The sequence below is a fragment of the Coenobita brevimanus genome, chromosome 62 (assembly GCF_032717465.1).
Source record: "Coenobita brevimanus isolate Jiangsu-jjx chromosome 62, ASM3271746v2, whole genome shotgun sequence".
Taxonomy (NCBI): Eukaryota; Metazoa; Arthropoda; class Malacostraca; order Decapoda; family Coenobitidae; genus Coenobita; species Coenobita brevimanus.
The window spans coordinates 38,113,048-38,173,995 of record NC_137015.1 but is presented as its reverse complement, the minus strand read 5'-3'; the positions used below and the strand labels follow the sequence as shown (position 1 = coordinate 38,173,995).

General features: G+C 40.5%; 2 protein-coding genes across 2 annotated transcripts; one reads left to right on the top strand and one right to left on the bottom strand.

Annotated features, from left to right (window-relative positions):
* Positions 1 to 2,287: 2,287 nt before the first annotated feature.
* On the bottom strand, positions 2,288 to 11,156 carry spt4 (Transcription elongation factor subunit spt4). The gene is made up of 4 exons (XM_080275668.1): positions 11,034 to 11,156; positions 8,574 to 8,680; positions 7,841 to 7,896; positions 2,288 to 3,362 (listed from the first exon to the last, which is right to left on the bottom strand). Exons 1-4 carry the CDS (start codon positions 11,094 to 11,096, stop codon positions 3,244 to 3,246), a joined length of 345 nt encoding a protein of 114 aa, XP_080131794.1. The 5' UTR covers positions 11,097 to 11,156; the 3' UTR covers positions 2,288 to 3,243.
* A 948-nt stretch (positions 11,157 to 12,104) lies between these two features.
* On the top strand, positions 12,105 to 57,377 carry LOC145404065 (lymphoid-specific helicase-like). Its single transcript, XM_080275667.1, has 20 exons — positions 12,105 to 12,166; positions 16,397 to 16,479; positions 19,395 to 19,505; positions 19,855 to 20,011; positions 20,511 to 20,618; positions 23,847 to 23,899; positions 26,592 to 26,710; positions 27,224 to 27,367; positions 29,645 to 29,827; positions 35,720 to 35,845; positions 36,589 to 36,689; positions 38,014 to 38,242; positions 44,188 to 44,346; positions 48,460 to 48,617; positions 49,345 to 49,474; positions 51,818 to 51,975; positions 52,553 to 52,721; positions 54,137 to 54,419; positions 55,532 to 55,644; positions 57,171 to 57,377. The coding sequence occupies exons 2-19, from the start codon at positions 16,404 to 16,406 to the stop codon at positions 55,636 to 55,638; spliced, it is 2,571 nt and encodes an 856-aa protein (XP_080131793.1). The 5' UTR covers positions 12,105 to 12,166; positions 16,397 to 16,403; the 3' UTR covers positions 55,639 to 55,644; positions 57,171 to 57,377.
* Positions 57,378 to 60,948: the final 3,571 nt, after the last annotated feature.

Here is a 60,948-nt window from a genome sequence, read left to right as displayed (position 1 = left end):
TAAGAGGAGAGTGGAGAGGATGAGGAAAGACGAATGGCCGATAGGAAGAGTGGCGGAAGAGAAAGGAAGAGCAGGAAAGGGAATCAAGCAGTGCCATGGACGGAGTGCGAGAGGAAGAAGTGCAGCAGAAGGAGAGGGAGGGAGGGATCGAAAGACGAGATTGTCAAGATGGATGGAAGGAAGCAGTTGAAGAGGATGCAAGGAAGGAAGGAAGTAGACTAAGAAGGTAATAAAAAGGAACAAGCCAAGAAATAGCAAGGAAGGGAGGGAGGAGACAAAGGGAGAGTGCGAGGATGAAGGAAGCTGACTAAGAAAATGCTGAGAAAGAATAAGCTGGAAGATGAGATGGCGAGAAGGATGGATGAGAACAAAGGGCAGCAGAGTAAGAAAGTGTCAAGAATGAGTAAACCAAAAGGAGAGATAGCAAGGGAGCAAAAGTAGAGAGTGCGGGGACTGATAGGAGCGGATGAAGAGTGCAAGAAAGGAAGGCAGACAATGTGCTGAGGCAGAATAAACCAAAAGAAGAAATAGCAAGGGAGGAAAGAAGAGTTTGAGGGGCAAATGAGGAAAGCGTAAGGAAGGAAAGGTGAAAGTGGGGGAAATTAGGGAGGAAAGAAAGCAGCAAAGCGAGTAATATAGAGGAAACCTTCAAGAGTGGAACGTTTATGCTTTACATTTGGTCTTGGCGATGTCTGCGTGTGTAATGACCATGTTATTAACTGATTAAATGCGATAACGTTTTTTTTTTTTTTTTTTTTTTTTTTTTTCCCAGGAGATTTAGTTTAGTTTAAGATGGACTTCCTCAAAATTGGAGGGTTAAATGCAGTCTTCTCAACCCATTTACTATAAACTAGATGGGCATTCAACGCTGAGTAAAATTACCTGGTGGTAGCAATAAAATATAAAAGGTCATTGGAATGGAAGGATTAAAACTGAGTACAGGAGGGTGTACACACTACTCAGGCTGTGAATTTATAGCAATCAATTTTGTGTCACATGTGAGGATGCGAAATGTTAAATTGCGCTCCACTTTATATAGTGCAGTTAACAATGAGGCAGGATCCAGATTCTTGTATTTTCCATCATGTGTTTAATAGTGGTAGGTGGGGGCGTTCACCATCCACTCACTTGATGTAGTGCTACTGTCGGGTGACTTCTTTCCTTCCTTCCTCTTCTGTCTTTCTTTCCTTCATTATTTCCTCTTTCGTCTGTATACGGGTGACTCTATTTTGAGTGACAAGCCAACTGGTTTCCTGAACACGAGGAAACCATTTACTATGCTGGATGGTAAACATGTAACCAAATTATGGCACCTGTTGGTTTAGTGGGTAATTAAAGCATTCCAATTGGATTGAGCCTGGGTAGGTTTATATCCAAGGGGTGCTAAGGGTTTATTGCTCTCATAATGCCACTCAGGGATGAGTGAAACTGGTCACTCTCATCTTTGAATGTCAGAACCAACTTGCCTAGTCTCGGGCTCCTATGCTTCTCATGGGGCAACATAGGATTAGATGATGATGATGATGATGATTCAGAAATAGATGTTTGCCTTCTCATATGCAATAGTACATGTTTTTATTTATTAGTATCATTATTTCTACCGGTATTATTATTTCTACACAGTTGCATCTTTCTGTGATGGCAACAAAGAGGGGTGACAGGAAATTCCACACCAACCTATAGGTGATGGTTTCATACGGACTAAAAACTTAGCCAGGCACTATAACTAGCTGATTACTTTCCAGCAGCTGCAAAAATGAAATATGTAATTATGACTGGTAATCATGTGCAAGTCTTGAGTGTGACTCCCTGTCTGAGAGTGAACACTGTGGGACCCAGCTTGTAGCCCTACATCATTCGCATGGTATATTCAGTTTGTTTTTAACGAACGCAACTGAGCTGCTCCCCCAACTTGAATACTAAGTTGTTACATGAAATTCAGTAACCTTTAGTTATGGGGCAGGAATGAGTCTTCCTAGATAGCTGCTTAAGTCAACCCTACATTCTGACTGCAACTGTCCATCAACTGAACCTAAAGGGGCCAGAGATCTTCATCAGGTTAGAATAAATGCACTACCGTACTGTATAGTGCCTCTGATGGTCAGTGATGGTCTAAAACTGATAAACAACTGTAGCTACAGTACTCTGATTCACTATCAATGAGATGCTGTAGCACTTAGTACATTATCTTTGTATAGGAACTGCTGCTACAGAAGATACACCATATTAATATTGTAAATTCCTTTCTAATTATAAAATAAGCTACAAAAAAAACACAAATTCTGCATTCATATTTATTACTGAGCTCCATTCAAAACACCCCATCACCAGTGATACATTCAATGAAGTGTATATCACAAATAATCTGTTTCAAACCAGTCACACCCCAAAACTGTGGTGGTAAGATGTGATTAACATCACCAGTTTCTCAGTATGCCTAACAGTACTAGGCTACATTATATTGCTGTTCTTCACAGTGTACTCAGCATATCAAAACTTCCTATATTTGATTACTATATTTTAAGACTGAAGTCATCAGCTGAAACTGTTCAGTTAATATGCAATGTTCATTCCATGTCCACTACTTCCATTTCAGCTCAACAGCACGTCACATTTACAAATGGGTCTTACAAGATAAACCTGATATAAAAAAATATAGCTACAGTACCTATAGAGGAGGGAGAGAAGCAGGGAAAGTGACAGTTATGAGGAAAAAGATAAAATACTTGTAATGTAAAAGACATGGAAATATCAATATGATGAGTATTGCAATTAAACTGCTTATTGTTCAAATGAATACTCTCCCAGCATCTCTCCCTCAATACAGCACATGTATAAGACCACTAAAATGAATATGTCAAAAACCAAAAAACCAAAATGAGATTGAAGAAAACCAAAATGATACAGAAGTTACAAATTACATCACACAATAATATTGGTATGAGAAAAAAGAACGTGAATGCAGTGAAGAAAACATGCAGGGTATGTCAGAGGAAAAAATTAGACATCCTAGAAAACCAATCATTGTGGAAGACTGACAAATAATACCAAAGCACAAAACAGAACAAAACGAAAGACCTGATAAAGCTAAAGAGATGAGGAATATACATGTGATGGTACTAACATGAGAGAGAAATATGGGGTACAGAACATGACACTAAAGAGAAACTGATGTCAAAAGAACCAGAGTATTAGAGATCTGAAAAAAATAGAAGCTGTGCAGAAATAACCAGAACTACGAGGCTACAATTTGGTCATGTCTCTAGAGCGGTACTTGATGCCTCTAGATTTCATTTCCCTCACAACGTTGGCTGGCAGCCGACCCGTGATCGAGATAGCATACATTCCTCGGCAACAGCGATCTGTGGGAAGGCAGTAAAAGATAATCACACACTTTTTTCAACAGTTCAGGTCCAATTATGTAACAAGTACAGTACAGTAGAGGAAATTTAATGTTTACTGAAAGGAGAATAAATCAAGCAATGAATATTTTGTATTAACTCTTCAAGACATACTGGTAAAATGAGTTCAGTATACACCTTACAATAAGGAATGAGTGCCATACACCCTCAACTTGAGAGAAAGGGTATAAGAGTACAAGAAAAGGGAAAAAGTGACTAATAGGAATAAAGGGAAGATGAAAATGATGACACTTTTGTAAATTCCTACTCTGAGAGCTTTAGAGAATTCCATGAACAGTACAGTATAGTACACAACATATTGTACTAGTAACCCAACCTCATGCCTCCACCTCAAAAGGGATACTGTGGGACAATTTTTCATGAATAAGAGTTGGTCAGTGACTTGATAAATATGATTACCATATATATAAGTGTGACGTCCCAGATGACTGGCTGAAAAGTGTAACTGTAAATGTGTACAAGGGGAAGGGTGATGCCCTGGAATGAGGATATTATAGAGGCATAAAGCAAAGACCAAGTAATGAAGGCAATGGAGAGAGTTCTAGAAGGTATGATTAGAGAAAGAGTGAATACTGATGAGATGCAGTTTGGGTTTATGCCAGGCAAAGGGACCACTGATGCCATATTCATTGTTTGACAGCTTCAGGAAAAATATACAGGAGTGAAAAAGGAACTGTACTTTGTTTTTGTTGATTTGGAGAAGGCCTTTGACAAAGTCCCCAGAGAGGTGGTGAAGTAGGCAATGAAAAAGCTTGCGTGAATGGAGATTTTAGTGATGAGGTTTCCATGAATGTTGATGTGCTTCAGGGGTCAGGCTTGAGCCCCTTGTTGTTTATTATGGTACTTGACGCCCTCACACATGACTTCAGAAATGGACTCCCGTGGGATATGTTGTATACTGATGATTTGGTGTTGACTGCAGAGAATGAGAGGGAGGGGGAGGAAAGATTTAAGAAATGGAGAGATGGTATGAGGCACAAGGGCTTAAGAGTAATGCAGATAAAACAAAAGTGATGATTAATAGTGCTGGGGGCGGTGCTGTCAAAGAAGAGGTGGAGTGGCCATGTGCGGTCTGCTACAAGGGCATGGGAGGTAATTCCATCTCGTGCAGCATTTGTGATAAGTGGGTGCATAAGAGATATAGCGGTATTAAGGGTAGACTGTGAGATAATGCTGATTTCATATGTGTGGTTTGTCAGGGAAAGCATGTGGAAATTGCCGGGTGTGAATGGATCGAACTTGCTGGTGAGTCTCTTCAGTATGTGGAAGAGTTTTGTTATTTGGGAGATATGTTATGTGCTGGAGGTAGGGCTGGAGCTAGCTCTGTGGCAAGTGTGAGGAGTGGTTGGAAGAAGTTCAGGGAGCTCTTGCCTCTCCTGACACAGAGAGGGCTCTCCCTCCGTGCTATGCGATCTTTGTATACAGCATGTTTTGGAAATGTAATGCTGTATGGTAGTAAGACCTGGGCAGTAAAAGAAGAGGATAATCGCATGCTCAAACGTACAGAAATGGCAATGATTAGGTGGATGTGCAGTGTGTCCCAGAGTGTGAGGCCTGGGGTGGCTAGGTTTATGATGGAAGAGTTGAGAGGTAGGATAGGACTGGAGTGTACTGGTGTTATGACGAGGAGAGGTAGATTGAGATGGTTTGGGCATGTGGAGAGGATGGGGGATGATAATTGGGTGCAGAAAGTGAGAAGTGTTAATGTTAGGGGTAGGGTTGCTAAAGGTTGACCCAAAAAAACCTGAGACATGGTCACTGAGTGTGACTTCAGAGATAAGGGACTAAATAGGGAAGCTGTCAGAGATCGAGCAGCATGGACAGCTGTCATTAGGTGACCAAGGCCAATGCATGCAAGCACGTTGAAGCCTTCAAAAATGAAACGAAACAAAACAAACCATGATTCATCAACTTACAGACTTTAAAGTACATTAACCCTCTTATAGTGAGGACAATTCTATCCATTAACCATCTCCTATTCCATCCACCCCTGGTATTCTCTTTCTAATGCTAATAATTTTATTCAGCTGAGTGAATCGATAGAGCCTGAGTGCTAATACTGGTACCACTAATCCTATAATGGTTAGGATACCTCTAGTGTTCTGTTCTAGTTAATGTCCAGTAGTTTTAACCCTTTAACCGCGGGTGTCATTCCAGAATGACGTTGCAAAAACTGGACCAAACCGCGGGTGTCATTCTCGAATGTTTGTGAATATTTTGAATACCCCACGTTTTTTCCGTGCGCCAATTGTTTCAAGGGAGAGTAGCTATTAAGTTCTTTCACTCCAGCCGACCCCCACCTCCCTCTTCCCCCCCCTGGGGCCCCACCTCCCACCCCCTGGGCCCCCCACCCCACCCCTGACCAAGCGCGCATCAGTATCTGTCCAGCTGTGTGAGTGACAACACATGTTGATGTGGCAGTGAAGTGCAGGCAATTACAGTGCCTTTTACCTGTCTCAGTGAACACAGAGTGGGTGTTTATCGTATGTGCAGTGTTCATATATGTTTATAGTATTATTATCAGAATGTGATTGGCATTTGGTAATGGTGTGTGAGCGAAAAATAGTGATTACAACACCGCTGATGTGGCAGTGAAGTGCAGGCAATTACAGTGCCTTTTACCTGCCTCAGTGAACACAGAGTGGGTGTTTATCGTATGTGCAGTGTTCATATATGTTTATAGTATTATTATCAGAATGAGGTTGGCATTTGGTAATGGTATGTGAGCGAAAAATAGTGATTACAACACCGCTGATGTGGCAGTGAAGTGCAGGTAATTACAGTGCCTTTTACCTGCCTCACTGAACACAGAGTGGGTGTTTATCGTATGTGCAGTGTTCATATATGTTTATAGTATTATTATCAGAATGAGGTTGGCATTTGGTAATGGTGTATGAGCGAAGGTAATGATGTGTGAGCGAAAAATAGTGATTTTACACCCCTCACTTCTAACGGCACTGCCCGTCCTGTGAAAGTCAACAAAGTCATGAAACGTACATCAATGGAAAGCTGAAGGTTAGTACTTTCTAATGGTACCTTATTTTTTTCTCTAGCTTTATTCTGTGCAGAGTTATTAAGGTTTAAAGGTTTGTTTACATTTGGCTGAAACCCCCGCGGGAGAGGACAGTCAGACCAAAACAATACCCGCGGTTAAAGGGTTAACAAGCTGAAAGGAAGTCAAAGAAGCCTGAGTTCTGACAACTGCAACTCCAACATTGTTACAATGTCAACATGATAAGTTGGTTGGGCAATGTTTTTAAGGCCATCAAACTGTGAATGTATTAAAATGGTAACATTGGGTATATATCAATTTGGTTTAGTAATATCAGATACAGTAGCTCCTGTATTTGTTTTCTTGCTACTATAACCTGAACAGAAAATATTTTTTTTATCACACACACACCAAAAAAAAACATAATATTTATTATGTAAAATTCCATGCATTTTTAGGGGGTGGGAAATATATGATGCATTTTGCTAGTAACTCTAGGCCTACTTCAAGCTGTATCACTTAAAGCCAATTGTTTATTAAGCTGCTTAGAAACAACCCATATAACCCCAGATTTTCACTTAAAGTTGCTCATAATTCATTACAACAGTTTAATTTAAGTCAGGAGTATATGTTTCTGTACATTAACTCCTACAGTATATCATGAGCCTAAAATATGTTGCCACCTAAGCTGTTTCACTTGGGCTACAGTAATGCTTTTTCTGCACACACATCCTAGATTTAATGCCTATAGTCCAATGATGTATTTTATATAATTGCTACTTCAAGAAAATGTTACTCAACTAGTGAGAGGAGTTTGATACAACCTTCAGTAACTACATTATTACTAGACATCCACCAAATATTAAAGTCAGTCATCTGGATATAGCGAGAATAAATGATAAAAGTGTCATTGGACTGAAAGTGAATCCTCTCAGTCAAAGGATGTCAGTTATGTTTCATTCTAGCTGCTACAAGATTATTTTATTTAGGTTTGGAGAGATCCAACTGGAGAGTTTAGATATAACTTTCATGAACCTTTTAAAGGGCCTGTTAACCACTTCTCTCCTAATGAGATATATTATACTGTGTCACTGCTCATACCAAATTATTTTCTTCTGATTTTCTTTGGAGACCTTTTAAAATATAGGAGTAGGTACTGTACATCCTTCTTCAGCCCTTTCAGAAGTAAAGGTGTGTACTAAATTACATACATTGTACCAGTACATGTCAGGTGGTAGCAAGAATAGAACAAAAAGACATCACAGGATGGAAAAAGTTATGTTGAACAAAACAGTCTGCTATTAACTAAAAGAAAAGATAGACATCCTCATGTAAGTGTTAAGTAAGGATAGCATGTAGTGTACTGGACATTACAATATACTGTATTTTGTTTGACCTGACACACAAATTCCCCTGGAACACTTACTAATGCGCTGCCACTTGGCCACCCAACTGTCCTCGGGACTCATCATGGCAATAAATCTGGAAAAGCAGTTCAACATTTACTAACTCAAAAACCTGTGCTGTACGGTACTATAACATAAACTATCACCTGAGCACTGTACAGCATATTACAAAGTCTCAGTGAGGAAGCCTACACTAAGGCATAAAAGTTCTGTCTGAGAAATCCTGCATTTAGTTGTAAAAGTACTGTCTGAGAAAGCCTACACTAAGTTGTAAACATATTGGCTGAGAAAGCCTACACCAAACTGTAAAAGTACCATCTGAGAAAGCCCACACTAAGTTGTAAAAGCACTGTCTGCATATGAAATGGCTATGCATAGTAATTACAAATATGCATTATTTTTTTAATGATTATAATTTTTTTTTTTTTTCACTAAATTCAGTACAGTATTTGACATGCCTAAATGTCCTTAACCCATTCAGTCTAGTTTCTTCTTTCTAATTCAAAATTACTGTATTCAGCATAGGGTATGTAAGATTTTAAAAACTGGACTGTTACACAATGTACAGCCTTAATTAGCCTTTCACTATTGAAAGTCTCTCCTATACTGAACAAAATAATTTGGAAGTATCAAGAGTAAAATTTTAAAATAGTTTCATCACACTGAAGGGGTTAAAGTACCATATGTAGCACACTGCCTGTACAAGTCCTATACATTAAGCGATGCCAGCAAAAAGTTTGTTCTGCCTCTCACCCATCAAAGTTGGAGGAGGTGCAATCGTACACTTGGTCTCGGTTCTGTTTCATTCTCAGAAACTCCTCACAGTTGTCGCACCCGTCAGCCTCAAACATGTCCAGGGTCTGTTGGTGACAAAACACGGTAGTGACGTATCATGCTTCAGTGTGGTCAAAAATCATATCATCATAACATGTTTTTCCCACTTAAGGATATGGTGAGGTAATGAAAGATAAAAACACAAATGAGGGTGCAAAAACAATAACAGGCAATCCCATTATAGGTAAATTTTTAGAAGTAACCAACGTTTTCTTTTAATTTTTTTTTATGGTTTCCAATGCAAAATACTGTGCTTTAATTAGTTTTGACCCTCATTTTTGGGGGAAAATCCCCCCTTTGGAATTTTGAGTAAGATTTCCAAAACTGGGTTTTTCCCCCGAAATCAAGATCAAGATTAATTAAAAACACACTATTTTGCATTAAACTAACCCAAACTAACCTAACCTAACCTAACCTAGGCCTGATATAGAGCCTGACATAGACCGAATGCACACGCCTGCACCAGCCAATGTGGCGCCACATTCATCCGTTACTGAGCGACAGCCTAACCTAAGTCACTATATCACTATCCCTACAAAATTTGTTCCCCCAACTGAAACTAGGCTTAAAGGGTAAGTCTTAGTTAGAATAGTTCAGGGACATAATATAATGAAAATTGGTAACGTTGGTTACTTCTAAAGTTATACCCCATTATATTCTTACATGGTGCAAAGATACCAAGCCAAGTTACCATAGTCAAGTACCCAGTATATTTTAGGTTATGGTACTGCAGATGCCCTCCTACAGTCCATCATCCTCTTTTCTTTTGGGAGGACATGGAGCTGAAAGATGTCTGTATAACCAGGCAGTAGCACAGTCTACATACAGCATATTCCTGCATAATATATATATATATATATATATATATATACACACACACACACACACACACACTATAATAGAGACAGAATGAGAACAGAGCAGAGCAGAGCAAAATGTCAAGCAATACCATAACAGAATAAGTATACCCAACTGCTACCTGGAATTTTTACAGTAATGTTTGTCTTACCATATGCAGATGTTTAAAATGAAACAAAACTTACATTACCAGTTGCCACTAGATATTACAGTATTTCCTTTTTTTTTTTTTTTTTTTTTTTTTTTTTTTTTAAGTCGAACACTGTGCCAAGTGTGCTAAGATTAGGTTCAAAGTAGCCTATGCTCAGGTTACTGATACTGTACTGCAAAAGGATGCAGTTTTCATTGTTAGGTTAGGTTTGGTCTGAGTAATTTTTTTCACTTCTTACACCTTCTGAAGGATGCCTAGGTTAAGTGTGAAGGATACTGTGGATGAAAGATACCATTACTGAAGTTAGATCCAAAAAATGTGAGGGGTATGCCTTTAAATGTCAATGTTTGATCCAAATGATGCCAAAGTCAGGTTTAAAGGATGCCAAGGTACTAGCAATATAAAACCTGACCATTATTTCTAATTCTTATGAATTTGTTACAGTACTTTGAAACTAGGCCTAATGTCATTCTGTACTTTTAGTTTTTCACGTGTATTTTTTATTATTATCATTATAGTTATTATTTGGTGTCATACATTTCATTATTTGCATTTTACATTATTCTGCTGCTTAATCTTTACATTTTTTCCTCTACCTATCTTCAAGTCCAGCCCCCTATCAAAGGAATTACTGGTAGCTAAGGAAGATGGAGATTAAGAAGGGTGGAAAACACTTGTCTATCTATTGCCAGATGCCTCAATCCAGTCAGGGATGGCCACAAACAAATTGTCTCCATGTAGGCTAGCCCGGTTCAATGCCATTTCACTGCCTTGCTCCCAGCTCACACCCCCCTCTCTCATACAGTATTCCTCTCCACTCCATCTCATCTCATCCTTGGCCTTGTATACTCGTATTTTCCTTGTTCATTGATGGATCCGCTTCATACTTGAAAACACACTTCTGTACAGCTTTACACAGTATTAAACTCAGTTGAGAGGTAGGTAAACAAATTTTTAATAGCTAATGTAACCTGGTCCCATGTCTCTCATTCTGTACAGGTTATCTGTTAAATGGATAGAACTCCCCAGATTTCCAGTTCATTAGACAGTTTACTGGTAAATACTGTATATTGACTATATAAATATAAGTAAAACTAGTAACTGTATATCAACTTCAATCCAGTGATGTCTTTTATTCTTGTTACCACAATTTTATTAAACTTTTACAGATTTTTTGGCGTGAAGGGGTTAAGTATGGTCATAATTAACGCATATACTTCGAACTTTATATCCTTTGCCGGATAACACACGCCTGAAGTTAGCACGAATTAACAAATGACATCGTACTGATGAGATTTTAGCATGCACTCAATTATTGAACTGCAGTAGGCCACCGGTATCTATTATACACCAAAATGAGCTGAACTTACCTTAACAAGTGAACATACAAGGCATGCCCTCAGGTTTCTTAAGTCTTTGGGTATAGTTTCCATTGCCGAAAGTCAGTAATTTTGACTAAAGCTAGCTAGCTAAACACGTCCACCCGGATCCCCGTCACAACTCACAACAAAAACAAGACCATTCGCCCGGTCGCCGTAATGACGATTCCCTGTCATGTGTGCGTCATTAACAAGTCTGACATTTGTGAGTTATGTGTTAGAAACATGATGTTGTTTAATTGTTTTTATGTCAGATCTATCTATCTATATTGCCGGAGGCCTTAATCCGGTAAGAGAGAGAGAGAGAGAGAGAGAGAGAGAAAGGCTAAAGGTTTGATTGATTGAGGTTTACAGTGGTAAATAAAATAGTTTAGCGTCAGGTATAGTAAAATATATGTCCCCCCAGTTGTATACGTTAAAGATGACTTCGTGGTGAGGCAATCGATCCGTGCAGTCGTTATGAAACTTTTGGCGGGAAGAAAACGTGAATACGATATATACGGTAATTATTATAATGGATGGAAGTTAAAGATTTGTTAAAAACATTGGTCATTGGCATGTCTTTTCTATTGAATATTTACAACATGCAAGCTTAGCAATTAAATATCATTTGTTTGTTCAAACTTCATTAAGTTACGCAAGATGGTCGAAGGGAGTAGCGGTTATTTCCTTTCACTTTCAAGATTAAGATTTGCCAAGATTGACCGTAACAGATGATATTTGCATCACTTCCAAATATATTTTGCCCTTGCTATGGCAAAAATATGGGCCAACATCATTTATTGTGAAAGGAATACCGTACAAGAATACTTATTGAATGTACGATTTGTATCGGCAACTGTTTACCTTATGCAATGCTTCTCTCGCTATAGTTAATCTTGTAATAAGTGAAAAATTAATGCTCTATCCTGCTCCGTTACTTTTACTCTGTTTAGATTAATATGAATTAGAACGAAAATAATTCGCAAAGTTAACGGAAACACCTTTGCTTTTTTGTATGTAACAAAAGTTGACGATCGTACAGAAAGGAAGATAGGCTGAAATCGAGAACGTGGCGGGAAGAAGACACTGCTCCCGCTTTCGCGACACGATTAAGCTTGCAGCCGTACTGGATTACACCACTGGTAAATATAAAATATTGATTTGCTTCATCTGTGATACAGCTGATATCAGATGCAACTCTTGGCTAGTTTCGATTCAGATTTGCTGTAGGCTACTGTCATGCGGTAAGTGTGAAGAGACACTGTGGTGGTTGTGCTGCCTCGCACACAGTGCCATAACAGAATGATGAAACTGCAGGTGGTTTGATATACTGAAGGTACTGTAGTTGCATGGACGCCAGTGTACTAGTTTTGCCTTTACCTTGACAGTCATAACATAAGTACCACCCTCGACCCCAACAAGTCTGCACCAACCAGAGGGTAAGCTGCAAAGTAGACCATAGGCTGTACCGGTAGGCCATGATTGGTATTTATCACCAAATAATACCATGGTATGGTATTTTTGGTCTATTCTATGAGATTTTATCAAAATAGTTTTTTTTTTTTATGCAGCCAACAATTTGGTTTTGATATTTGTTTTTTTCATGTATTTTGAATTTTTTATTTATGCTATTTTTTCTCAATTGCCCTTTTTTTCCATTTTCTACTCCCCCCCCATCAAAACCACAGCAAAATAAGGTAATTTAGCAAAAATGATTATCAAAATTCAATTTTTAAAAGTAAAATATGATGATTGATGTAATTCCTATTGGAATGAAGTGTTGACAGGATCCTTTGCTGTTTTAATTTGGTGGATTTCTCATGTGATCTTACAGTATTTTACAGTAAACATTCTGGAAGAGGCCAGAAGGCCTGTACTACACATCTAGCTGTGGACATTGAGCTGAATAAGTGGTTCTGCTGGTGGTGGTGGCAGCAGTTTGAGTCATTTTATCATACTAAATTCTGGTTTTATGATCGTAAAATAAATCTTGCATATTCCATGCCTTGCCTAGATTAATTTCAAACTTCAGCACAGACTCTGACTCAGTCACATATTGGGGTAATGCATTTCAATGATTTAGCACTATTACAGAATGAGTTCTTCCGCTTATCTAGTCTTGACCTTTCCTTGAAGATTTTCTTGTTGTGCCCCCTCGTGCTCCTGTCTTCACGTACTACAAAAACACCTTGGCAGACATCCTGATCATACACTCCTTACGGTATCTTATACATCTCTATCATGTTCATGTCCCCTTTCCCTCCTGTATGCTAGTGTTGGCAGTCTTAGCTTCTTTAACTGCTCTTCGTAAATCAGGTTCCTCGGTGTTGGTACCAACTTGCTCGCTCTCCTGTGTACGTTTTCTGTGGCATCTATGTCTATTATCGAATATGGAGCCCAAACAGCATATTCCAAATGTGGCCTGGCTAGTGCCACATAGAGAGACTTGAAGATTTCCTCATCTAAAGATACAAATGTCCTTCTTATCAGTCCCACCGTTCTATTTGCCTTATTTATCTATTCTGCTAGGTGGTCTGAAAAATCTAACTTATCGTCAGTTACAATGCCTAGATCTTTTGCAGGGTTTATTTCTGTCATTTATTCACTCATGTTTTATCTTTTGTGTCCTATATCACATTTTCCAATTTGCATATACTGTAGTTCTTTTCCTCGATGTTGATTTGTCCTTGAATTCGTTAACTGGTACACATTCGTTTATCACTTCCTCTTGTTTAGTTCTAAATTTTTTCAACATTTCCTTGACATCTTCACCCAAAAGGTCATTCCAGTCAGTTTTTAGTTTATGTCTGAGCATTCCATAGTCTGCTTTCTTGTACATATATACTTTCTTTTTTCAGGTCCTCTCCTCATCTTCAGTATTGCAGGTGAATGATACACAAGTATGATCACTTCATCCTATGGCATTTTCTACTTTTATGTTGTCAGCAATTTCTTCTTCACTGCTAAATAGTAGGTCTATAACACCTCCTCCTGTCTTCCCTCTGTGTCTTGTGATTTCCTTGATATGTTGTGTCAGGAAGCAGTCCCTCACTGTCTCAGTGAATTTATACTCCATGCTGTTTATTCCTGCTGTTGTAGTGTAATTCTCCTGGTAAATATATGGCAGATTAAAATCCCTCAGTATTATCATGTATCTTGCCTGCTTATTGTTTTTTTTTCCTACATCAGTTTCAGCAGTTTATCATTCTCTCTGTGTATTGAAGCTATTATTATGGTCTCATTTCTGCCTTTCACTTCAATACAGTATGCAAGTGCTCACAATATTGCTGTTTAATGCTCATCTTGCTGAAAGATATCTCTTCTCATTTACAGTTCAAGCAAACCTCTGCCTTCTTCTGCATTAATAACGTTCTATCCAGTCTATACATATCCATCAATGCTGTACTGAACTAACATTCTCTCAGATCTATAATTTTTTTTCACCTAATCTCTTTCAGGACAATAATGTAGGGTATAACATTATTTTCCTGTAGTGTAGTTTTCATTTCTCTGAGTTTATCTGGGGAGAACACATCCACATTACTAAACATAATGCTAAACTTTTGTACACTAGTTACAATGGATGTACAGTATATGAAGTTTGCTTCATGGTAGCACCTACTTTTGCCATCCCATGGTCGTGTGATGATCACCGAATGCATAACAAACAATACTGTTTTGGTGCACGTTTTACCTAATGTACATTTGAGTTTGTATGCTGTGAGGTACACTACAGTCATTGGGGTGTCTCGGGGGCAAAGCCCCCCAGTTAGGCATCCACTGCTATTTTTGACATATGTTCTATACATTTACGTTTGTTTGGTGTGCTGATATTGTTTCCAGTTGGTGGAATGGCAGTAAACATGCAGTCAGGGGTATTTAGGCAGCTTTTTGTAATATTGCAAAGTATGTTTTGTTTGTTCTCTTCAATATTTTTTTTTTTTTTTTTTTTTTTAATGTGTCCAACTCTGGGCAAAGGCTTCAGGACCTGTCTCAAGGCTTAGTAGTCTATGCATCTCCACATGTCACCCCTTCAGCGCTAGCACCCACTGTCGATATTGGGTACATGCCAGGGCTGTCTCATACGGAACAGGTGTACTTGTATTAGCCGGGGTATTTTTATATGTCGGCAGGTCTTTTGGTAGATCAGTAAAGTCTGCTTTTTATGAAATTCAAATCCTTAAACTGTTTCCTGCCCCAGCCGGGATTCAATCCCAGGTCCAGTAGTACTGCAGGCCGCCTCTTTACCGATTCAGCCACCGCCTCCCCCAAATCATCGCTTGTGATGTATCTAGTAGCCTGCTAAAAAAAAATTCCATAAGAACAAGGGTATATAAGAAAACAGCTTGAATCACTGCATCACTGTTGTCTTGTTTTACCAAAAAAAAGTACCCAACTGGGGAGGCACAACCCTCAGACCCCCCCCAGTGACATTAACCATCCAAATCCCCACTCAGCATAATCTTGAAGGCCACTCCAACCTTCTATGCACCTACTGTTTTGGACCTGAAATAACTGTGAAAGCCACTCAACCCGTGCTTTGCTGTGATGAGGTCTTTATACTCTCAGTTTAGTTGCAAAGCTATGGCAGCCAATGTGGACACAGTGGTTTCTCTTTTTTAGCCATGTTGTGTCAACACTTTGGTAGCAATGGTTAGCGAAATAAGGAGTTCATCACAGTCAGTGGGAGTTGGGAGGGGTTGCAAGTGACCTACTGTTGGGAATTAGCGTGCAGCTTTGAGGAAGAGCCTAGGCTCAGTGTGTTTCTATCTATCTATCTATTGCCAGACGCCTCAATCCCGTTTGTAGAAAATAGGGATGAATTATTTCCTTTGATACTTTCTATCCTTCATCCAGTCTTTTACAGCCCTGTCAGGACTGTTGGGGCTGAGGCCTAAGCTGCTTAGTCCAGATGTTCTTGCTACCACCAGGAAATATTTTTAAGCCCGAAAATTACTGGAAGTGAAGGGTTCAAAGCAGTCTCCATTACTTCCTTTAGTGCGATAGGCTATACAAGTATACAGTGTACTGTATATATATATTTTTATCTCACTTAGCTACTTAGTTAAGGGAAGGGGACAAAACCTTTCTTGTGTGTTCCTCCCTACATATGGTACAAAACATTACCTGTACTTTATCCATCCATTTTGATCCATTGTCAGTTCCTTAACTTTCTCGCCGTCCATACCTCTCTCACTCACATTCATTTACCTTATTCATCCCTTTTCCTGGCCTACCATGTTTCCTTACTGTTTGGCTAATTCATATACGACTTTCATGGCCCTGTTTTTATATTCGTTTTCTACTTTGCTGTACAGTACCATCTAAGCTGACACTGAATACCTAATAATAGTACATAACCTTTCCCTCAGATTACAGATGGCTTCAACACTTGCTGTTTCGGACGATTCGTCATGTTCCCTGCCAGAAAATACGAAGCCCTGTCGAATGACAGGTAAGTGAAGTGCTCCTTGGATTTAAGCAGTTTTTGGTGGTAGATGGTGGCAGCCATCATCCACTTACTTGATATAGTGCTGCCTATTTCCGCCTTCACCTTTATCATTCTTTTTCTATGTCTGCCCTCTTCCTATATCTCACCACCATCCGCTTAGTTGATTTGGTGCTGCCTACTCCTACCTTCACCTTTATCATTCTTTTTCTGTGCCTTCCCTCCTTTCTTCCCATTTCTCCAATCTTCCCTGTCACTTTTTATTACTCTTCTTTCCTTTTCAAGTGGCTTTACATTGGGTGACAAGCCAGATGGTTTCCTGTAAGCCAGGAAACCATTTACAGTGTTGGGTGGTAACCAATCTAACCATCCCAAACATTCCACACCTCACCATAAACAACATTCTCCCACCACACACACACACACACACACACACACACACACACACACACACACACACAGAAAATCCTTGGTGTAACATGCAGTACAACAGTGTCATTTAAACAACACATTACAAACATTAAAAATTAACACCAAGACTCAGCACCCTAAGGTCACTTGCCCATACAACATTCAGACACAACAAAGAAACCACCACCTCAGTATACAAATAATATATATGTTCAGTAATGAACTATGCAAGCCCTGCTTGGGCTTCTAACCTCACTGAAACACATTTACAACACCCTACAGACCTTACAGAATAAGGCCCTAAAAATAATCACTGGCTGCACAGCTACCACACCTATAGACCACCTACATCAAGGTCAAGGATCATCTAGACATGAGAGTTGCACAGATTTTTGCGGCAGCCTTCACAAACCCACATCGTGCACCACACTACATGGCGGCACATCCACACACACCAAGGAACATCAAAACAACACCCAGCACACGACATCATGCACAAATACTGTCATCTCCCTCCTCGCCCACCTCAGACCAGGTTCCAGAGGCATATCCATGCCCAGATCACTCACCACTCCATTCAGTTACTCAGAGACGACACACAGCTGCATGCACAGCCTCCTGATATCAACCCTTCTGAATCTTACCTCCCTCATGAGGACGGGGTCCACCTGGCCGGACTGAGATGTGAGCATCATCCAGCCCTCTTGAGTTACCAGAAGAGGCTGGATGACTCCACTGCTAATGCCTGTCCAGAATGCAACACAGCATCCCATACTATTACACACATAATGGAAGACTGCATTGCACACAATTGCCTGCACCAGCAACACAACATACACTCCTTGAGAGCTATGTGGGAAAGCTCGGTCTTGGCTGTGGCCTTCCTTATGGACTCAGGGCTGTTTGGCCAGACTGCCTAGGGAACAGCTACTACTACTACCCACGTGTTTCTTACATGTCAGCAAGTGGGTTGGCAGAGGATTAGTGTGCCTTCCCAAAAAACATCTAACTCTAAGACAAATGGCCACCCTATGGGATTATAACATCTGGCTATAGATAGATAGATAGATCATTGTTTTATGTGAATCAGATTATATTTTCTGTATTTTTTTACATACATGGTCATATTCGTATGGATAATGTAGGTAGAAGTATTACCGTTCAGTAGAAGTGTACTATCAAAATCCAAGAATCTTCTCACTCCTTGTGGAAGTGAAGTTGAATCAAGGCTATTGGAGGTCCGGGCAGCTGGAAAACAGTAAAACTGCCCATCCTTCATTTTGTAACCACTGTTTTGATTGTATAGGTTTTTGGTATTAAGCTCTCTGTAACCCAGTCCTTTAACTCAGTCCAGGCAGGGGTGGACAAATTTAGGCTTTGACAGAACTTACTTTATTGTTATTCTGGCATTCTTGACATTCACTTATTAATGTTTGTCTAATATTGTAAAATATTGACTAATTGTCTTGGCCCTTTATTGTTGTATAGATTAGATATGACTGCTGCTTGCCAGCAGTTTGGACATTTGTACTTGTTTGTGGCTGGCTTATTATTACAATACTTGGCCTCAGTTCAGATGAGAAGAGCTAGGGTCATTGTTACACTGCAGGGGAAAGTTGTAAATGGAATTTTCTTTGGTTTTCAATATTCCAATGATATCTTAGGAGACAGTTAAAAGAAACATACTGGTAGTGCCTAAGTTGCAGTACTGTGACAGTACAGTATATACAGTCATTTCAGTACATCAGTAAAAGGTGTTCTTATCCCCCCTAACCCAAGGTTGTTCGATAATTATATTTTTGTTGTTGCCAGACTAGTGTACTGCATTCAGTTTAGAACTCCCAAGAAATAAACGTTTTATAGAAGGCCATATCTCATTTCCAGTTCAAAGTCTCTTGAATTGAGTAAAATCATGAATACAATAGTTGGGAAAAACAAGATAATTATAGATGTTATCGATTTGATATGGTTAAGTGCAACCCAGGGGTACAGTAGACTTGCTGTAATGGATTGAATGGGGGAAAGCCAGGTCCATCAAAGCCATTAGTCTGTTATATCCGAGGACCCCTTCCCCTCCCTGAAAGTGGGATTTCAAGCACATTTTCAAAAATAAATTAGTACAGTAGCATATTATAGTACAAAAATGTAAACTATACCCATTTTATACTAACTTGGTCCATAATTTTGCCTTTTTGCAGTTTATTTCACATCTTTGTCCAGGCATCTCTTCATGACTAGTACAGTATTACTATAGTCTCTTATTACAACTTGGCAATCATGGTGGAGAGAGAGCAGTTTTAGGCCAAGTTGGAGTAAAAAGGGTAGGAAACACATGTATTGCAACCCATTTTGTCCCATTTAACGGACATTGTTATACAGTATCTGACAAAAGTTCGGTGGGTTTGTGGCATCTGTTAAATCCAGTATCCACAATACTGGGGGCCTCTATAGTTAGGGTCTACTGTATATCACCTGATAGACTAAAGTGTCTTCATGTCTTGCAATTGTAGAGTACCAGAACGAGGCATCACTGTCACCGGCAAGGCCAGCCGAGTCTCCTGACCTGCCTGAAGAGCAAGGCAACACTAGCACCTTCTTGGAGGAGGATACTCTTCACACTGGTAACCAAGGCTTTGTTATGTACTGTATATATATGCTTATAGATTATGATTTTCTAGTCCAAGAAGTTCATTACAAATACTTGTAGAAAGTATATCACACTTTTCTATCTTCAGTTTACTTCGAAGTTGAGTGGCTAAAATTGTAATGTATGTTCATTTATCTTCATTGTGTTCTTTGTGTTGTAGCATAATTCTTATTCCCAGACTAATTACTACAGTACTTTAGGACACGATCGCTTTCACTTTTACTTTATTTATTTTCTTATAGCTCCCAAACATAGTGTTCAAAAACTTTCCTATCCCTCACATACTTGATGCAACACTCCAGATTCACATTATTACTCAACAGAAGAAAATGGCATGGTAACCTTGGATGGAAACATCCTGACTGCAGAAATGAAGAAGGAGGAAGAGGAGCTGGAGAAAGCCAATGAGAAAGAGGAAGAGAGGATGAGGAAGGAGATGGAGGAGAGGTCGCGCCAAGAGAAGGAACTACAGGATCAGAGGTTTTAAAGTTTTATTTTATTGGTTGATTTAAGTGTATTTTTTATGCAGAGTTAAAGGTTTTGTATTATTTTTGCATCACCTTCATGGCATATTAGAACATGTACTACAAAGCTAATTATCGTAATGCCCAGTACTAATTTACTTCCCCAAGGTTTGTGTGTAAAAAAAAAAAAGTCAGCTGAGCATTTTCATCAGTAATACCTTACTAAAGTTAAGCCTAGTGACTTCAACTCCAGTAAAACTTTGCAGAATTACCAGTAATGAATTATGGTACTTAGATTCTCTGGATTGTACATGACAAATATTGTGCCTTTTGTTTGGATTTTTGATAATTTGGTTAATTAGAACACACACACACACACACACACACACACACACACACACACACACACTGCTAGATTTACTGTTAATCCATGAATCATATTTCAATGGTTATATGTCTAGGAAGATAATGTTTATCTTGTGTTAGCAGAAATGTTAATGGTATTCATATTTCAGATACAAGAGGCTGATGCATCTGCTCAATAAGTCAGAGTTCTACAGTCAGTTCCTTTTGCGACAGATTGAATCACAGAAAGCAGTCATCAGAGTCAACAGAAAAAAGAAGTAAGATTAATTTCAAGTGGCTGCAGCACACTTTGTACTGCATTCTTCAAATTTTACATATAAAAATCTGTCAGTCATTAAGTTGCCAAGCTTATGAAAATTTCACATCAGACTTTGTCCATGTAGCTAGCCAAGGCTAAGCTGATGTTCTTTAATTTCCATATGCCCTCAGAATGTTGTAAAATGACAGAAAAAGGCAGGAATGGGGGACTGGCTTGAAAAAGGTGGGAAGAGAATGAGAAATAACTACAGAACTTACTCTCCTTTTGGGAGATGATACTTTATTACTTCCCCTGTGGAGACAGGGAAATGACAAAGATTGGTTGTTCAACTTGGGGATGTATGAGTGAGGAAATTTGGGAAAAATTTTTAGCAGGTGAAAATGGAAATAATGAAAATTCAAGACAGTGAGCAGTAGAGGACAGAGATACCAAGTGACAGTGCATAAATGGATGAACTAAGGGTGTTCTGGCAGTAGAAAAGCAGTAATATCCCATGCAGTGGACTCAGGGGTGTAGGTGCCTGAGACTGGCCTGGTACTTTTGTTCAGACCAAATATGTATCCCCATCAAAACTAATGCTAAGAAGCTTGCTACCTGCACAGAAGGTACGAGGCTTCCCCCACCCCTGCTTCTCTCTCTCTCTCTCTCTCTCTCTCTCTCTCTCTCTCTCTCTCTCACTCTCACTCTCACCAGAGACTGGAAGCACTATGGTTGGAGTGATAGCCTTGTTTAGGTTTGGTCCCATGAAGTAATTGGATGTTTTTTGATCTTGTATTGATTCAAGGGAATTTAGTTGGTCATCTACCCTTGAATGCAGTGAACTACAGTAGCCTAGCATTGGACCTGTAAATCTTGAATAGGGTGCTATGGGAGTGGCTGTTACCAAAACTAAAACCACTTACCTAATCATAGTGGGTGTAGTGCATCTAAGTAGAATTTTTTCCCAGTTCAGTTCAGAAACATTTTATGTTTATGTTGCATTCTCCTGATTATTTTGCTCTTGTAAGGAATCAGGTATTGAAGACATTCTTACCTTATGTTTGAAGAGTCTTTTAAACTGAAAAAAGTTTGTCTGGTGATAGCTAGAGTAATATGAAAATCACATCATGAGACTGAAGGGTTTAAGATACAGATTGATATTGCGGTTTCCCTGGAGTCATGCATTTTCATTTTATGTCCATTGGCATAGGGTCAGTTCCCCCCCCCCCCATAATTTAAAATAGTTTTTTTAACGTGTTGGTAAAAACTGCAATAACATTGTTGTAGGGCAAGGCACAATTCCTTAGGCCCTGTTCACATGAGGCATTTTTAAATGCAGCATCTGTTGTTAGGGAAATGCGACAGTTGTACACACAGAGAATTTTCAACCGCGGCATTTAACGTGCGTTATGCTCCGAGGCTCCCTCCGTACAGGTGTCAGTGTCAACTCCACGTGGACAGTCTGCTGGGGTCGCCAAGGCAATGCGCAATTGCTCTTCTCATTGGCTACCGTCGCAAACCACACTAGCCAATGAGGTGCGACATAAACATCGAAACGTGGCGTTCCCTGCTGCATGTGACCATCCCCAAGCAAACACGTGTACCTCAAACCGCTTAACAAACACGCAGTAGGAAGGGAAATGTCAGATCACATGTTTAGACCAGCGGTTGAGAAAAATGCGCGGTAGCATGTGTACAGTCCAATACACTACAGTCATCCCTTAACATCTGTGGTTTTAACATACACAGTTTTGAGTATCTGCGGATGGCTCGTTTCGTTTTTAAAGGCTCCAACATGCTTGCATGTGTCAGCCTTGGTCACCTAATGGCGGCTTTCCATGCTGCATGATCTATTGCAGCCTCCCTGTTCAGTCCCTTAACCCTGAGGTCACACTTACTAACCTCGTCCCATGTCTTTCCCAGTCTTCCCCTCATAACCCCATCCCATCGCCAGTATTAACACTTCTCACCTTCCTCACCCAGTTATCATCCCCCATCCTCTCCACATGCCCAAACCATCTCAGTCTACTTCTCCTCATCACAACGCCAATACACTCCAGTCCCATCTTACCTCTCAACTCCTCCATCGTATACCCAGCCCCCCCAGACCTTGCACGTGGGGACGCACTACACACCCACCTAATCATTTTCATTTCTGTATGTCTGAGCCAGCAAATATCCTCCTCCTTTACTGCCCAGGTCTCACTACCGTACAGCATTACACTCCTAACACATGCTGCATACAAAGACCCCTTAGCATGTAGGGAGAGTCTTCTCAATGTCAGGAGAGGCAAGAGCTCCCTGAACTTCTTCCAACCACTTCTCACTCTAGCCACAGAGCTAGCTACAGAAAAAAACAAACAAAAAATATCTTGTTGAACTCTGCTGACACTGTAACAGTATCCCAGGCACAGTTTGTGGCTGTTTTAGTATGGTAATGCAGGGCTCTTGCTGACTGTCCATGGTTGCGAGCCACTTGGCTCCTAAGGTTTAAAATTTATGAGCCAGATAAATTTTTAATAGCCAAACTGAGTACGAGCTATCGGTCTGTTTTTAAACATTCACGGTGGCGACAAGGAAAGACTTAATTATCGATCACAATGTGCTTTTTTGTTCATTTAAGTGAGATTTACTTTTTTGTAGTTTTCTGGGTTTTGAAGTGGATGTATTTTCTCCTCGCCAAAAGGCGACTTGCATGTAAAATTTGTTCGCTGAAGGGATAAAATACTTGCATTTGCGAGCTGTGGCTCGCCAAACAAGAGCCCTGTAATGGCATTGTCCAGTGAATGAAATATACTGTAACACTCTTCCTTTTGGAGGGGGCTGGGACGAGCACAGTAGTCAGAAGAGACCATGCAGGAGTACACTTCATTATTTGTAACTTTTAGTGTTCTTGTATTAAAGTGGTTGTAAACATGCACATAGGGTTTTTCTTTAGTTATATAAGGAAATGGGGGGTCCAGAGGTGCTTTTAATGGGGGGCAGCATATATCCGCGGATTTTTAACTCGCAGGTGTCTCTGTTACCTAACCCCCGCAGATGTTGAGGGATGGCTACCATTGTCTTTGCTAACGCGTCGCAAACCACACTAGCCACACTAGGAAAAGTGCGTTTGATAACGCCTCATGTGAACAGGGTCTTAGTGTAGAGACTTCTTGATAAATACCCCCCCCCCCTTTCTCTCTCTCTCTCTCTCTCTCCTTGTAATCAATAGAATCTTTACATATAAATTTGCTTTCCTTTTAAGGAGAGCTGAGGAAGTGGCCAGCAGTCAGGAGAAGAGCAGTTCCCAGTCTGATAGTAAGTACAAACCTTAAAGAAAATGCTGCTACAGTTAGCTGTGTATATGGATGGTGTTGGTTCATTGATTGAAGAGATGTGATTGAGTTTTGCATTGCACTGCATGTGAATTGTTAACCTGGGACTTAGATTTGACAAATTGAGAGCTTACTGAAGATTTGTAAAGATGCCTTTTCCATACTCCATGTTTTGTGTTTTTGATGCATTGGAAAGAGTACCGGTAGTGTGTATAATGTAGCTACAGTGTAATGTGAATGTTACTCAGAAGACTATTTTTCTCATATATTCAGTACTGTATTGTAAATTGAAGGTAGCTTAAAAAAAAAAAAAAAAAAATCTGTATATGGGTAGAAGACAGCTCTGACCTCTTCAGTCAGGTGATGTATTTTTCATTAACCATTGCACCACCAAACAGTTACAGTATATTCAGCTTTAGTGAAACTTTATGAAATGAGGGGGTAGATATAGTCTTCATGAAACTAAGCCACCACAAGAAGTCCTCCATACAATCAGTGAAATTGTTCGAAGGTAGCAAAGAAATACGTCGTTGAACTGAAGATGCTAAGGTCCAGTGGTTTTGCATAAGCCATTTGTATAAGCCAGTGGTATTCAGAGTGTTGGTTGAAGTTCATGTATTTAAAAAAAAAGTTAGGAAAAAAATGAAGGGGATTAGTTCTACCTGTGGAATGAAATCGAGCATTTTAATTGAGTAGTAAGTGAATGTGGAGGTAAGACTCATACATTGTTGACACTGCTTTCCTTCTCCCCCCACCCCTCCCCCATCCACAGGCTTAAGAGTAAATGCAGGTAAAACAAGTCATGGTATCCAGGGCTGGGGCAGTACTGTCAAAGAAGAGGGGGAGTGACCATGTGCAATTTGCCACAAGGGCATGGGAAGTAATTTCATCTTGTGCAGTGTTTGTGATAAGTGGATGCATAAGAGATGTATTGGTATTAGAGGTAGACCAAGATAACGCTGATTTCAAGTGTGCTGTGTGTCGGGGAGAGCATGTGGAGATTGCCAGGCATGTGGAAGTTTTGTATTTGGGGAGACATGTTATGTGCTGGAGGTGGGGCTGGAGCTATCTCTGTGGCTGGAGTGAGGCGTGGTTAGACGAAGTTCGGTGAGCTGTTGTCTCTCCTGACATTGAGAGGGCTGTCCCTTCTTTGTATGTGACAGTAAAAGAAGAGGATATTCACAGGCTCAGTCATACAGAAATGGCAATGATTAGGTGGATGTGCAATGCATCCCTGAGTGTGAGGCCTAGGGGGGGCTAGGTTTACAATGGGAGAGTTGAGAGGTAGGATGGGACTGGAATATATTGGTGTTGTGATGAGGAGTGGATTGAGAAGGGTTTATTCATGTGGAGAGGATGGGGGATGATAATCGGGTGTATAGTGGGAGAAGTCGTAATGTTAGGGGTAGGGTAGTAAGTGGTAGAATGTAAAAGACCTGGGACGAGGTCACTGAGGGTGACCTTAGGGATAAGGGACTAAATTGGGAAGTTGCTAGAGATCGAGCAGTATGGAGAACTGCTTTTAGGTGACCAAGGCCGATGCATGCAAGCATGTTGGAGCCTTCAAAAATAAAACGATCCAACCCACACCACTTATGCATAGTAAGAAGGGTTAGGATGATAGTTGATGATGAATGTGACAGAGGAGTTACTGTTTGAGACCCTTCATAATGTGTGTTGTGATTTAGATTTGTTGCATTAATACAGAGTCTGACAGCTGGGACTATTACTTTGTTGTACTGTAGCCAAGGATGGGAACATAGTTTGAGCCAATACCAGTCTGTTCCTCACAATGTTGTCCTTATCTGTATTTGTGTCACCACCAGATAATTTAGTATGACATTTGGAAAACGTGACAGCAAAGGGACAGAAATTGTTCATTATCTCTGGACAATAGTGTTTTTTTTTTTTTTTTACATAAGAACAGCCATACTTTTTTCAACTTAAGAGATTCCACCTCCAGAAAAAGGGAGGGGAAGAGCAGACTGATAATCATGAGTTTAATTATGTCCTGGTAATTGTACAGTTGCAGACGAATACTGAGTCACCTAATTACAGTTACCGGGTAGTAGATATTAACATTGACATAAACCCAGTGATGTAACATTCATGGCTGAACAGACTTTTTAGGATGTTGAACAAGCTTTGCATTTTCTCAGCTAAAAAGTGGATAGCTGTTATTATCTGCAACTTTACCTCACATATATGGTCTAGCATGTACTATATTTCCTTGATTAAATATATGTGAAGCACATCATCGTGGAAAATGACCACGATGATATCTGCAGATGGTTAGCTCTATGATATAGATCCAAGATTCTAGGGACTTGAATGATTATTGGCTCATTTCACGGGATATGCTTTTGATATTTCTCCCTCTCCCACTTCCATACTTCCTCTTTATTTCTGGTTCTTGCCATACCCTGTTCTTAGGTTGTTTTGTTTTGTTTATAAAGGCTCCAACGTGCTTGCATGCATCAGCCTTGGTCACCTAATGGCAGCTATTCATGCTGCTTGTTCTCTGGCGGCCTCCCTATTCAGTCTCTTATCCCAGAGGTCACACTCTATTTCCTCATCCCAGGTCTTTTTCAGAAGAGAGGGAGAAAGAGAGTGTAAATAGGGTGATGATAGTTGTACTTAATTTCATCACCAACAGTGTGTGCTCGTCTTTTCAGGTGGCAGCTCAGAGTCAGTGACTCGCAGTGGCAGGAAGCGCAAACGACAGAGTGAGGGCAGGACCAACAAAAGATCTCGCAATGAGAAATACAGAATTACAGATGTCATTGACTCTGATGTGAGTATTGTTGATGGGATGCTGTAATGTGGTTTACAGATAATGATACGACTTTGTTTTGGCATATGATAAACTGTGCATATGTATTGTACTGACTAGCATGCATATGTCTGACAGCAGTGGGCTCTTCATCTTTTTCAAATTATCATAATTTATTCCATACAACAGATAATGTAACAGTGGTAGACTACTAGGCAGTTTATATGTGACTGACTGGATTTAACCCCTTTAGTCCAGTATTGTATTTTTTCTTTGCATTCCAAGCATTCTCTAGACTTATTAAACTTAGGTTTTGAACTGGAGTGGTTAGTTATAATCTTCATTAAAGAAGTCTCCCGAAGCTGAATAAAATGTGGAGGTAGCAAGAGTAAATCAGCAAACAGAGCACCAAATTGAAGGAATTAGTAGAAAAGAAAGGGGGTGGGTAAAAAGGTGAGTTTCCCGTGACTGTAGTTCCTAACCCTAGCATTTAACTGTTCATGCTTTATTATTGTTCACGTCCACTGATCCCAGACTGTGCGAGCAAAGGCAGAGCAAGCGAGGGATGCTGGAGAGGAGGACATGGGGAAAGAGAATATAGACCGAGAGGATCAGCCGCGTCTCCTTGAAAACGGCACCATGCGACCATACCAGCTTGATGGATTCTCATGGCTACTGGTTAGTTCTTCATCTCTTTGATTTAAGGGATTTCTCTTTAACAAAAATATAATCATCTGGAGGTAGAAAGAGTATACAGAGGATTTTAATTATTCCTACTGCTGTGAGACACTAACTTTTTTTTTTTTTCCCCAACTGTTTAGACAATTTAATTCTGCTTAAGAAGGATCTCTTGTACTAAAGGTGATAGATACTGTCTGTTAAACTCTTCATTGTAAGGTTCTTCTTAAGCAGAATAAAATTGCCTGAAGGAAACCATTGTTGCTGCTGTTGAGTAACCTCAGTCTGTCTGGCATAGCGGATCCATGACATCAAAAGCTTTGGTAATGTATAGTGTGACTAGGAGTGTTCTGTGTGGTGGCCTAGCTAAATTGATGCCATCAAAAACCCTTTGTGTAAGGTCTGTAAGAAGCGTGTGGAGTGTAGCAGCCCCAAACCATGATGTAATGAGGCTAAGGGGATGTGGGATGTTACTAATTGTAGTACCAGTTGTTCAGTGACTTTGTAGGGAGTGCAGAGGAATGTGATGGGGTGGTGAGAGGAAGGTAATCTGAGGCCTTTGTTGGGTTTTGGAATAGTAATGATAGTACCATTCTTCCAGATGTTGGGTATTACGTTGTGTGAGTAGCTGTAGTTTGATATGTTGGTAAGTGTTTGTATGCCTTGTGGTCCAAGCTGTTTAAGGTGTATGTTGCTTATGTTGTCAGGGCCACAGGCAGATGAGTGCATAAGGTTGCTAATGATGTGCTTCGTTTGCTTGTAAGTGAAGGGTGTGAAGTCTGAATACGTGGGGAACTGTTTCTTGCATCAGATGACATGTCGGTCGTTGTGATAGGGTCTAGATTACTGATGTGTGAAAAGTGATTGATGAGAGTGTTTGCTTGTTGTTTGTTTGAGGGCATGGTGTCTGTTGCTGTAATGGCAGTGTGAGAATGTGTAGTGTTGCTGTTGGAGAGTGTAATGCTGTTTAGTGTTTGTAGAGTTTGCTGGTGTTTGTTTTGTGATCAAGTGTTTGGAGATAATTATTCCAATTTAGTGTTTGCTGCTCTAATATTTTATTGTTTATTTGAGTGTTGACTTCTGGTATTTGTTGTACGGTGTCTTGTGTATGGGATGGTAGGGAGTATTGAAGTGTGTCACATTGACTGATGAAACCTTGAATCTCTGGTGTGAAGTTGGGACTGTGTCTTTCTGTTGCCTCTAGGGATGTGTCTTTTGTGTGCATTTTGAATAATTGTATTGAAAATGTGCACAGCGGTGTTGATGTTTGTGATGGGTGTACAGTTTAATGTTTCAAGGTGTTGTTCTTTTTCAGTTGTGAAGGCATCCCAGTTGGCTTTCTTATAATTAGTGTACTATATGTGTGTAAGTGGCCAGCTGGGGTGATTCTGGTTTTGGTAGTGATGATTGGGAGGTGGTCAGAGCCAAGGGTTTTGACCACTCTCCAGGATGTTCTGGGGGTGAGGTTTGGGAAGCAAAAGATGATGTCTGGGGATGGTGGGAGGAAGAGGGCTTGGTGTGGGATATGGGCATGTTGATGGGGACTGTTGAGGATGAAAAAAATATTCTGTCTGGGATTGTAGTACCAGCTCTCTGTCTGTGTCAGGATTGTTGACATGCCAGGCTGACGCCTTGACTTTGAAATCACTACCCAGGATGATGTTGGGTATGTTAGTGATGTGGTGTATTTGAGGAGAGTAATTGTGTGGTACTGTGAGGGATGACTGGGGGGAATGTATATATTGGCAATTGTTATGTGTGATTTGTTACCAGTGCTTATTTTGATTGATTGTATTTTCGTTGTGGTGTCATGTAGGGGGAGAATTGATTTTGTGTGTGTGCTAGTATCTGAAAAGTTGATGGATTGGTGTACCAGGGTGATGAGTCCATTGCCATTGCCGTCGGCCCGGTCTAGTCTGATTGTGGTGAAATTTTGAAATGTAGATGGTTTCTGTGTTCTGCATAATGTGTATGTTTTGTTGTTTGATGAATTGTGTGATTTCTTATTTTTTGGTGTTTATGCCATCTGTTTATTTGAAGAATTCAGAAGTTTGCAACTGTGCATCATCTGTGATGATATAGGCTAGTACAGCTCAGATTCAGTGGGCTTGAATGCAAAATACTGTATATGTATGTGTGACCAACTGCTTTCTGGGGCATTTGTTTGTAGTTTTTTTATTTTACTTTTTACACTGCTTGAATGTAATAATCCCAGTTAGTTGAAAGTACTTAATGGTAGTGATGAATATGGCAATACAGTTTATTTTTTCCACACAGGCACTCTTTGAAAATGGTGTGAATGGTATCCTCGGTGACGAGATGGGTTTAGGTAAGACCATCCAGACTATTGCGCTGCTGTGCCATTTGATCGACCAGGGAGTGCCGGGACCCTTCTTGGTGGTGGGGCCACTTTCAACACTGCCTAACTGGATGTCAGAGTTTGAGAGGTTTGCCCCAAAGGTAAGCCGTTTCTGTGTGTGTATGTATTTACCTATTTGTATTTACCTATTTGTAGTATACAGGAATTGAGCAATGCTCGTGTTGTCCTGTCTTCATATCCACATTTATCAAGTCTACCTTTACACACATGAATGTTTTTCTCATGCACCACCTCTTTGTCTAAGTCGTTCCAAATATTTAAGAATATACCTAATTGTGATATACACGGAATGTACTATGCTCGTGGGTTTCCGTCGCTGTTTCTCAATAAGTCGAATTTAACTTTAAACTCGTTTATGTTTTTAGACTGGACGATCTCTTTGTCCAGGCTATTCCATAAGTCTATACTTCTGTAAGGAAAGCTATATTTCTTGATATCCTTCAAGCAGCTTGACTTTTTCAATTTCATTCCATGTCCTCTTGTTGCTCTCTTATCCCATACAAACAGATCTTCTTTGTCAATTTTATCTACTCCCACCATGGTCCTGAACACCGCAATCATGTCTCCCCTCTTTCTCCTTTCCTCTAACGAAGGCAAATCCAGTTTTTCCAGCTATCTCTGTATGACAGGTCTGTCAGACTGGGGACCATCTTAGTTGCTGTTCTTTGTATTCTCTCAATCTTGATTATATCTTTCTTTTGTGTGGGGACCACACTACCGCTGCATATTCTAAACTGGGGCGGATCATGGCCACTATCAATTTTTTCATCATTTCCTCATCCATATAATGAAATGCTACTCTTATGTTAGTCAAGAGCTTATAAGTCTCTCCAACTATCTTGTTAATGTGCTTTTCTGGTGACAAACTATCTTGGACCAGCACTCCCAAATCTTTCTCTTCTCTCCTTTTTGTGATTAATTCATTACCCAAAAAATAATTCAGTGATGGTCTCCTGGTACTTTTACCCATTTCCAATATTTTACATTTCTTTACATTAAATTTCATTTCCCACGTCCGGCTCCAATTGTGTATCCTATCCAAATCCTCCTGCAGTATTTTACAATCCTCCTCAACCTCTATCTTCCTCAAGATCTTTACATCATCAGCAAACAGACTCGCATAACTGTTCACTCCATCTACCATATCATTTACATAAATCAGGAACATTACTGGCGCCAACACTGAGCCTTGAGGGACTCCACTTGTTACTTCCCTCCATCCAGACATCTTTTCCTTTATTACTGTCCTCATTTGTCTGTCTCTCAAAAAGTCTCTCATCCATTCCAGAAGTTTCCCCTTTAGTCCTCCTATATATTCTAGTTTCCACATTAGTCTCTTATGAGGTACCTTGTCAAAGGCCTTCTCTAAGTCTAAGTACACACAATCCACCCAACCATCTCTCTCCTGTACCACATCAATCGCTCTTGAGTAAAAGCTCAACAAGTTTGAAACACATGACCTTCCACTTCTGAATCCAAACTGACATTCAGCCAAAATATTCATCTCTTCCAGATATTTTATCCATCTGTCTTTCAGGATTCTCTCACACAATTTTTGCGACCATGCTGGTTAGAGACACTGGTCTATAATTCAGGGTTCTTCCCTGTTTCCTCCCTTGTAAATTGGTACCACATTTGCCCTCTTCCATTCTTTTGGCACTTTCCCCTCTTCCAGTGAGCATACAATTAAGCTGTGAATTTTATCCGCCAGTTGTTCTCTGCATTCCTTCAGTACCCAATTAGAAATTCCATCAGGTCCTGGGGCTTTCCTTACATCTTGAGTTTCCAGTAATTTATACACTTCCTGCACCTCCACTTTTATATCTTAAATCACCGGAACATTTCTAATCACTTCCTCCCCTTCCACAAGCTCCTTTTTCTTTAGTGAAAACTGACTGGAAAACGTTTGTTCATTATTTCTGCTTGCATTGCCGCATCATTAAAGACCTCTCCATCTACTTTCAGCTTGGTGATTCCTTCCTTTTGTTTCAGTTTGCCATTAACAAATCTATAAAACAGTTTGGGTTCATCCTTGCATTTGTCAATTATACCTTTTTTCAAAATTCCTTTCTTCTTCCCTACGTATTCTTGTGTATTCGTTTCTTGTTCTTTTATATTCTTCCTTTGTTCTCTCGTTACCTCTCTTTCTCCAATTGTTCCACGCCTTATCTCTCTCTTTTTTGGCTATCATACACCTTCTATTAAACCACTCCTTTTTCCTGTTTTCTTTCCCTCTTACTCTTGGTACAAATTTTCCACTCCCAAATTATAGAGGTCTAGAAAGATATCCCACTTCCTCTGTATCTCTCTTGTTTCTCTGAATTTTCTCCAATCCGCATTTTCAAAAAAGTTTCTCAATCCTGTAAAATTTGCTTTGCCAAAGTTGTATCTTCCCTGTCTATGAAGCTCGTCTCTTGGCTCGACGTTTCCTATTAACATCTGGAACTCAATGACCACGTGATCACTTTTTCCCAAAGGACAGAGATATTCCAATGATTCTATTACATCAGGTTCTTTGGTGAACAGTAAATCTAACCTTGCTGGTGTGTCCTCACCTCGAAACCGTGTCTCTTCTTTGACCCACTGCGTCATCACATTATTCATTATTATATTTAATAACATAGTACCCCACGAATCCTCGCCGCCTCCCGAGTACCATTCCTCCCAGCTCACCTCTTTACAATTAAAGTCACCCACCAAAATTATATTATTGCTTTTCTCAATTATTTTTTGCAAGTAGCTAGCCATATCTGACAACATCTCATGGTATTCGTCATCCTTCCATGCTCTCGTCTTTGGGGGAACATACACTACCGCCATATCTCTCTTAACATTCTCTCCAGTTTCTAATTTCATATATATCACTTCAGCCCTGCCTTCTCCCATTTCCACAGTATCTACATTTATGTTGTTCTTCACTGCTATCATCACTCCTCCTCCCTTTTTTTCTTTTCTGTCTTTTCTCCACAGTTTGTATTTACAATCTCCCAAATGAACATCAATATCTTCTCTTAATTTGGTCTCTACAAAGCACATGACATCAGGTTCATGTTCTCTCAAGAAATCATTAATTTCGATCCTTGTCGATATGAAACCATCAACATTAGTATATATCACCTTCAAATTATTTTTGACATTATTAATACCCTCTTCTCTCCTACTCTCTGTCCGTACCACTTCCTCAACTTCTGATCTTTCACAACCACCACAACTATTTTCCTTCGTTTATATTTCCTTAAATACCATTTCCTTAGTTTCATATCCAATACTCTCCAAAAAAGTATTACATTCTTCCTCTGTCCTCTTCTCATTTATTTCATTAAATTATTCCTTTAATGATTTTAAAGCTACTATTTATTATAAATTCAGATCTTTACTTATAATAATATTTTCCATCCCCGCCTCTTTTGCTTAATTTCCAGGTCACTTTAAGTATCTCATTTATTACACTTTCTGATGTAAACTTGACTCTCATTGGTCTTGTTTCCCCTTTCTTATAAGGCCCTATCCTCCTTACTTCCTCAATTTCTTTTACCCACTTGTTTCCTTCGGGGTCAATCTTGCCTAATATTCCTCTCACCATGTTCGTGTCTCTCTCGAGTCTTGCGAACCTAACCTTTTCTTCCTCTTCCCTGTTTCCAAATACTATCACACATCTGTTCCTTTCTACAGTTTCTCTCACTATTTTCTCTTTTTTCTTCAGTATTTTACTACATTTTCTTCCATTTCTTTCTTGTTCATTTCCCTTTCTTCCTGGATGATCTCTCTTAAGCTGACCACTTCTTTCTGTTCTTCCTCTACGTGTGCCCACTTTGCCTTGTGTTCTTCTAGTACATTACTCACCTTCTCCGTTTTATTAGTACTCTCTTCAAGTTTCCTCCTCAGTTCAACATTTTCCCTTCAAATTCTTAATCTCTTCATTGGCTGTTTCGTTGGACTGGATTAGACTCTGTATGGTGGTTTCCGTATTTCCTGACACATCCTTTATCACTAGATTCTCTACTTTTTTTTCGAGTTCACTAATCCTCATAATTAATGTTTTCACTAGGTCCATGACATTAGTATTAGCATCAAATCCTTGAAATTCCATTCCCTCATTGTTTACATTTTCGGCCATCTTTAACGTACCGATCAAGTACCTAAACAGCTGTTACCAATAAGCCACAAACATTCATGTATACTATTGCCAACAAATCTTTACATTTTTGGTAGTCTACCAACTTTCATTATTTTAAATTTAAAGAAAGACCCTAGGAGACAGGACAGACAAAATTCCTGAAACTACTCAAGGTCAGGAGCGATGCCTGGGACGTGTGTTTACCAGATGTGTGTGTGTGTGTGTGTGTGTGTGTGTGTGTGTGTGTGTGTGTGTGTGTGTGTGTGTATGCATGAGCATGTGTGTGTGTGTGTGTGTGTGTATGCATGCATGAGCATGTGTGTGTGTGTGTGTGTGTGTGTGTGTGTGTGTGTGTGTATGCATGAGCATGTGTGTGTATGTGTGTGTGTGTATGCATGAGCATGTGTGTGTGTGTGTGTGTGCACATGCATGCACTCACATAGTCCATTTTATCAGGCATATCAGTCATCCTTTCCAACACTGGATGGCACAACACACCCTGGCATCCTCAACTGTCCTCACTTGAGTACTAATACTGGACAGTCTGTTTTGTTTGAGATATTTTACAGTTGTCATATTCAGATCTGGGTTAAGTGTTAGCAAAGGTGTTATACCACAGCATGTTGCTGGTCCTGTGGAACAGCATTATGGATTGTTTTAACAAAATTTAAATTCTCAGACTGTTATGTGAGATGTCTTTCAGGGTGTCTGTAATATGTAACATTAAATATGGCAATATGAGGAGATGGTGAAACTCATTGCAGTGTGAGAAGATAGAGGAATTCTTTCCATTGTAAGAAGATAGGTTCTCTGCAGTGTAAGTATATAAGATGATGAGGGGAGGAGATGACCAAGAATAAGGTGGAAATTAATTGAAGTGTATGAGGTAGGTGTGGGTGCCTATCAATCACTCAATTTATGTGGTGCTGCCTATAGGGGCTCAAAACTGAGTGACAAGGCAAATGGTTTCCTGAAAACGGGACACTCTTCACTACACTACTTAGTAATTTTAGTACTAGTCTCTGATTTGGTGGAGGAAGAATATTGCCAGTTCCCTGCAGGCTTGTTATTAAAAAGGGAGAAGGTAGCAGGGATCAGTGATCCTCCACCCTCTATATTTTGCTGACAAAGATAAAGAGAGGGTATAATGACGAGGGCCTGGAGTGGCTGGAGTGACATTACAGCGGGGGAGATCTAGTAGGGAGTAGTTTTACCATCTGTAGAATGGATTGAACATGTTTTTGCTTTGGTCAGCTTAAGTAAACTCGAAGGTGATGGTCTTCTGTTCAAAAGGACATGCATTTGATCCCAGACTGGGACAGGAAACAGTTTGATATTTTGAAATTCGTTTAAGCAGACTTCATGGATTCCCCACAAGACCTATCAGGATGTCATACAAACACCCCCACTATCGCACCAGTCCTGAATGCAACACCCTGAGCTTATATTCATTTAAACGGTGGATATCAGCTCCAGAGTGGTGATGTGTAGCTGGGTGACATGTAGGACTTCTGGACCTCAGAGAATGGACCATCAAGTCCATGCCAAGAGCCAGACACGTAGAAACAGGAAGATTGATAAAGGAAATACATGACTAACGTAGCTTACCAGCAGACACTATAGTACTGTACATATATTCAATCCCGACAAAGATCTCTGATCCCTTTCAGCTCAGTTGGTGGCCAAGTATAGATTGACTGAAGGATTGTTGTAACAGATAACCAAAGAGGCTCATCCCTACATCAGAATTAAAGCCCATAGAACATCAGTAACTTAGTACGGTACTCGAGAGTGACTTAATTCTTTCGGATGAGAACAGACTGACTCCTAACATATAACTACCACTCTGCCTCAGGTGCCAACACTTCTGTATCACGGGCATGAGAGTGTGAGGATTGAACGTCGCCACATGATTCGTACTCGTGTGTCTGTGCCTGGCTTGACCAAACCCGTCTTCCCAGTTGTTATGACATCATATGAGGTGTGTCAAATGGTGTGTCAAATTAAGTAATTTTGTTAGCCATAGTTAGTCCCCATTTAAATTTCTGTAACTTAAAAATTTTTCATTACAAAGTTGCTGATGCATTAACACCATTTTTTCAGTCGAAGTTGTTCTTGCATCATTATAAAACTGTTTTTAAGTCAGAAGTTAATGCTTTTTGTATTTTTAACCCTCTAAGTTTTGAACCAGTAGCATGTCTCACTCAGCTGTATTAGTCCAGTGATATACTGTATTTTTGTAGTGTGTTCTTGCTACCTATAGGTTTTATTCTGCTAAGGGAGAGGCAGGGTGAGGGGAGGAGGAAAGCAGGGTAGTGGAGAAAGGGGAGGCAGGGTAGAGGAGAGATGTAAGATAAGAGGAGAGGCAGGGCAGGGAGAGAGGGGGAAGGAAAGATGGGGCAGAGGGGAAAGGCAGGGTAGGGGGAGAGAAGGGGCAGAATAGGACAGGGAAGAGGCAGAGTAAGGGGAGAGTGGAGAGGCAGGGTGAGGGGAGGGGAAATGGAACTTGAAGGCATAAACTCCTAGACAGTGATGACATACTTTTATATTTTATTCTTGCTTTGGGACAACTTCAGAAAGACCTCATGTAGCTGAAGGATTATTATGTCTAACTCCACCAGCTCAAAAAATCTGCCCTAAGTTGAATAAAATTTTCTGGAGATAGGAAGAATAAATTACAGAATGCATGATCTGATTGAAGTTAATTGAATTACAACATTCCAGGTAGCAGTACGAGACACAAAGTACCTGAACAAATACCACTGGCGATACATCTGTGTAGACGAGGGACACAGACTCAAGAATTACAAATGTCGTCTCACTAAGTAAGTTCCCAGATGCATTTCTCCCATCGGTTTTTGCTTGTATGATAGGTGGCAAAGGAGCTTCATAGCACCTCTTTCTTATCAGTTTATTTGGCATGTTATACATTAACATTCTCTTGTGTGTTACTTAGGTGATTTTAATTACATGGTTTGCATCAGTAACTTACATGAGGATAATAAGTGTAATAAACAGAATAAATTGCAAAGGAAAAGGAATTCTGAAATCTCCTGGGCTCTTAAAATATGTTGGTAGCCTTTTCTTTTTCAATAGATTGGTATCTTGTAATCTTACTACCACCAGACATTGTTATTCAGTTAGATGAGATATTTCAAACTAGAGTTGTCAGTGTACAGAAGTTCAGTAATGTATTTGTGTTGAATGAAGATTGCAGTTGAGTCAGTATGGAGTTGGTCACTTTTACCATGGATAAGGTGATGGATTTATAATAGCTCTTGCTGTACAGAGTCATAGCTTGTTTCCGATGGGACCCTGACAAAAATAACATCAAGCCTGTCACTACACTGTCATGATTACCTTCAAGTCTTCCTCTTCTCGTGTTCTCTGGTGATGTGTTTTCATTTTATTCCTGCTACATTCAGACAGTTTCATTAACTTAAAAGAGACTTTCAGAACAAGGAAGCACATTAGTAGTCTTCAGTAGCTACTTCAGTATGAAAGGTCTGTCTTAAAATGAATCAGATCACATGAATTTAGCAGTATTAAAGTATACATTATTGGGTTGGAAGGGTTAGGTATACCGTATTCTGTAAATGACAGATATTCCTTTCTTAATTATTGTTAACCCTTCAACCTCAAGACATCTTTATATATACAGTATATATATCATCATCAGCCAATTGAGTGTCCACTTCAGGACCGGCCTATCCCTACCGAAGTGGGGACGATACAGCCAATGTATCTCTACCAAGTGGCTTAGGCTGTCTGGTAGAGATTGTATGTAGGGTGAGAAGTGCTTGTAAGTGTGATTGTAGTGTTGTAGTGGCTTTGGATGTGTGTGTAGTCTATGAACCAAGTGTAATTGGCCCGTGCAAGCCGTCTGGGTGCAAGCATACTTTATAGTTTGCGACACTGGCTCAACCACAGCACCCCTCGTGTCCGCCAAGCAGTACGTGGCCAGAAGAACGCTCCCAAAGTTTATTACCCTGGCAGGGCGCGAACCCTCGTTCTTCAGTGTACGAAAACGCACACTTTATCACTGTACCACAGAGGCTCCTATATATATATAGGGTGGGAAAGGAGGTCCAGATGATGATGATGATTATATACCAGTATATGACCATGTTCCATGTTATGCACTTACAGGTCTCTGAACACATACCCCTCCACCAACCGCTTGTTGTTGACGGGGACACCTCTACAGAACAACCTGGCTGAACTCTGGGCACTCCTCAACTTCCTGATGCCAGATATTTTTGACTCCCTGGATGTGTTTGAGTCGTGGTTCGATGTGACAGACATGACGGAGGATGGGAGTGAAGAGAGGATTATACAGCAAGAAAGGGAAAAACAGGTCATTGCTACACTTATGAAGGTGAGTAACAAAAGATTATACAGTTCAGGAGGAGAGGGAGAAACAGGTCATGGCTATACTAATGAAGGTGAGTAACAGGATGATCGTACAGCAGAAGGTGAGTTACAAGATGGTTATACAGCAGGAGAAGGAGAGACTGGTCATTGCTACAATAATGACAGTGAGTGTTATGTTGGGGCATAATGAGAAATCTGTACAGCAGGAAAGGGGGAAACAAGTCATTACTACACCAGTGAAGGTGAGTGGTAAGTTGAGAAGCAATGATATTACTGTATACAGTACCAGAAGGAGAAGCAGATCATTGCCACACTAATGAAGTTGCGAGTGTTAGGTTTGCAGTGCAGGCAGTCCTTTTTGTGTGTGGGTGTGGGTGTGCATGTGCATGCACGTGTTTGTTTTTATTATCCTGTTATTAATTTTTGTCATCATGTCCATCTTAAATTAAAGAAATGTAGCATATAAAAGTTTCACTCATAAAGGCTAATTTGCTAGCCAGTTTCTCCCCGGTTTACAGTGCCTGTTGTATGGAAGCACAGTACAGTAGTTGCAATATTTTACAGTACAACCCTATTGCACAATTAAGATGGACTAACTCTTTACTAATATGATGTATTAAGGGAACTGTATTATCTGCACTGCAGCATGAATCTAACTGAATCCGCAAGAGGCAGCTAGAGGTTGAGTTTTATTACCACCAGGAACATTGGCCAGTCCCCTGCTGGACTGATTCTTTGCGAGGTCATTTACCTCTCCTGAGTCAGTGCTTTATAACCAGCATACATTGTACCTCATATGAGGCTTGGAGCATGGCCCATGCTGACCTTTGTTGTGCCTCGTGAGGTCTACTTTTTTTTTTTTTTTTTTTAATAAATGTAAGAAAGAAGAAACCAAAGGCCAGGAGCCTGCAAACCGTTCCCTCCAAGAAAAAACAAAAACAATACAAAAGAGAGCCAAATTCAAGATCCGTTCATTTCGAGGTGCCTGGACACACTGCGTTTGAAAGACTGAAGATCATAGGAAGTAGGAAATACAGACAGAGGGAGACAGTTACAGAGTTGACCTGTTGTATAAATGAAGGACTGGGAGTAACGGTTAACTCTTGCATTAGAGAGTTGGACAGAAAAGGGGTGAGCGTTTGTTGCTAGACGTGTGCTATGCGCCCGTCGTAGAGGTGGAGGAATACAAGCAGACAGTTCAGAGGAGCAGTGACCTTGGAAATATATTGAAAAGAGATAAAGATGCAGCAGTGCGATGAAGAGACAGAGGTTGAAGTGAGCCAGTAAGAGGAGGAGAGTTGATAAGATGAAAAGCCTTTGACTCCATGCTATTGAGAAGAGCTGTATGTGGGGAGCCTCCCCACACATGAGAGTTGTACTCTAAACAGGGGTGAATAAAACCCATGTATAAAGTCAACATCTGTACAGGGGTATGGAGTCGGCTTAGCACACCTAATCTCTTGGAAGCAGATTTTACAAGAGATGTGATATGATCTTTTCAAGATAAGTCCTGAGTGAATGAAACCCCATGCATGTTCAAGGATCATGCAGGATTGAGCTGGATATTATTAAACATTAGTGGGTACTGTGGAAGATTGTGTGAGGTTGATAGGTGTAAATACTGAGTTTTTGATGCATTAAAAACAAGATTATTTTTACCCCAGTCAGAGATACGAGCCAAGTCAGACATTAGGTGTGCCATAGCCTCATCCCTTGTTTGTTGAAGTAACTGCTGAGATGGACGTTGCAGGAACCGAATGGAAAGGTGAAGGGCGGAATCATCAGCCTACGAGTGGATAGGGTTAGATGTACAGCTTAGAAGGTCATTGATGAATAAAAAGAAGAGAGTTGGTGATAGGACAGAGCCCTGAGGAACACCACTGTTGATAGATCTAGGAGAAGAACGAAGACCGTCTACAGGAGCGGCTATAGACCGACCAGAAAGGAAGCTATAGATAAAGGCACAGGTAGAAGGATAGAAGTTTGGCAAGGGTTGTGTGTTCTAGACTGCAGTAGTTTGGACCCAGATCCATACACCTGCAAATTGTTTCCTCATTTTCTTTTACACTGAAGGCTTCATTGCTGTGAATTAGTGTGTTGCTCATTTCACTGGGAATGCTGTTGATAGTTATCTCATGTTTATGCTCTCTCATTCTTTGTTTCATGATAGGCTACTCACCCCACCGTAAGGTGGGTAATGAGGTCTGGATGTTGATGTTCTGGATACTATATCACATTCTCTTTAGGTGGGAGTAAGGATTAGGATGATCATTATGATGGCAGTCATGGTGGTAGTGATAGTGATGATGATACACCTCTTTACGTGGATCCTTGCTCATAGTATTGTTGGATGGAAGTAAGGACCAGGATGATGATAATGATAAATCCCTTTACATGCATCCAACCTCACATTACCTTTGAGTGGCAGTAAGAATCATAATAATGGTGATACACCCCTTTGCTCACATATTTACCTTCGTTTTGTTTCGTTATTAAAGGCTCCAACATGCTTGCATGTGTCAGCCTTGGTCACCTAATGGCGGCTCTCCACGCTGCACGATCCATTGCAGCCTCCCTGTTCAGTCCCTTAACCCTGAGGTCACACTTAATGACCTCATCCCATATCTTTCTCAGTCTACCCCTCATAACCCCACCCCCAATATTAACTCTTCTCACCTTCCTCACCCAATTATCATCCCCCATCCTCTCCACGTGTCCAAACCATCTCAATTTACCTCTCCTCATCACAACACCAATACACTCCAATCCCATCCTACCTCTTAACTCTTCCATCGTAAACCCAGTCCCTCCAGGCCTTGGATGCAGGGACGCACTGTACATCCACCTAATCATTGTCATTTCTGTACGTCTGAGCCGGCAAATATCTTCCTCCATCACTGCCCAGGTCTCACTACCATACAGCATTACACTCCTAACACATGCATACAAAGACCCCTTTGCACATAGGGAGAGTCCTCTCAATGTCAGAAGAGGCAAGAGCTCCCTGAACTTCTTCCAACCACTTCTCACCCTAGCCATAGAGCTAGCTCCAGCCCCACCTCCAGCACACAACATGTCTCCCAGATAACAAAACTCTTCCACACACTCAAGAAATTCACCAGCAAGTTCAATCCTTTCACGTCTGACAATCTCCACCTGCTCACCCCGACACACTGTACACATAAAATCAGCATTATCTTGCAGTCTACCTCTGATACCACTACATCTCTTATGCACCCATTTATCACACACACCGCACAGGATGGAATTACTTCCCATGCCCTTGTGGCAAACTGCACATGGCCACTCTCCCTCGTCTTTGACAGTACCGCCACCAACCCTAGATATCATCACTTTTGTTTTATCTGCATTTACCCATAAACCCTTGTGCCCCATACCATCTCTCCACTTCCTAAACCTTTCCTCCGCCTCCCTTTCGTTCTCTGCAATCAACACCAAATCATCAGCATACAACAACTCCCACAGGAGTCCGTTTCTAAAGTCACGTGAAAGGGCTTCAAGTACATGATAAACAACATGGGACTCAAGACTGACCCCTGATGCACACCAACATTCACGGAAAACTCATCACTCAAATCTTCATTCACTCTTACCTGGGTGTGAGCACCTACATGCATAGCCATAACCACCCTAACCAGCCACTCCTCCAAGCCAAGCTTTCTCATTGCCCACTTCACCACCTCTCAAGAGACTCTGTCAAAGGCCTTTTTCAAATCAACAAAAACAAAATAAAGATCCCTTCTCCTATCAATATATTTTTCCTGAAGCTGACGAACAATGAATATAGCATCAGTGGTCCCCCTACCTGGCATAAACCTAAACTGCATCTCATCAATATTCACTCTTTCTCTTATCATACCTTCTAAAACTCTCTCCATTACCTTCATTATCTGATCTAAAAGCCTTATACCTCAATAATTTCCTCTTTCCAGGGCATCACCCTTCCCTTTATACACATTTACAGTTACACTCTTCAGCCAATCATCTGGGACAACACACTCATAAATAATCCTATTTATCAGGTCAGTGACTAAACTCACCCCTATATCGCCTGAGGCCTTCAACATTTCGGCAGTCAACCCAAACACACCTGCTGCCTTCCCCACCCTCATCCTGCCTATTGCCTCACTCACAGTAGCAGTATCAATCAAAGGCCAAGGGCCAGACACTGGATCTGCTGGCTCCAAACCTTCCCTGTCCCAGTCAAACTCCTCATTCAACAACCAGTTATAATGCTTTCTTCATGCATCTTTAATATCCTCACTGTTCACCACTACCCTTCCTTCATCATTCTTCACACACTGCTCACCTATAATATCCCGATTATCCCTATTCACTTGACCTGCCACCCTAAATATCATATTTTTCCTTTCCCCATGATTTAGGTTATCAAGTAATTGTCTCTGTGACTCAGACTTTGCCCTGTATACCTCTCTTCTAACGCTACGCTTGGCAGCCAAATATTCCTCTTTGCTACCACCCTTCTTCCATTCCCGGAAAAGCCTTCTTTTCTCCTTAACTGCAGCTTCTACACCCTCCTCCCACCACCAAGTTACTTTATGTCTTGGTGGTCCTCTTGTCCAACTGCATGTTACATCAGCAACTCTCGAGAAATTGTTCTTGAGGGCTCTGTACTGTTCATTAATGCCTCTGTCTACAGCTTCCTGTTCAGCCACCACTCTCCTCAACTCGCTATAGAAGGCATCCCTTACTACTTGGTTTTTCAGCTTCCATATTTTCCTCCTAGGTACTTAAGTCCTCTTTTTCATCACTTGTTCTTTAAGCACCATATCACAAATCAATAGTTTGTGCTGCTGCACACACTCCTCACTTCCTATAACTTTAACATCCCTCACTAACCTCCTATCGGCCCTCCTAACCAGAAAATAATCTATCTGACTGCTATTTCCCCCAGACTCATACGTAATTAACCTACTGTCTCTTTTTCCTAAAATATGTGTTGCACACAATCATGTCCGTTGCCTTCCCAAACTTGAGTATCCTTTCCCCTTCTGCATTCCTTAGACCATACGCACATCCCCCATGCACTCCTTCATAACCATGTGCTGCTTCACCTACATGACCATTTAAGTCCCCTCCCAAAATCACTGTCTCATCATCCCGCATACCACCCACTACACGTATTAAATCATCCCAAAATCTATCTTTCTCTGCTTCATCCAATCCTGCCTGTGGAGCATATGTCGATATAATCACAGCTATCTTTCTACCCAACAGAATTTTCACTACCAATATCCTATCGCTTACTTTCAAAATATTCATAACATATTCCACCCATTTCTCCGCAACCATCACACCAACACCTCCATATCCGTCTGTCCCCCCGTGCCGAAACAACTTATAGCAACAGTCCTTCCCAACAATCTTTCTGGCTGATCCACCCCTATACCGGACTTCCTGCAAACACGCCACATCCACCCACCTCCTACTGAATGCCTCAACGACTTCCCCCGCTCTTCCCCTCAAACTTCCCACATTCCATGAACCCACCCTCATCCCCGTGGGTGATTTACTGTCCTCAGGCTTGCTTTGAAACTTATTTTGTTTTGTCATCTTCAGTATTAATAAAGGGGGACAGACATAGCACAGGTCCCACTCACTGCACAGTCCCAGGTCCAGGCAATGGATCTGGGACCCCTAGCCCACCAGCTTACCAGTGGCTGTGGTAGTGGCCTCGGTGCACCCTGCCAGGACAGCTGCAGGGACACCCTCCAAGCGCGCCTTGGCACTGCAACTATCCCGCCATTGTACACCCACTGATAGGGCTGCCTCCTGGGGTGCTACTCCCATATGTTAACATGAAAATTCCACCCTTGAGAGAGTTTGATATGGTTCAGGATGGTGATGATAATGATGATGATAATGCATCTTGTTACACATGTTTACCTTCACTGTTATTACTTCCAGATCCTGAGTCCATTCTTCCTGCGTCGTGTGAAGGCTGACGTTGACCTCGAAATCCCACCCAAGAAAGAGCTGCTTGTGTACACTCCCATGACGCCACAGCAGATGGAGCTGTATGAGGCAACACTCACCATGAATTTTGAACACTTTGATGCTCTCAAGGTCAGTGGAAGGGCTGTCTGGTAACTTAACCCCATCATAACCTCTTTAATCTGTCACGTCCCGAGCTATTTCGTACCTCTGACACCCCCCAATCCCGAAGATTTTTTTTTTTTTTTTTTTTTTTTTTTTTCCCCAGACGCCATGTATCCCAAACGGGATGGCCAAGGGCTTAGAGTTAATTGTTTTACAGGGAGGGGCACTAATCCTCCACCAACCCCACTTGACATGTAGGGATGCCAACAGCATCTGGTGTTCCCAGGCGGTCACCCATCCAAGTACTAAGCAGACCCAACGTTGCTTAAAAAAAAAATTTTTGGCTAAAACCTCTGCTTTTGGTGAGAAACATCGAAAATTCATAGAGAAATCGCTCACCTGAGGTTTAAAATACTCGATCTAGGTACCAGTACCTCCTTACCTTACTGGGTTTTCTAGCAGTTTGGCACCAAAGATAACGAGTTCTATCGGAGGGTAACTATTTCACACCACCCATAAACGGTATTTATTTATTTACTTGGTACGAATTTATATGTAGTACGAGAGTATATTGGTTTTCAAACAGTAATATACTGTAGGCATTATAAGCATTGTTTCACTCACTAACTCATCACCATACCTGACCTTTTTTTGCCACATTACCTGATCATCATTTCTGACTGTTTCTTCCTCTAATGCTATGTAAACTTTGTCCTCCACATTGTCATCGATTGGGGAATCACTCTGGCCCTGAATGTCTTTATTGGCCAAGTCACTGGTAACAGGTGAATTGCTGAGACAATGGGGGGAGGGGAGGTTATGCGGTGTAAGGCATTGTCCCTGCTTGGCATCTTGTAGAGGAATAGAGGAAGGTGTCCCATGTATACGTACGAAAAATCACACGCGAAAATTGAAAATTGTGCAAATTATGAAAACCTTGCAATTGCGCAACGTACCAGTACGTCGTCGGGACTGGCAAATGCAAAATGTTGCAAAGTACCCATACGTCGACGGGATGCCTCTGGTTAACCCCTTCCCCGTGGGCCGTCACTACCGTGACGCTCGTTACATGAGTACCATCCCGCCGGGCGTCACTTCTGTGATCCAGGGATTGTTAGAATCGCCTGGGGTTTCAAGTGCAGTCTTGTATCATCTATCAGTACTGCCAATGTGTAGCTATAGGCAGCGCTGCTAATACCGCTAGTACTCGCATCTAGTGTTACCAGTTTAGCCATTTTTCTGTGTTTGCCCCACCTCCCCTCCCTCACCCCCTCCCCTGCCTAGCTACAGCCTGGCTGTGCAATGCAACTCCTGGTCAGTTTTTTCCATTCTCTTTTTCCATTGAAATGTGCCCTATGCCCTATTCTCATACTAAAAAATATATAAAAAAAAGGGAAAAGGCTAATTGATACTGCCATTGACCATGAAGTAGCTATTTTATCATGTGGCAGAACTGCATATGCACTTGGTCACTATTTTTCCCTGTTCATTACCCATTGAAATATCCCTTATGACCTATTCTCATACTAAAAAATATGTATTTATAAAAAAAAGGGGGGGAAAGGCTAAGTGATACTTCCATGGACCTGGAAGTAGCTATTGGTAATTTATTGTGTATTGTCTAGATTTCCTGCTATCCCTGCAGGAGGGGCACGGCACAGTCCAGCCATCCCCACGGGTAAGGTGTTAACACAGTAAGTCCTCCCATATTGTAGGGTAGGGAAAAGTGAAACGTTTAAAGTGAGACTTGCTGCTTCAAGATTAAGAGATTAAAAGCACAAAGTGTCAACAGTCACCAGATGTCAGGGTTATGTGGCCTTTACCTATTTGTTACAGAGAGAGAAGACAAATTATCTTGTCTGGTTGGTTGAAGAGATCCAGGCAGAGAGAGAATAAATGTCAGCGTTGTAGGGAATGTCAGAATAGGTCGTTTCTGTCCCGTTATCCACTTCGTATTGTAAGTGAGGTGAGGTGATGAAATAGGCAGATTGGGGTTGAAAGGAGTTTTATTGTGAGACAGTTGCTTACGCTCCTCGTGGGGCAACGTAGGATTGGATGGATGGACAGTTGCTTGGCTGAAAATTTTTTAAAGAGTCTGACGTGACCCGGGTATGGTTAGTAGCAGTTTGTGCATGCTCCTGCCTTCCGACTAAGCTCCCAACCTCCTTCTCTCTACTCCCTATTGCTCTCTGAGGATCTCTTCCTTCTGAGTAGAGCAGTCCTTCACACCATAACACATGTACTTTATGCACCTCACTAACAATACATACCTTCAGCATACAGTAACCCTCCACACATAATTCCTGGATGTTCTTAACTGAAATGGAAGATTTCCTGTAGTTTATCAAGTTCACATCCAGATAACCTTCAGCCCACAGGTCGCAGCAACAACAGCAAATCATAAAATGAATCTTTATGATGTGAATGAATGATAAATAAATGAACTGGCTTGGGATGTGGAGCAGTAAATTTCACAGGTTTGAACGAGCGAATGGCATAGTTTGATTCTCAGCCCTTGTGTTTTATATCCTGGTACTGGATGCTGCCCATCCCATTGATACAGGTACAGTACAGTATTGAGTTTGGTCGCTGATGTTGTTAGTGAAGCAAAATTTGAACTGATTACTTTTCTTTTAAGCATTTTATTGTAGCCGCCATGGCTCATTGGGTTAGGGCACATAATACCGACCAAGAGGATGAGTGTTTGATCCCACACAAGGGCCTTTGGTTGATGTTAGGAAGGACATCAGGTCATAAAGAGATACATGCCCCAATAAAATATCCTTTCATATGGGTAACACCATAGCCCCTCAGGGAGTACGTGGCATAAGACCACACACATCAAAAAATAAATAAATGAATAAATAAAAAAATTTAAATTATAGATATTGATCCCTCATTATGATTATTTTTGCTGATAGTTCTGTTCAGCTTATAGTAGACAGGATGGTGAAGAAGTTCATTTAGTTATCTATGACTGCATTTGATTTGCTTATTCTGTTGTTATTGTTGTGATCCCTGACTGATCTAGATGTAAACTAAAAGACTACAGAAATGCAACCATTTCTACTAGGTACTGCTTTACCAGTGAAGTTTTGTTAAAGTGTTATGATTGTGTTGCAAGAGTGAGGTTGCTACTGTAATATCATTGTTGTTTATGAGGGCTGCATTCCAGTGAGGACAAAGAGAATTATTGCCGGCATTATAAGTTACTTGGTACTGTGTATGAGAGCAGTGTGAGTTTATACTCAGGGATGAGTGAGGCTAGTCACTCCTTTCTTAAATGTCGGGACCAACTGCCTAGCCCCGTGCTCTTACGTTCCTCATGGGGCAATGTAGGATTGGATGATGGATGAAGCTTTGAAACCAGCTCTTACTGCACTCACCTATTAGTTTTACAGCAGTCATTTTCACAGGGTTTACTCTCCTGTATTGTCCCTACTCGCACAGCTTTTTTTTTTTCTATCTTTCTTTTTTTTTACATCTTCCGTATGACATTTTCATCCTTGGAAGATATTTTAACCCGTTAACTGTTCTGTACAGCCTGGGCTGTTCTGAGTGCGACTGCTCAATACAGCCCTGGCTGCGCAGGTGAATTTTGAATATAGTGCCATGGTGACCAAGGCCAACCCATGCAAGCATGTTTGAGCCTTCAAAACCGAAACCGAAAAAGAAAACAAAAACCATACATTCCAGTAGGGAATCAGACACTTCATTGTTCATCCATGGCTTTACCAAGGTTAATAGTGAGCAAATATTTCGTTACTATATACTTTGGCATGTTCTCTTAATTCCTAAGACAAAATTTGGTCTTTGGAAAATTTCATTTTTACTCCTATGTCTGCGTACCACGGACACCTCCACCATGAGCAGTTAACGTGTTAAATGAAACCATCTCTGAACTCAAACTGCTAGTCCCCAAAATGCCAATTTTTCAGTTTTCCTGCTGCAGCCCCATCAACCACCAAATTTCCACCCATCCCTCCCATTCCTTGGTTCTCTGTGTCTGTTTCTCCCACCACCCCCACTTTGACAGTTTCATGGCATGATGCAGGTCATGCAGTTGACAGATCTGCATGTTTTAGGTGTGTTGTCATTTTCACATTGCAAACTCAGTAGTAGACATAACATCTTTTTCAGAAGTCAGAGGCTAATAAGATTGAGTACGATGAACGAGGGCGGCCTATGCGCCGGGCCAAGAAGAATGTAGACATGGCATTTTTGGATGAGTCAGATAGTATGAAGGCATTGGATGACTTCATTGACACCATACAAAGGAATCACATGGAATCAGCTAAGTAAGTTGGCTTTATGAATGAGAAAATTTGTGTGTGAGGGAGTTAGTGTGTGTGTATTTGGGTGTGCATGAGAGTGTTAAGAGTGTTCGATTGACTGATGGGGGCCACGGTTGTCTGGTATGCCTACTGGAAAAGAAGTGTGAGAGTGGGATGAAAAGCTATGAGTGATTGAGTACCCAAGTGAAGGAGTCATGGAAAGGCAGTATGAAAGAGCAAAAAGCAGTGATGAAAGGCATTGAAGTGTTTGTTATGCCATACAGGATGAACTCATGGATTAAGCATCAGATGCATGATAGATGAATGGATGAGCAATGATAGAGAGACACAGAATGTGTGTGGGCAGAGAACTGGGTGAAGAAGCGTTCGTAAATTTAAGAGCCTTTGATAAAAACTGGCAACAGTCAGTATGCTTTGTGCTGCAGTGACTTGGTACGGGATGATATAATACTTACTTGGGTCCATCTGCTTCATTGGGATGTATTTCTGAGGTTACATTGTACAAAATTGTGTTGCAGCAATGTTCACATTTAATTTTGGCTATAACCATAGGTTTATAATCACTGCTAATCAGCACTTCTCTTCATAGGTTCATGAACTGGACATTATTGCTGCCACCAAGATAGATATTCAGTGCTAATGAAATTTGTGGGTTAAAAAGGGGGGGAGGGAGAGAAGCACAGAAAGAAGATGGTCTCTGAGGGTTATTTATAATTGTTTTGTTTTTCAGGGAGACTGAGCACGTTCCAAAAACTAATTTGGTGCGTGTGAAACTGCAGAATCGCATGATGCAGTTAAGAAAGATAGTGAACCATCCATACCTGATAGATTATCCTTTAAATGAGGATGAAACGTACAAAGTAAGTGATAGTTCATGATTGTTATATTCTTAACAAACTTTCATGTATAATACTGTAATAATATGTAACCTAACTTTACCCTACTTATCTTCACCTGATAAAAGTGATAAAAGGACTAAGCTACCATACTTCAGTCTCTCATCATTTATAACCCTACACTTTACTAGCATGATGGGAAGGATCTGAAAAGAAAAGCACATAATTAGGACTATCAATAGGGCCCCAAGGTAAATGAACCATATAACCATTAACTCATCATTCAAGCCCGTATTTAAATATCTGTAGTTATTCATTGTACATAGACTTGCCAAGTATATTTAGTATTGGATATTACTGAGACCACTTGGGATCCATTCTCATAATTTACAATAACTGGTAGTCTGCTGCATTCCTCTCATACTGTATCTTTGTTGTCATGTGTAGTCTTCTTTACATGCTTTCATCACTCTCTGCTGTACAGCAAATATTTGATCCACACACCTCCTTCCGCTTTGAGAACTGTTTGTTTTATCACGGCCTATTTTGATCCCTGTCTTTCCTTTCATGTCATTGTTCTTCCCACAACACCAGCAGGCTTGTTCGATGATTATTTTTGCCTGCACTTGTCACCTTTACTTCAGTACAATACAGGGCCTCAGTCACAGCCTTCCTCCAGGCAGCTGTTATACCTTCATCATCCCTGCTATTTGATCATTATAATTTTCAAGTACCACACAAGTGTTTGGTTTTGTAAAATGTATAAAAAGCCGTTATCTTTGCCACCTCTATTTAGTTTACTATTTGATTCAACAATGTTGATATTTACCCCCCCCCCCCCAACTGTCCTGCTTTCGTCATTTATGGTATTAGAAGGGTTAGGATGATGGTGATTCTCATTTGCTTTATTTGTTTTCCATTCAGTAATTTCCAACAAATTTCCCTTCAGTTTAACTTACCACAGCCCCTCTCCAGTCCAAAGTTTTGACTTCTCAACGTTAAGTTTATTGGTGTATGTCTTTTATGCACTGTTAGGTATTTAATCTCCTAAACTCTGTCCAATATAATGACCTAAAACTACCATCTGTTCTTGCATGCTGAGATATAGTATACTATAAAAGAATGCTAATTATACAGAATAGCTACAGAAAAGATGTTTAGCATATAATTGTCATATTCTGCCGTTAAGCTATGGGAAATATGCTATAGGATGATTACAGTACAAACCTGCCAATTTAATTTGGATGAACCATAGTTTATCAAGGCTGGCACTGACTGTTAAGAACGTCTTTCTTTGTCACAGGTCATCCATCACTTCCTCCAAACTCATTCCCTTACATACTTCACTTTATCTTGCACCTCATTTCACTCATTCACTTGCAGACCAGATCATGCTTACTTCCCTCATACACCTCACTCTTAAAAACAGACATTCCCTCAACAGAGACCCCCAGAGGTGCCCTAAAGCTACCAGTATACTGTACAGTTCATTGGATTCACATTCGCAGAAGCCAGGATTAACAAAAACAATAACTCTTGATCTTATGTTCAGTATTTCATAATTTTTTTTTTTTTTTTTTTTTCCCCCCACTCTGCATTTACTGTTTTTCAAATACCCAGATCACTCTGATATGCTTATTTAAGTACATAATTGTTTATCTGTTCCTGCTCTGCTATGTGAATTATGCATGTGTTCTTTTGTCCACTTACTGTTCCAAACCAGTCCACATACACTGCACCCCAAACGGAACTCAGTTCCTTCGCTTTACCTCTGCTCCTATTAATCTAAATGCTAATTCATCTCTGCACCCACCAAAGTGCTTTGGTTTATTCCAAATGCACTGCAAGCATCATATCAGCACTACCTCAGATCTGTCTTTTTGTCTTTAATATCAGATGCCCAGAGTTCACCTGTGGTGGACATGACAAAAAGATCTTTTCAAGCTTTTGTCACCATTTATCACTTCATTTGATCATGTATCTAATTCCTGATAACACATCTTGCAAGAGGTTGCCCAAACATAAAAATGTCATTGTATTTCTGTTCCATCCCATAGCATAACACTCCTATATCTGCCATCTCCCTCCACAAGCCTTGCTTGTAATTACAGGTTGTCCTTTATATATATATATATATATATATATATATATATATATATATATATAATAGGGGTGTTTTCCAAAGTACCACAGCCATTTCTATACAGCTGGTACTCAAATTGAGGGAAACTGGCAACTCAGCTTAATCAGTACTTATAGAACTTTAGCCAATTTTTCAGTAACTACTGTGGAGCTTGTTGAAGTGAAAAGGAGTAACATATACCATGGACTTAATGTAATATAGTCATGCCTAACCCTTACATCCAGATTGATGAGGGTCTGCTGCGAACTTGTGGGAAGCTGCAGGTGTTGGATCAGCTGTTGGCTGAGTTGCATCGACGCAAGCATCGTGTCCTTCTCTTCTCACAGATGACTCAGCTCCTTGACATACTTGAGGACTACCTCTCTCTTAGGCCACAGTACAAGTGAGCACATTGTTTAACTGTCTTTAATTTATTGTTTTTCTTGTTTAGTGCTATGTACATCGTCATTTTGTCACACCTTTGAAAGATAAAGAGTAATGATGGTAATAACAGACTTGAAGTGGTATGGAAGAAGATAGTGAAGCAGGATATTAGTAAGAGATAAGGAAGAGGAGTGTGTAAGTGAGAGATATGTAAGATAAACTAATCTGAAGTTGGTATTGTTATGACCATCTCCTGCTGGTGGGTTTCAGGTAGGATGCAAGGCATCAGAGATGACAAGGTATCCTGGTGATAGCTTTCTATCTCTGAAGCTTTCTCATTGCTTGTCTTGGGAAGCTGCAGTTGGATTAACGTGATTCCGAGGCCTGTGAGGTGAAGCAAGGATTCTTTAAGCTTGAATGACTTGTGAATTGAAGGTCTGACCCATTTACTAGGTATTTGTTGATAGTAATCCCATATTCATACCTGAATCTTTCCTTACCCCATTTTTGGAAGACAAAATGTCTTGGTGATGGTAAGTACAGTATTATTCATTTTGTATGCCCAGCGTATTAACCAGTGTTCTGTATACTAACAGATACAAGCGCCTAGATGGGACACGGTCAATAGAAGATCGACGTGAGGACATCAAAGAATTTAATGAAAAGTCTTCCCCTTATTTCCTCTTCCTTCTGAGCACCCGAGCTGGAGGTTTGGGAATTAACCTTGCCTCTGCAGACACTGTGATAATATATGACTCAGATTGGGTGAGTTATTGGATTCTGAGCAGATACTGGTATGGTTTGAATTAAAGCTTTGTGTGTGTGTGTGTGGAAGGGTGGGTGGGTGTGTAATATTGGCTATCAAATTCTCATTTCCTGGCAGATTCCTTAAAGTGACCTCAATAGTCTGTCAGTAAGATCAAATAAGATATAGCTAATCTAGTTCTTTCCTTGCAGAACCACAAAGCAACCTCAACTGTCTGTCAGTAAGAAGTAGAATACAGTTGACCCCCACTTTGCACGGGGGTTATGAACCAGGGGGGGGAGTCCCCCCCCCTCCCCTGGAATGTGTGAAATCCATTAATGATCCGTACCTGCAGCAGAAGTCACTGGTTTCACCATTTTAACCATTCTCATTACCTACAGCGGCACTATGAGACCTGTTTATGCATTTTATGGCCATACAGGATGATACACGTCTTTCAGGGTACAGTGGACTGTACTTACCCATGCGATGATGATAGTGATTCTTACTCATGCAGTGATGATGATGAGAGTTTGCTGTGCAGTACATGATGGATGATGAATGATGAATATTCTGTCCTGCATGGCAGGATGAGCTCTAGTTGAGCTTGGAGAATTACACTAGCTGCAACAGCATCATGAATGGTCTTCTCATTTTTCTTGATGTAATGCACCATGCTCTCATTCACTCCAGAATGTCAGCCAACAGCCTCTAATGACTGCCCCTCACACACCGTGTTTAGCAGTTCACTTTATCTTCCAGTGACATCACTTTCTTCTGCCGCCTGGGCTGCCAAGCAGCAGATGTACCCTTAGCAGTATGCTTAGGACCCATTTTTCACGGGGATAGAGAATGGAATCAATTAACAAAGCTGTATTAACATGCAGAACACATGTGAATGCACAACCAGTGAGATGAAATGAGAGAAAATGAGTGCAGTGGCATATGATAGGGTTCCCTCTTTGAAGGGCCAGTAGGATAGGGAGAAAGAAGACATGTAGGCATATTATAAAAAGGGATGCTACCAAAGGAGCCAATCACAAGCAAGCTGTCATTGTGAGAAATTAGCAGGAGATTTGTGTTGTGTAATACCGAGTACTGTAGAGCCATGATGCCCTGTGCTGAACAGCACATACCTATGTTGTACAGGGTAACTGCATAGCTTAACTGTATAGGACAGTATTCCTCACAGAAAACATGCAAAAAAATAACTTATGAGCCACTAGGAACAGCTGATATTGTGGGAACAGCAGGAAATTTCTTGTGAATTTTTTAGATAATTTTCCAGAAAAATCCACGAAAATGCGAACCTGCAAATAGTTGGAGTTGACTGTTGCTAGTCCATAAGTTAGCAGTAGAGTGGCTAGCCTTTTGGTAAGAAATAGGATGATTCAGACACAAAGTAATCCAAATCTCTTATTTTGTCTCCTTGCAGAACCCCCAGTGTGACCTCCAGGCCCAGGACCGCTGCCATCGGATCGGTCAGACTTCCCCTGTTCTCATCTTGCGCCTCATCACCAGTGCCACTGTTGATGAAAAGATAGTTGAACGAGCTGCCGCCAAGCGCAAACTGGAGAAGTTGATCATCCGCTCTGGTAAATTCAAGGAGGCGAAACAGAGTGCACGCAGCTTTGATAAGGCCCTAGATGAGGAGGAATTGGTTGCTTTGCTCAAGGAACGTGATCACGACAGGATTCATCGCACTACAACTGGCAATGGTTAGTGCAGTGCTTGACTCTGCCATATATATGTATAGTATATATGGTTTATCAGAACTGTAGGCCAAAGGTCAAGGTCACAGGGCAAAGTCAGCTTAAACTTTTTTTATCTGATTTAGATCAAACTTGATAGATGAGGGTCAGGTAAGGTTATTTAGTTTTGAAAGCAACCAGTCAAAGGTCAAGGGCACAGCTCAGGGTCATATATTTGGCTTAAAACTGATTGTAGAGCGTGGGTGTTATATTTCCTGAGTACTCCTCCTTGTTTGTTTTGCAGGTAATATTTAGAGTTGACCGAGTGACGGTAGGTAAAATAGTACAGGTAGTCCTTATTTTAAGTTGGGGATGTGCTCCACAATTTCACTCATTCCAGAGTAATGTAACTACTACTGTACATTGGGGGAACTGACAAGGCAGCAGTATTACCTGCCTAACAGGTAAGGTGAGAACTATAACAGTGTCATTCTCTATTAACTGTAGAAGTAGATAGGAAAATAGACCATCAAAATACATCCTTTATAACAAAGACTTACTGTACTGGTGAACGTGAAAGGAGTATGTGAACTGTCATCAGGGGGAGCAGCGGTCACTGTGGATTGAGTAGGCTCATCTCCGGCCCCTTCACTCCTGATGGGGCAACAAGAGATGAAACAGATCAGTGAAAGAAATGCAACTGTGTGTTTAATTTATTCGCATTAACATGGTTGTTTTATCCACCTTGTAGCTCATTTCCTATCCAGACCTTGTATTTTGACAGTACAGTATATATTCTGGGGGGCATGGTGGCTCATTGGTAGGGAGCCTGACTCAGGACCGGAGAGCCATGAGAGTGTACTCCGCCTAGATAAGCTGCCATGCTAGGAGAGGTAGAGATCTCCTGTCACCTGGCTGGTTGTAGCAGCCGTGGATTAGAACATTCTGACCGAAGGGTTGGAGGTTCAAGTCCACCAAAGGGTCATTGGTAGACATCAGGAAGGGCATCTGGTCATAATGTGTTACATGCTTCAAAAACCTAAGTCCTCTATCTAGGGGCAATGCCCTAGCCCTAACTGCAAAAGGGGATGTGGCATTATAAAAAAAAAAAAAGGCATTTAATTTTGTTTGCTCGCCAGTATTCAGCCAAGAGGAGCTGGACAGTTTGCTGGACAGGAGTGATCTTCGAGGAGTAACGGAAGGCTGCAAAAGGAGTGTAAAAGGGGTCTTCAAAGTCATGGACTAAAGAGGAGTATGTTTAGTTCTTCAGTTTTAGCAACTTGATACATTCATCATCTTAATCTTCAACATCATCCTCATCATCATTACAGTATTATCATTATAGTATTATTATTATTATTATTATTATTATTATTATTAACTGTATTACTAATTATCACCTGCCTAGCAAGGCAGTAATGTAATTGCCTGTGTCCGTGTGTGTGTGTGTGTGCCTGTCTGTTGCCAAAATATCACTAAATCAAGTGGGCAAATTGAATCTAAACCTTGTGTGCAGTATCCCGAAATATCTGGCGCAGTTAATAATTTTGGCAAAGCTGCAATGATAAACCTCCAATTGCCAGAGGATTACTTATATGGTATATACATATACTGTATATTTTTTTAAGGAACGTAGAGACTGAATCACAGTGGGCGATTTGTGTGTGTGTGTGAGAGAGAGAGAGAGAGAGAGAGAGAACCTGGAATGATATGGCTCCAGTTGGCAGAGGATTACTGATGGAGTTTTTTAGTGATGGCAGGCAATATGCTTTTGTGAATGAATGCTCTGGCTTTTGTTTTAAAGAGAAGTTAATGTTCTTCACCTAAATTTGTATAATATATTGTAATTGCTCATTATATTTCTACATTTTAAAAAACTCCAGTGCCTTCAAATTTGAACTGTATTAATCTTATTTTTATGGGAACTCTAAATGTTCATTACTTCAATATTTGCACATAATTTTTCTTACACTTATAACAGACCTTTATTTCAACACTTACATTACTTGGACTCTTTGTGGCAAGTTTTTGTCACAGCTTACCATTTACTCCAACTTTCCCTAGCAGAGGCAAGAATTCCAGACTCAACCTTGAGCTGGGTTCTTTGCTTTTAAAAAAAAAAAAAAAAAAAAAAAAAAAAAAAAAAAAGTAGTCATCCTGATTGTTAATCCCAGTCAAATGTGAGCTGAGGCAGGAAGTAGAAATAAGGAAAGAGGAAGCATGAAATGGAAAACTGTCAACTTGTTCACTGAAATGGACCATGCAATCATTCACACATCAAAGCCTTCAGATTCCTTGCTCAGGTTCACAAGTGTAGCTTTCTACTGTATTTTTTTTATTTTTTTATTTTTTTTTCCATATAAGCACTTCACATACACTTGCCAGATACTTGTCTCATTGATAAAGTAAAATATAGATGACTAAACCCTTGTCATTTGCTTCTCCATTCAGTCTTCATCCAACTAGTTTCATCTCTTTAACTTCTGTCATAATCCATTTCTTATCAGGAAATATTATTTCTTCTCTACTGCAATCATTGGCTACCAAATTAACTACTCAAATGTAATGTAGTTTCTTTATCCTGTGCAGGGAACTGTGTGGTTTATTTAGTGTAAAGTCATCTAGGGGTACTATTACATTAAATACTGTATTCTCTCTCTCTCTCTCTCTCTCTCTCACACACACACACGCACACACACACATTATATTAACTGCAATATTTAGTACTATCACTTTTAACTGCACGCCCTTTTTATTTATTTATTTTTTTCTTTCCAGCACAGAGTTCTGGAGTGGTCATCTGTGAAAGCATAGTGTAAGAATATCATTGTGAATCATTATCAGTATTATTTTTTTATTTTAGTACAAATATTTTCATTTTACCATTTTAGTCATTACCTAGCATTTAGGTTATAGCTGATTTTCAGCAAGGTGATACAGATTTCTCACTCATTCCTGCATTCATTCCTTGTCTTTATGTTGGTGAATTCCACCCTATTTTTTACAGAACCATTTTTTTTTTTTTTTTTTTTTTTTTTTTTTTTTAAAATAGAACTACAAGATATTGTTGCAAGTATCTGCAGTGCAGTAGATTTCCAGTTGAGCATTTTAGATTGGCATTTTAAAGTTTACAGTTTGATGGTCCTGCCTTTCTGGATATAGTTGTTCTCCTACTTAGGAACTTTCAAGTTAGGAAATGTGTACTTTATGAATATGTTTTTGTAATACCTACAAAGTACTGTATACAGTACTTATAGCAATTTAGACAGTAGTACCAATGATCTAAATTATGAGTAGCAGCAATGGTTTAGGAACTGTGTACTTTATCAATATGTTTTTGTAATACCTACAAAGTACTGTATACTCTAGTAATGTTTTTGTAATACCTACAAAGTACTGTATACAGTACTTACAGCAATTTATGACAGTAGTACCAATGATCTAAATTATCAGTAGCAGCAGTGGTATTTGAATTAACACATGCATTATTTATAGTGGTACATACTGTAATTATTTAGCCTCAGGTATTGGTAAATTTCAGTGTACAAACTTTTCAAGTTACAGACTAACTCTCGGTCCCAGTTAAGCTAGCAAGTTGGAGACACTGTATTCATAGAATTTTTGTTGACCACTAATAATGTTGTTATGTTTCTTACGTACAGCCAGTTGAGTAAAACCTGATCAGTTTTTCCCCTTGTGATAATGGTCAGCTTCATTTCATTTATCATTTTTTTTCATTGTATTTGAGTACATATACAAATTATTATTTTATTTAAAGCAACATTGGACGGTTTTAATGAACCCCTTCTGTATGAAAATACCTAATACCTTCAGTTTCATTTGATCTATGCCTAGTGCCATATTATTCAGCCAGAGAACTTTCATAGTGGAGAAATTATTAACCACAATTGGAAGATAATTACATTCAGTTACTGAACTTGTGTCCTTTGTGAAGGTAACAGTTTTGGCCCAACTTAGACCCTCTGGAATAACTACCATGCCAAGTGGTTTTTTTGTGGTAGGAATATTTGTGAGGGTTGGGATGGGGGGAGCCATGTCAAGCAAAAGGATCCAATGTAAAGTGCCATGCAAGGTGTTGGTCATGAGCTGTGGGTGCACCAGTTTGAATCTCCAACAAGCAGCAAGAAACTTTTCGGTTATTTAATGCTGCAGGGACTTAAAAGTTAAATTGCTATAAAATTGTACAAAGTATTACACTTACCTTTTAAATGTATTATTTTTAAATGATTACAGTATTATCAATGTTAAAGGTGGTAGATGGGGTGCTCACCATCCACTCACTCGATGTAGTGCGGCTGCCTTTTCCTCACTTCCTTCCTTCCTCTTCAGTCTTTCCTTCATTATTTCCTCTTCCTTCTGCTTATGGGTGACTTTACACTCCCTCTTCTGTCTTTCTTTCCTTCACTCTTTCCTCTTCCTTCTGCCTATGGGTGACTGTACACTGAGTGACAACCCAAATGGTTTTCTGTATGCCAGGAAACCATTTACTATGCTTGGTGGTAACCATATAACCAAATTATGACACCTGGTGTTTTAATGGGTAATTAAAGTGCTCCAGTCAGATTGAGCCTGTTTATTGCTCACATATTGCCACTCAGGGATGAGGGAATCCGGTCACTCTCATCTTAAATGTCAGGACCAACTTGCCTAGCCCCGGGGTCCTACATTCCTTATGGGGCGGCATAGGATTGGATGATGGATGGATGGAATTTCATCTGAAGTATCATGTGCCAGTGAATTGAAATCCCTGATTTTGGGGAGTTCAGGTATCTTTGTGGAACAACGGAAAACAAGTAAACAAAGTGGAAAGTGGAGTGGCATAAGAAAGAAAAGTGGTTGATGTTTTGGTCTTAATACTAAATAGGTCTGAATGTTGGGAATGCAAGAGGATTGCTTGATAGCATGCTAGTGTCCACATCACTGTATGGGTCTGGGACTGTTAGGGCATAAGAATGGAAAGTCCGCAGTAAGAGCAGTGGAAATGAGATTATTGAGGAATCTGTGTGGAACAAGTTGAGTGAAGAGGATAATAAATAATGTTACTCAGAAGAATATGGAGTGAAAAGATTCTTGCAAACATGGTAGAACAGTGTGTGCTTAGATGTTATGGCCATGTGGAGAGAGTGAATGTAGATAGGGTGGTGATAAGGGTAGCCATATGTGTGAGTCTGTTTGAAGGTTGGACAGGAGTGGCTGGCCAGGAAGGTGGAAAGATATGGTAAATGAGTCAGAAGTTCTCATTATTGTTGTTATTACTAAATCCCAGTCTGTCTTCCCAAGCAGACTCATTAACCCCAAGTAAGCAACTGCTTCTGTGGTGCCGTCCTACAGATATGGTGCAGTAAATACGCTGTGCAGGGATCCAGCACCCTCTTGTGATAAACAGCATCTCACTAAGGTTGGACCAGGGTCATTCCCTCTGTAAGGTGCAGGGATATGTGAGAAGGCTGCTTCTTGGTTGATGCTGCAGCTGCTTCACCTAAGGTGTACAGCAACACCATGTTGAGGCTCCCTTTCATTGCCCGTGAGAAAGAGGAATGGAAGTTGATCAGGGAGGAGAATTGATAAAGGATCAAATTGGCTGGATGACTAATGTATGGAGGAGCACATGACAAAGGTGTATACCTCGTAATTTAAGTGTATGTGGAGTGCATCTGTCAAGTACAGTAAACCCTCATTTTAATGTGCCTTGATTGACTGGATATCGGGTTTAACGGACACCAAGAACCCACCGTACTTCCATTGGTTATAATGAACAGTGTCCGCAAAACGGGGCAAAGTGGGTTGCAATACGTGTTTCCTACCCATTTTACTCCAACAAGGATGTGAAATTATCTGTAAAGCGTGAAATTATTGGCCAGGTTGCCATAAAATGGGTATGGTTCTCATTTTAGTACTACAATATGCTACTTTACTCATTTTTAAACATATGCTTGAAATCCCACCTTGGGGGACAATAGGATACAGTGGATTTTCAGCTTTTTCGGATCAGGCTTTTCCCCAATTAGTGTGTGCTAGGGGGAGATGTAACATACGTGTATGAGTGTCCAGTGCATTTCAATGGGCGTGCTGTTGATAGTTCACCCAGTTCCTAACTTCTAGTAACTTGTTTTCTGAATCATGCCTCACCCAGTCCTTAGGTGGGAATAAAGTATCAGAATTATATGGGCAAAACTCCTGCAGCAAGCTGTCATTTAACCCACTGAGCTTGGTGATTCTCTCTCTCTCTCTCTCTCTCTCTCTCTCTCTCTCTCTCTCTCTCCCCCCCCCCATTCTTACCATATCCCTACAATTATATTCAGATTATGATAGACTTTTTGAACTGGAGGTGTTTGATGTAGCCTTAAACCCCAATCAAACATGAGAAGCCTTTACCTGTACAGTACTACTATCCATCTATCCATCATCCAATCCTATGCAGCCCCATGAGGAGCGTAGGAGCCCGGGGCATGGCAAGTTGGTCCTGACATTAAAAATGACTGACCAGCCTCACTCATACCTGAGTGGCATTATGTGAGCAATAAATCCCATCCAC

What these genes read in the sequence shown, in the direction of transcription:
- spt4 (XM_080275668.1), bottom strand. Translation starts at nt 11,096, where the DNA reads ATGGAAACTATACCCAAAGACTTAAGAAACCTGAGGGCATGCCTTGTA. An exon ending in ACCTCCTCCAACTTTGATGG is followed by an intron (nt 7,897 to 8,573) that starts GTGAGAGGCAGA and finishes CTGCTTTTCCAG; the next exon opens with ATTTATTGCCATGATGAGTC. An exon ending in GGCCAAGTGGCAGCGCATTA is followed by an intron (nt 3,363 to 7,840) that starts GTAAGTGTTCCA and finishes GCCTTCCCACAG; the next exon opens with ATCGCTGTTGCCGAGGAATG.
- LOC145404065 (XM_080275667.1), top strand. Translation starts at nt 16,404, where the DNA reads ATGGCTTCAACACTTGCTGTTTCGGACGATTCGTCATGTTCCCTGCCA. An exon ending in AATCACATGGAATCAGCTAA is followed by an intron (nt 48,618 to 49,344) that starts GTAAGTTGGCTT and finishes TTTGTTTTTCAG; the next exon opens with GGAGACTGAGCACGTTCCAA. An exon ending in TCTCTTAGGCCACAGTACAA is followed by an intron (nt 51,976 to 52,552) that starts GTGAGCACATTG and finishes GTATACTAACAG; the next exon opens with ATACAAGCGCCTAGATGGGA.